At 45.0% G+C, this 55056-nt stretch overlaps 1 protein-coding gene across 1 annotated transcript; it reads left to right on the forward strand.

The window, feature by feature from the left end:
• Positions 1-28266: 28266 nt before the first annotated feature.
• On the forward strand, positions 28267-41602 carry MSRB2 (methionine sulfoxide reductase B2). The gene is made up of 5 exons (XM_049626636.1): positions 28267-28448; positions 29815-30082; positions 33834-33910; positions 39396-39568; positions 40079-41602. The coding sequence occupies exons 1-5, from the start codon at positions 28267-28269 to the stop codon at positions 40246-40248; spliced, it is 870 nt and encodes a 289-aa protein (XP_049482593.1). The 3' UTR covers positions 40249-41602.
• The last annotated feature ends 13454 nt before the right edge of the window (positions 41603-55056 follow it).

The raw sequence follows: 55056 nt of genomic DNA on the forward strand, positions 1-55056 counted from the left end.
TTTAACGTTTATTTATTTTTGAGACGGAGCACGAACAGGGGAGGGGCAGAGAGAGAGGGAGACACAGAATCTGAAGCAGGCTCCAGGCTCTGAACTGTCAGCACAGAGCCCGATGCGGGGCTCAAACTCACGGACTGTGAGATCATGACCTGAACTGAAGCCGGATGCCCAGCTGACTGAGCCACCTAGGCGCCCCTCATGTTTTCCTTATTGCTTTAGCCTTCCTGGCCATAAAGGTCATGCCTGCCTTCCCACATGTCCTTCTGAGTCTGTGGGTCCACACTGATACCCTCTCCATACACATTCGACACACATTCTGAATTCAAAAGCAGCCTATGTCCCGGAGAGCTGTGAGCAGTCCCTGATTTATTCCAGCCCCTCTCAAGTTCAAACTCTTGACCAAATCAGTGATTGACCTGAAAAACCCATTCATGTGTTCATTTGTCCCAGTTTCTACTTTTTGCTCAACTCACTCCATCGTCCTTTCTCACCATCCTTTCTCCATTGTACAGCCCGACATGCATCCCAAGAAAGCTCTGCACACCTAGCCAAGTCTAAGGCAGAGCATTGGCAATGAATATAATTTTATTTGGTATACTCAGCTTTTAAAAGGCATTACACTTTGCTCCTAAAGCCACAGAGAGATGATGTCAATTGCTTATTTTAAAAGGTTCAATATAATAAAAAACTGTTTGTATTTTATTTTTGTAACGTTCATTTGTGAAGAGAGAGAGGATCCAAAGCAGCAGAGAGCCCAACGTGGGGCTCGAACACATGAGCCACTAGGTCATGAGCCGAGCCAAAGTCAGAGGCGCAACTGACTGAGTCACCCAGGCGCCCCTAAAAGATTGTTTTTAATCCCAAATACAGATGGGATAAGGATAAAGTACAGGTTGTGAGAAGAGTCACAAAGCCAAGGTGAGAATTTTACCAAATGACCGTCAAAAACAGAGGCTCAGACTTGTAATTCATATGCTAACATGATTGAAATTTGTTTATTTTCACTCTGGTCTTGGTGGTGGGTATGGGGCTGCTCAAGTTAATCTCTGTATTAAAACAAAGGAACTCGTACAAAACAAAAGAAGACTTTTGTCTCTTGTTCTCTTGTCTCTCATTCTGTCAGTTTTTCATCACCCCTGCTTCCCTCTCTCGTGACACCTGGGGACAAGTCCTCCAGGTTGAGGGGTCCTCAGTGGCTCAAGTTTGTAGAGATACATGAGTGCATTTCGTCATGAGGTTGCCATCTGGAAAAACTGCTGTTCCAAGTATAAGTGATACTTTCTTCATACTTAAAACTGTGCCAGGGTGGCTCAGTTCGTTGGACATCCAACTCTTGATTTTGGCTCAGGTCATGGTCCCAGGATCTTGGGATTGAACCCCACATTGGGCTCTGCACTGAGCGTAGCGCCTAACTTGGGAGTCTCTCTCTTTCCCCCTTCTCCCCTCTCCCCTGCTCACACGTACTCTTTCTCTCTCTTAAAAGAGAAAAAAAGAATTAAAAAAGAAAGATGTCTTCTATTGGAAGAGTTCCTTCCACTTATGACAATATCCATCCCTGATTAAAGTGATTTCCCTCTATTTTTTTTGAAGACGAAGGGTGAAATAGGAAGTATACTAATACTGTATATATAATTGGAAAAAAACATTCTAGCAACTCATACATTCATTTTCTGGATAGAGTTAGCTGGCTTCTTTAAAGTCTCAAACTTAAAAACAAAGAGAACCCAGCCAACCTCAGATGGCAATCTTTCTAAAATGAATTGCGTATGCAAATGATTTACCAAAGAATTTCAACCCTTTGAGGATACAGACATTGGTTTTCTCCAACCGCAGCCGTCATGGAGCTTTGTCCAATGGGTTTTTCCCTTCTCCTAATGATGGCTTAGGCAGAATCCATGCCCATCTCTCAAGGAGCACAGAGAAGTTGGTTAGGTTGGGATTGTACCCCACCTCTCCCCAGGCCACTCTCATGGTTCAAGACTTGCTGGGCCAGAACACCCCACTGGACACTGGGCCAAACATTGGCAACAGCCCCCATGTGCTTGCATACCCCCGACACTAGAGGATTCATGTCAAGTGTCCCTAAGAATTCTCTCACCGCTCTTTGGTCCTATTTGTTAAGTTTCCCACAGGGGATCAGAGGCAAGTCTTTTGCAGGTACTGCCATTTCTATAAATGACTATCTTAGAAAAAAAGCGAGAATTAAGTTAAAGAAAAGAAAAAGAAGGCGGAGTTTGCTTAAGTCCAATTCTGGAAAGGCATTTGATCTGAGCGAGAAGCGGAGTAGAATAAAAGTCCTCAGGGAAAGAACTAGAATGTTGTTTTGCTTCTTTCAGACAGAGGAGCTCCTGAAAAGTTCACTCCCAAGAAGAAAAGGAAACACATTGGTTCACGTCACCTTCCAGATTTCCATTGTTTATGACTCCGCAAGTGCCGTGGTTTTCTCTTTCATTATTTGGGGACCACACTATCTCTTAGCCTTACAAAAGAAAGTTCCTTATGCATCATGTCTTGCAACACAGGAAAATATTACTTCGTGGCTGAAAGAGAACTTTCAACCAGCTTGGCCTGTCGGGCATTAGTATGTAAAGATTGATGGAGTGTTCCTCAGGGAGAAATTAATGAATGTGCATGCATGACTAAAGCTTTTCATTAGTGCTCCTTCTCTCTCTCTCTTTCTCTCTCTCTCTCTTTCTGGGGTGTGTGTGTATGTGTGTGTGTGTATGTGGTATGTTAAAAACTTTGACTTACATAGATGGTCCATGGCTCAGTCTAGTTAGAAAATGAAATAACAGAACTTTCCATTGAAGAGCTAGTCTAACAAGCCAGAGTTAGTGCAAACATTTTATATCAGCTATTAAATGTAAATATCTGTCTCAGCACTGTGTGGCACCCAAAAAATGTTGTTGACTTGTTATTAGTCCCAGGATACTCTTATTTTATACTTTCCAATAGAAAAAGTCTCCTTACTCTTGCATATAATAAGTAGTAAGAATATTTTAGTTCCATGAGTGAATATCCACAATTTTGGTGGATTAAAGCATTAACCAATCTATTGTCGTTCGGAGACTAATGAAATACTGGTTGCTATGGTGATATTATGTGTTGAGAATCTCATTATCCTTAGATATCCCATCTGAACGTTCAATGTTTACACACACACACACACACACACACACACGACATATCTGCAAAACAGGTAGAAATTCAGATGTGATTATGTATCAGGGTTTATTCTTTATCATAAAAGAATAGAGCAGAACAGCAGAGTTCTGGGGCACGGGGGCGGCTCAGTCAGTTAAACGTCCAACTTCAGCTCAGATCATGATCTCGCGGTTTGTGGGTTCGAGCCCCGCGTCGAGCTCTGTGCTGACAGCTTGGAGCCTGAAGCCTGCTTCGGATTCTGTGTCTCCCTGTCTGTCTGCCCCTCCCTCACTCATGCTTTCTCTCTCTCTCAAAAATAAATAAACATTTAAATAATAATAATAATAAGAGAACAGCAGAGTGTTGCTGGGGGCACTCAGACTCCGCTACAAGGCCGTCTGACATTTCAGCAGAAATGATTTTCAGCACATATTAATCGAAATGTAAATATGTACTTTAAACTAGAAATGTAATGCCAGCAAAAGTACTTTTCACGTAGCAGGTGCAACCCCAGGGTTTGGTGAGGGTTTTCCTTCAGGCCTCCGATGCCCATCACTCCTTCTACTTGACTTCTTAAAGACCTGCTCCCTGCGATGGTAGTTAGAAACTCGAAATTGGAAGCTATAATAATCATGGCTATGACAAGAATTCACCTACAACTAAATAGTAATCTTAAAATAACATAGGTCATGGGCGCCTTTCACTTGTGCCCTCTCTCTCTCTCTCTCTCTCTCGGAAAAAATAACGTGGGTCACAGGGCAGACCTGAGGCGAGGGCCTGCAGTGAGGCTGGTCCAAGGACGTCCACTCCGAGCGGAAACTGAAATGTCGTGTTAAGTGGGCACAAGTCTTCGCCGCCTTCTGGTCTGCGAGGCAGGGAAAAGCAGCACTTAGTGAAATCTGCACACCACTCCACCGGAAGCGGTCCCAAGGTCTCACACGGTTCGCAAGAATAGATACAAACATTTGGCTCCGGCCATCTCTGACCCCCTGCTTGTAGAGCTCAGTGGTTCGGGCACATGCCATGGAACGAGGCGTTTGGATCTCAAATTCTGCCGCCTCTTCCCCATGGCCATTGGCCGTAGCACCTGCAGCCCGTCGCTTCCCTCTGCGAACTTCAACCTCTTCATCTGTGACAGAGGGGCGGGAATGACATCCATTTCCTGCTGAAGTCAGGTGACAACTAATACCTCGTCTTCAGGGGAGTTAAATAGGATCAAGTAGGTCCACAGGTAGAGTGCTTGGATTTCCAGGACTGTCAGGCAATAGTGGGTCTTATTTACTTTCTCAGAGACTGTGGCCTCACAAATAGCCCGCCTGCTCTCTCTCTATTTCTGGTTGCTGGCCTACTCTCGCTTTGAGTGCTTTTTTGCCCCCCAGCTTCGCAGATTCTCTCCTTCCATACCCACGTTCGCTGTCGCCTCTGTAAAACTACCCCTAATTTACCCGGTTTCTCCCCAACGATGTTTCCATTCACGTGGGTCTACATCTTGACTGCCCAGCTTGCGGAGTCCTCTATTTTATGACTTTAAAAAAAAATGTTTATTTCTTTATTTTGATTGAGAGACAGAGAGAGAGAGAGAGAGAGAGCAGGGGAGGGGCAGAGAGAAATGAAGAAAGAGAATCCCAAGCAGGCTCTGCACTGTCAGCACAGATCCCGACGTGGGGATCGATCCCGCGAACCGTGAGATCGTAACGTTAGCTGAAATCGAAAGTCGGCCGCCTAATGTGCTGAGCCACCCAGGTGCCCCTCTTTTATGACTTGTTACAAGCACTTACTGAATACTCACTGAGTTAAGTCCCTCAGTGAGGTAGCAATTATAAGACTGACAGCTTAGGGATGATGCCTCTTTAAGTCATAATTTGAACATATTAAAGTTCGGCAACATTATGAATAATAAGTAATCAAGAAGCAAATGATTTTTATTCAAAGGAAGGTTATTTATTTATAAAGGCATACAAATAGATGATACCCTGTGTGGATAATTATTCGATTTAGGTGAACTTGGCTTTCAGAGAAATGGCGTACGATGTTCTGCTTTTTGGTTTGCAATCCAGCCATCCAAACCCCAGAAAGATCTCGGTAAGTAAAGAGAAGTGAGGTAAAATATAATCAGAATTGGTTGCAACGGACCGCTGATTCAGCTGTTAAGATGGCTACTTTTAAATAAAATGTATGCCTTCATTATAACAAAAATAAATATGTCCAATTAAAACATGGGCTCTAAAGGAGCAATGAAACAAGAATTAAGAAAGAATGCACAGATATATTCAAGATAAAAGAGATAGGGTCATTTTAGCTACTTCTATTTCACCATGGCCCTCCTACAGAGATCTCCGGTGAATAGAACTTACTGAAAAACAGATCTAATAAGACAAGGGAACCAGAATAGGGGAGTCTTTCATTTGCATTGTGAAGCATCAGGAGTCTCCACTAACGGTTAGAAAATGCAAGCTGTCAATCTGTTTCTGATCCTTTATTATTATTCAAAAAAAATTTTTTTTACCTTTATTTTTGAGAGACAGAGCACAAGTGGGGGAGGCGCAGAGAGAGAGAAGGAGACACAGAATCCGAAGCAGGCTCCAGGCTCTCAGCGGTCAGCACAGAGCCCGACGTGGGGCTTGAACCCACAAACCGCGAGATCATGACCTGAGCTGAAAGTCGGACGCTCAATCGACTGAGCCACCCAGGCGCCCCCTGATCCTTTCGATGTATGAAACTGGGGACAACATCAGCCTCTCTGGCCCTCATTTGACTAAAATGGAAATGGAGAAGTTGAATCTGGTGACTTCTAAAGACACCTCAACTCTACCATTCAACCCGATTCTTGCACAATGTTGGGACTATACTATGGGTTCGAGTGTTTAATTTTAAAAGTTCAGATTATTGCATCTTTAAAACATTATTTCAGGTGACTCGGGTCGTGATCTCGTGGTTCACGAGTTTGAGCCCCGCGTCGGGCTCTGTGCTGACAGCTCGGAGCCTGGAGCCTGCATCAGCTTCTGTGTCTTCCTCTCTCTCTGCCCCCTCCCCCTGCTCATGCTCTGTCTCTCTCTCTCTCTAAAAACAAAAACAAAACAAAACATTATTTCATGAACTGTAGTGGATTGACTACTCCCTAGCTTGGCTGTGGGGGGGGGGTAGGGTGGATAGGTTTGAGGGTGGGTTTCACTTTGACCATGACTGAATTCAGAGCGTAGACCACAATGTCCGGCTACCTGCTTGAGATCAAGGCACTTCCCTAGATTGGAAAGTGAATTGGAAGGCTTGGGACAGTCAGGAAGCTTGACCTGGTGTTCCTCGGCCTTGTCTAAGAAAAAGTCAGAGTTTGATGACTACTCTTGAACAGGGAGAAATCAGAGCATGCTCATCCGGTCATAAGCATGGAACTAGGAGGGAAATAAGGCAAGCAAGTTTTCTGCCGGCTACGTTGACCTGGGCTTTGTAAACCTAGATGTTTATATGCTCTGTGTGCATCAATCCCTCTCCGAGTTCTCTTAAGCAAAATTCTAGTGTATACAGACTTACTGCCACATATAACTTTTCTGCAGCTGCCAAAGTTCCATTTGGCACAGAAGCAAATCTCAAGTCCCTCTTATCAGCGAGAGTTAGCAAAAGAAGGAACTGGATATAGAGAAGAAGAAAGGGGCCAAAACCGAAAGAGCCATCGACGCATTTATTCAGCACTACCTCAGGGAGATGAATGAACAAACGAAAATATAGGATTCCTTCCCCCGAACACGAAGGTTTGTATTTCTCAAAAGCCCGGAGCTGATTTTTGGTTCTGGTCACGATGAGCTAACAAGAATCAGAGTGGCCCTCCTAACACAAAAACTGTCAAACTGAACAAAATATGTAGGGCAACAATTTCAGGCAGTGGACAATGGACGCACCACAAAATCGTGATCTTTGAAAGAAAGGAAACTGCGCATTCACCTTGCGATCTGCCCGATGGCACCTTCCAAACTATGGCACAGCAAATGGAACCCAAACAGCAGGAATGGTGTCACTGGGCTGAGGAAGCAGAGGTCAGGTTCAAGGACGTTAAAGTGGAGATGGGTGGATAAAATGCGATAGAGGAGGGAGCTTCACGGAGAAGCGGCTCCAGAAATCTTGGATTTTCAAAGGGTCCTCTTGAGTTTTTGGCTGTGGTCTACGCTGTGCATGTGCAGGGTGAGAGCTTGGGGGGGGCAGAGACCCTGTCTGAGCAGGACAGAGTCACCATCCGCCATGCAGGGCTGGAAGATTTTGGAGTTCCAACCACCCAGGGGGGAGAGAACTTCCTGAACATTGAGCCGAGAGCTTAGAAAGGCCACATCTAGAGCAAGGGCAGCCCGACCCCTGCCCTAACAGAGCCTAAAACAAGTCTCAGCAGGATCGAACTGATCCATCTGCAAACCAACTGAATGCCAGAAGTGAACCCACCACTCTTTAAAGAAAAACATCAAAATTCATCGCTAAGTAGCATTTTCAAAGTACGTAATAAAAAAAAAAAAAATCACTAGATGTGGATGCGGCAGAGAAAAGTGACTCATACCTGGGAGGAATAAAAAGTTAATAGGGACAGACCCAGAGATGGCCATGCTGGAATTACGAGAACAGGTATTATAAATTTGTTCAAAATTTAGGAACATGAAAAGATGAACACGAGATACAGATATGGAATCTCGGCCTAAAAATGAAAACTGTAATAAAAAGAAGCCAAATGGAAATAATCGATCTGAAAAAGAAGATATCTAAATCTAAATGTAACTATAATATAATAAATATAATAACATAATATGATTTTATACTATAAACTCTATTGGTTTAACAGCAGACTAGACACTGCACAAGAAAAAGCCAATGAACTTGAACACAGGATAATAGAAATTTTCAAAGCAGAAGCACAGAGAGAAAGAAGGATTTTATTTTAAGTTTATTTATTTATTTTGAGAGAGAGAGAGAGAGCAAGCAAGCACATGGGAGGGAGAGAGAGAGAAAGGGAGAGACACAGAGAGAGAATCCCAAGCAGGCTCTGCATTGTCAGCACGGAGCCCGACATGGGGCTCAAACTCACAAACCGTGAGATCGTGACCTGAGCAGAAATCAAGAGTCAGATGCTTAACTGACTGAACCACCCAGGTGCCCTGAGAAAAAAGGACTTTTTTAAGTTAACTTAAACAGAGCCTCAGTGACCTGGGGAATGCATCAAGTTATCTCATATACATATAATGAGAGCCGAAAAAGAAGAAGAAAGTGAGAGATTGAGACAGGAAAAAACATTTGAAGACACAATGGCTGAAAAAATTCTGATCTTGTGGAGAAAGTTCAACCCAAAGGGTCAAGAATCTCAACAAACCTCATATAGAACAAACATAGTGGTAAAGACACCCACATACATCATAGTCAAAATGCTGAAAATCGAATCTTAAAATCAGCTGGTGTATATAATACACGGTGATAAGGATGTATATGGCCATGTCTAGGGCAACCATTAAAACATAAAACAGAGGGGCGCCTGGGTGGCTCAGTCGGTTGAGCGTCCGACTTCGGCTCAGGTCACGATCTCGCGGTCCGTGAGTCCGAGCCCCGCGTCGGGCTCTGGGCTGATGGCTCAGAGCCTGGAGTCTGCTTCCGATTCTGTGTCTCCCTCTCTCTGTGCCCCTCCCCTGTTCACTCTTTGTCTCTCTCTGTCTCAAAAATAAATAAACATAAAAAAAAACAAAAAACAAAAAAAACATAAAACAGAGAGGTATAACCTGAAAAGCCAGCATGGGAAGAAAGATCGGTACCAAAGAAACACACAAACAAAAAACTGAATTAAGAAAATTGGAGAAGGAGATAAAAATGAAACAAACAAAAAAAATTGGATAATTGGAAAACAAATAACTCTCCCTCTGCCAAGTGTAATGGTTCCTGGGGGTAGCTCAGTTCCGGTGGGAAAAGCCCTTGGAAACATTGTTAGGTTCACGAAACCACGTAAAGAGAGCAGCACACAAAATCAATAGTTACATCTACGATAATTACATACTAATTAATTCTAATTAATTAATTCTAATATTGAATTAGTACGAGTGAGTTTCTAATAATTCCCATGGACTCTCTAGTACACCAAAGAAATTTATAGGAGCTTCTTTCCTAACAATTTCAATAAGAAGCTTGGGAATCTGCCCTGCCTCAGACAAAATATATCTTAAGACTAAGAGCTATTCCCCCAATAATCGAGGGATTTCTGATTCTGTGTCTGGGAGTTCTACTGTGGCTGCTGGAGATGAAAAGCTCTGGTTGTCACCTTTTATTTAAGTTGCCTGGCTTAATGATTCTGATGCTCCAGCTGCCTGCAGGAGGCAGCGGAAGATATTAAACTTGGAGCCGCACAGACCTGCCGTTAGGGTGTCGAACAGTCCTCTACGTGAACTCTGAGATCACCCAGCAGTTGGGCTGGAGAGAAACACAAAGAGCCAGGTGCAAATGTCCTCAGTGAATGGGGGAGAGTGACCTGAAGGTTGACAGATGGCAGGACTGAGGAACAGGTCATGGGTATTGTAGACGTTAAGTAACCCGAGCCTCAAAGCAGGAGTTTGTTTATGGTAGAATGAGTTACACAGGGCACATTGGAAGGGAAGCCGGGGGAGGAAGAGTTTGGGCACAGTGAAATCAACTTAGGGGAGAGAATAACAGAATGGAAGAGGCTTCATTCTGTTTGTTTCCTTTGATTGTCCTTTTGCATTTACTCACGTTCTGTAGAAATCGTCATTCTGCCCGGGGCTGTGCTGAGGAGGAATCCAGTACGTTCTCCTGTTGTTCACAGCAGCGCAGGACGCGGGACACTGGTGGCTTTGAAGGGGCAGCCAGTGTCCAACGGGAGAGAACTGAGACGCTTGTGCGGACTCACCCTCTTCGGTTTGGGAGACAGCCCTCCTCCAGCCCTTCTCTGCCAACACAGCGGAGGGCTCCGGGTTTCACCTATCGAGGCAAGTTCTTTCTTTCCAGATAACGCCTCGGATTTCATTCCATCACCGCTGCTGCTCCAACACGAGCAACTTGACCTCCGCGTACTTTGTTATCTCCATCTATTAAGTGTGGAACGGGAGATTTACAAGGCACCCAACTGGTGGGGAGTCTCATGAGACTAAGTCGTCACAAAGACTTTTATGTCATGTGTGATAAAACAGAATTAGGAGCCCGTTTCTCCAGCTTTTAAAAGCAATGTGTAATGAAGTCAGTGCACCATTTTACAATGACTAATAAAATCTAATTTAAATACAAACTTTAGTTATTTACAAAATTGAAGGACGCGCCAATGACCAAGGTTTTGTTTTTGACTTTACTCGAACCGCAAGAACACTGTTTTCTCGCTCCTTCGTGACCTCTGGAGAGTCAGAAAAGCCAAGACAGTAGCTGCGTCAAGAATGTTTTAGGTCTATTACGGTTTCTAAAGGTGGTTTTTACTCCACGATCTTGGTAGTATTTCTAAAGAGGCGTTAAACACAAGCACCAGACCCTTTCATCGGCTTGGTGACTGCTCTCCTTGATTTCCTGGTGGAATTCAAGACGCTTCACGTTTTAAAACTTCACCATGGCCATCAAATTAAGGAAAAGCATTTACTCAGCTCCTAATTTTTCCTGGGGTAGAACTTCAGTCCTGGAGTGTAAATTGGACTTTTATGACTTGCTGAAGGTGATGTCGAGTCGTCCCTATCACGAGCCCTGGGAACATCCCGACTCAGGTCGCCGCAGACCAAAAGCCAATCAACAGGCAAAGGCGAGTCCAGCTATGCGATTATTTCCCAAATCCAGCGTTTTGATGCTTTTGTTTTGCTTTTAAATGTGGCCAAATCTGGACGCCCCTGAGCTCATGGGCAAAACTAAAACAGATACACTCATGGATGTGGAACAGCAGACAACCTCGCTCACACTCAGACATAACACAACTCAATCAGGCTCAGCTGTCTGCATGGCAAAGGTCCTACAAGAGAGGCTTTGCACAAAGCTTCGGAGGTTGAGAAACCCAGGGCTGTGTGGAATAATTTGTTCTTCGTTTGTTTTTTTTTTCCCCCCATGGTTCTGATTTTTTAAGTGTAGGGGATTACCCATTGCCTGGAGCTCGTTAATCACAGGAGCTTTTGATTATGAAAAGTGCAATCCAAAAGATAGTAGTCTGAGGACTTGGCAGAGAGGTTCTATGCCCATCCCTTAAATGTGCCAGAACACCCTGAACTCTGCCAACTATGATTACACTTGGCATTAATTGAAGATGCCGAGAGCTATAAGCCTTCCCGAATTTTGCCACCTGGAGCAGATTAAAATCTGGGTCCTGCCCGTGAGGAGGTCTGAGGGATTGGGAATACAAGGCTGTTTTAATCTTTTCCAAGTCAGGCTGTTTAGAAATATCCATACATCAAATGTTCACGGATCTCATACAATTTCCTTCTCATGGGAGAATGCAATTACCAGTAACATGAAGTGGGATTAGCTTGTTGTGGTGAGCCATCTGGAGAGAGGAGATTCACCAGCCCCGGGAAATATGTTCAGAGATTTGCCACCATGATTTTGAAGGAGTTGCCGAAGGTGCTCAAAGGCACAATGATGTTTCCTCTGAAAGCCTTGTTCGGTTGACCCAATTAAAATGCAATGGGAGGAAAATCTAGACCTCCCTCCTTGCTGAAATATTCTTCTGCCCCAGAAGGGTGATACTTGGGTTTTAAGGACTGGTTTGAGTACTTGTAAAGCTACCACAACAAACAAACAGCAACAACAACAACAACAAACAGTGGAAACTGTCCTAAAACTGTAATGTATATGGATAAACAGGAATGCTCATAAAAAGGAAAGGGAGTGGAAGGAGGGACTAACAGGGAAATCACTCTGAGTCAGAATTCAGTTCTCTGGATCATTCTAGAGTGTCAGGTAAGGGCTGGCTCCCTTGAAGAGCATAGAAGCAAATTTAGATTAGGTTCAGCAAGTGGAGGCTTCCGAGGAGCACAGAAGGCAAAGAAAGCCTTCGTGTTTTCACAGGGAAAAAAAATGAATCAGCATAGTCTGGGGATAGAGACAAGATGGACCAGGAGATCAAAGGCCAACCCACAGTTCCCTGGACCAACACAGGCCATCTGAAATGATGCCAGTCCTCTCCCTCCAGAGGGAGAATTGAACCTCAGTGAAAAAGTCAGTGCCAGTCACACCAATTTGGCCAGGAAATTTTTACGATATGGGGGCAGAACCAGAGAAGTCAGGAAGATCACAGATTATTGGGGCACCTGAGTGGCTCAGTCCGTTGAGCTTCGGCTCAGGTCATGGTCTTGCATTCGTGGGTCTGAGAGTTGCATCGGGCTCTGTGCTGACAGCTCTGAGCCTGGAGCCTGTTTCGGATTCTGTGACTCCCTCTCTCTCTGCCCCTCCCCTGCTCACACTCTGTCTCTCTCTGTCTCTCAAAAAATAAAACGTTAAAATTTGTTTAGTGTAAAAAATCTTATAAAGGAAAATAACAGATTATTTTAAAATTGGTTTTATTAATTATTTACCATCCTCACAATTAAAATTACTGACAAACTACACATGGTGTCTTCTTCAATTTATAAATAAATTATGATACATCCAAATAACAGGGAAGCCATTAAAATTATGATACATAACTACATCGATTGATTTTGAGCAATATACATAAAAGCTTCTAGACTTATTTGGTGAGGCTATCATAAATTTGATGTTAAAACCAGCCAACGACGCCACAAGAAAGGATGACAACAAAGTAAACTCAATTTTGAATATAAATGTGAAAATCCTAAATATGTAATTAAACATACAATAGCCACCAAAGCTACCAAGTTTCTTGTAGCAAACAAAGTATGGCAACACTTCTACTGATAGTAACAGAAGACTATGGAAAAATACAAAAGAAAACCTAAATAAATGAAGAGCTACGTTACTTTTACCAACATTATCAAAAATAGAAATTGTCGACCCCTTAGTTTATACATTCAATGCAACTCCAACCAACATTCCAACAGAGTTATTTTCATGCAGCTAAATACATGGAAGGTGATTCTGTATTTTACTTAGATGAACGAAAAGCCAAGAATAGCCAATACATTTTTGAAGAAAGGAGATTTATATTTGCTAAATTCAAGCTTAATATAAAATTATAGTATTGAACAAAATAAAATGACAGTGTTGAAACAGTGTGATATTGGTATAGAGATAAACATAGAGGCCAGTGGAACAGAACAGACTCTTAAATAAATGGTTTAATAAATGAACATTTAGGGGCGCCTGGGTGGCTCAGTCGCGGTTGACTCTTGGTTTCATCGTGGGTCATGATCTCACGCGTCGTTAAGTAGGAGCCCGCACTGGGCTCCACACTGACAGCGTGGAACCTGCTTGGGATTCTCTCTCTCTGCCCCTCCCCTGTTCATGCTCTCTCTCTCTCTCTCTCTCTCTCTCTCTCAAGACCAATAAATACACTTAAAAAAAAATGAACATTTATAAGTAGTTCTGACAATTGACTTTCCGTGTAGAAAAAGACAAAATTAGACCCTTACTTCATACGCAAAAGTTAATTTCAAGAGGGCCAAAAACTCAAATGGGAAAAATAAAATTTTAAGCTTCAGAAGATAACATAAGAGAATGTCATTATTACAAAAGATCCATTCAAAAAAATAAGATAGATTTTTAAAAGCCATACAGGTAAAATTTGAAAACAAAATATAAGAAAAGCAAGTGGCACAGGGTACATACAGTATGACTGCAACCGTGTATACTGTTTGTGGAATATTAGACCCACCCAACCCATGAACATAAGGGGATAAACACATAAGAGGATATAAACAAACTCTAAAGGTATAGGTAGATCATTTGACTACTTAAAAGTGAAAACTTCCGTACAAAAGATATGAGCAAAGTAAACATCCAATTCACATTAGGGGAGAAAACGACTGAAACCCGTACAATCACAAAACAAATTGGTATGCCTAATTACAAAGAATTCTAACGAGCTTTAATAGCAAGAAAAACAATCTAAAAGAAAAAGAGACCAGAACGCACCCAATTCACAGACAGAAGAAACTCAGTGGGTAGTAAAGGTCTGAAAAGATTCTCAACCCCATTAACAACCCAGGAAATGAAGATTAAAAATTAATGAAACCCCATTTTGTACCCATTACATTGGGAAAAATTAGTAAATCTCGTAATTCTAAATGTTGACGAAGATGTGGGGAAACAGGGGCTGGTACACGTTGGTACCACCGCTCTGAAGAGCGATACGGAAGGCCTGAAAAAGCTGAAGGTGCATCGTTCTTCCGTTTAGCAATTTCACTTCTAGATGTTTAGACTAGAGAAATCCCACGCGAACAGGGTTTGTACAAAGTTATGCACTCGTAGCATGGTAGCATGGTTTGTAATAGCTGAAGAATGAAAACATCCTATGTTCTCTAAGTAGAATAACGAATATCCTCTGGTTTATCGGTACAATATATTCTATACAGCAGTTGAAGGAATGAACTAAATCTATATTCGTCTGTCTATCTCAATACATCTTTAAAAAATAAAATACTGAATGATAACATCAAGTTGTCAAAGCGTACCAACAATATGACACTTCTTATGTGAGATTGAAAAAGACCCTAAACAATAGTTTAAAGGGTTTTAGGATGCAGTTATTTGTAACCCCGAGAATGGTGCCCAACCGAGGGTGAATCTGCCCCCAGGGGACATTTGTCAGTGTCACAACTGGAGGAGGATGCTACGGGCCTCTAGTGGGTAAGAGGCCAGGAATGCTACTAAAAACTGTGCAATGCATTCATTGCATAAGGGTTTCCCACCCTCCCTCCAACACACATCAATGGATTATTTGTCCCCAAATGTCTGAAGTTCTGAGGTTGAGAAACCTTGCTCTAAACCCATCCTATCCAAATGATGTAACTGAGAATGGGGTGGGCGGTACAGTTACCCAGGTCGGGGAGGAGTTTATTCTTTAATGAAAAATCAGAGTACAGGTCGAGGAGAAAGGGAAGTATTTAAAACATATTAACCAAAGTATATATGAAAAAGATTAAAAGAATATATACCACGTATTACCAGTAAGATTTCTGAGATAGTGCTCAAGAATTTTTTTGCACACCTCTATTTTCTAATTTATCCAAAAGGAATATGAGCATTTGCAAAATTAAGAAGAAAATCCTTTGAAAGTCCAAAAACTGTATCTTTTCACCAAAAACAGTATCTTCTCCAAAATTTTATGCTTCAGAACACGGTTTCACAGCGCACGCATTTACATGTTATTATTCTTGGGTATTACCTATTTTGTTTTCTACCTTTCCCCTCGACATTATTTCACAGAGATCATGCCATAAACCCAGATAATCTTCATATTTGATGTTTTAATGGCTGTATAATGTTTCACTGTAGGTGTCAAGATTTCTGCAGCCATTTCCTGGCTGTGGATGATTTTAGCCTCTTCTACTATTGTGAAAAGCATAGCTATAAACACCTTTGCAAAAATTGGGTACTTCCCCCCTTCTTGAACTCTCTCCATAGGATTTGCTCTCCAAAGCAGATGTGCCGAAGTTCGGTGATCTTCATGTTGTCAGATTTCTTTCCGGAAAAATGATGCCACGTACTAATACTCAGTGTATGAGTATACCTGAGTCCCCAAAGGACAATTAACTTTGGTTTAAAAAACCTGCCATTAATAATTTAATATGTATAAAATTGTATATTAGGTTATTGTAATTTGCAATTCTTTAATTATTAGGGAAGCTAAACAGCCTTCCCAGCGTCAGTTCACTATTTGTATTTTCCCTTGTGCAAACCATCTGCTCTATGCTTTTACCATCTGTCCAGTCAGATCTGAGTTTGCCCATATAGATAATATTAATTTCCCTTATATTATAATAGTAAATGTTTATAGGTTATTACAATGCTCCCCTTTCAAATCAATATATATTTAAGCCATTATAAACAATGGGATATAAAATTGTTCAAGCTGTGTTTTGGGGCAAAGTGACCGTCAATACAGGAAAATAACCTTAGAGTCTAAGGTTTAGAATGATAATTTATTCCAACCAAAAGAAATCATTTTTGAGTTAAATTTAGTGTCATATACATGCGTATATACATATATATCTATGAAACAAAGCAAGACTATACATATCCATTTGGGAAAAAAAGGCTTTGAGGCAATAGAAGCAGTCAAAGGAATTTCCAATGAACCAATGCAAATATCAACAGGTTCAGGTACAGGAAAATTAAAATGCATACCTACTGGAGGTGACTGACTCAGTCGGTTAAGCATCTGACTTTTGATTTTGGCTCAGCTAATGATCTCACGCCTCATGAGTTCAAGCCCTGCATTGTTGTTTTCCTTTTTATTTTTCCGATTTGGGACTGTGATGGTTCCTTTTATGTGTCAGTTTGGGCTACGAGACACCCACATAACTAGTTAGACATTATTTCTGTGTGTGTCGTCTAGAAAGGGCGATTCTAGACAAGATTAATGTTTGAATCGGTGGGCTGAGTAAAGGCAGTGACTCTCTCCAGCGTGGGCCAGCATCCAGTCACTAGAGGCAGAGGAAGGTTGACTTGTTCTCGGCCTGACTCCTTGAGCTGGGTCAAACCCTCAGCACATCTGCTTCTGAACACTCTCCATCTCTCAGGACTTGAACTACAGGCTTCCCGGTTCTCCAACCTGTAGATTTTTCAGTCTCCATAATTACGTGTGCCAATCCCTTCAAATGAGTTTTTCTATATTATATACATCTCCCATTGGTTCTGTGTCTCTGGAGAGCCCTCACTAATACAGGAATTAATCATTTATTGTTTTGTATTTTGTGGTCAATATGTATGCATTTTAAAGGTTTTTTTTAATCTTTTACATTTATTTTGAGAGAGAGTGAGCATGTGTGAGTAGGGAAGGGGCAGAGAAAGAAACAGAGAATCCCAACCAGGCTCCATGATATTAGCACGGAGCCCAATGCAGGGCTTGAACTCATGAGGCGTGAGATCATTAGCTGAGCCAAAATCAAAAGTCAGATGCTTAACCGACTGAGTCAGTCACCTCCAGTAGGTATGCATTTTAATTTTCCTGTACCTGAACCTGTTGATATTTGCATTGGTTCATTGGAAATTCCTTTGACTGCTTCTATTGCCTCAAAGCCTTTTTTTCCCAAATGGTATGTATAGTCTTGCTTTGTTTCATAGATATATATGTATATACGCATGTATATGACACTAAATTTAACTCAAAAATGATTTCTTTTGGTTGGAATAAATTATCATTCTAAACCTTAGACTCTAAGGTTATTTTCCTGTATTGACGGTCACTTTGCCCCAAAACACAGCTTGAACAATTTTATATCCCATTGTTTATAATGGCTTAAATATATATTGATTTGAAGAGTCTCTATGTATCTCCCAGGCCTAAGTTTGGATTAGCCCATTTTGATAAATACCATTTCCTAAAAAGGCACTGTAATATATGGTATAGCCATATATTATTACAAAAGCATTTTTCCCCACACTTATTTTAGTTGTTTTGTCAATTTCAACAAAGTAACCCGATGGAATTATAAATGATATTGCTTAAATCTATAAATTAACTTGAATGTTATTTTAATCTTCAGCTTTCTGGTCAGCAGGAGCTTATAACGTTCCATTTTTCACCAAAAATCATATGGTTACAGACTTACGAGAGTTCAGATATGATTCAATTTCAAGTTCTAGGCCACCCTGCTCTGCACTTGTGTCGTTTTACAGATCATCAAACCAAGGCCCCCAAACCTGTATCTGGTTAGGGAGAAGCTGAAGACAAGACCCAGGGTCTATCTCATTCTGCTTTTCTATCACACCATTTATTCACTCGCTCCCTTTAATACTTTAAAATGTCTACGGATGTTAGTTAGAAACATCCCAGTTGGTTCATTTCTAGGACTTTTCTAGATTGCCATAGGGAAAAAATGGGCATCGATACTGAACTTGAGGCATATGTTTTGTTCAATGGGGAGAAAATGCGCACAGCTTATTCCATTTCATCATACCTAAATAGTTTGGTTGTGTTTGTTTTGTTTGTTTGTTTGCTTGTTTGTTTGATTTGCTTTTTTCTTCATGGGGAAAGCAAACTGGCGATTGAGCTGATCTCCCATTTTCTGGGTCACTCTATCTTTTTGAGGGTTTTATTGTGAACAATAGTTTCTTATTTACTTCAGTCTACAGGGACGTATGTTAGATACACAAAGTTACAGAACCTTGCCTTTCCAAGAGATGCTCACAATCAAACGCAGAACACCAGATAACGGAGTGTATCAGTTCTACACAACAGAAAATCCAAATAGCAGTGGTTTAAAGAAAAGATGGACTTGTCTCTCATGTAATGAGAAATCTGAAGAGAGGCAATCCATTATGTTGGTTACACAGTGTCATCAGAGACCCAGGCCAACTTACTGACTTTTACTCTGATATCAGGGTGTGGGACTCATGAACATTTATATCAGGAGATTGCCAGTGCGCTAGCCATCATCACTAATTTCCAGGACAGAAAGAAAAGGAAAAGCGGAAAGCCAATGCCAGCCAAGTTAGCTCTTCTGTAACTGGTTTTCCTGGAAGTCTTCCTATGATGTCTGCTTTTTGTCATTGCGCACAACTGCATCAAATGACCGCCACTAGCAACAAGGGAGCTGTTGGGTGAAACATTTTAGCTAGGCACTTTGCTACCCTCAGTAAAATCAAAGATCTTTCTGTAAATAAAGAGAGGAGAACGGATATCAGACAGGCAGCTTGTAGTCTCTACCGCTCAGTATATGAGGTAAAACATTACCTAGGATTTTCTTCAGACCGGGGTTTCCATTTGGCTAATGAGAAATTGGTGCGTGGTCGTCATGGTTAAGTTGGACTTAGACAAATGGTCGAGGGCAGAGGGGGCATTTCAACACAAGAAAGGGCCTGAGCAAAGAGTCCTCATAGCAGGTGTATGGGAGAATGGCAGTAGCGAGGGAGGGAGGCCCTCCATGTTTTGGAATGTCTTTCCAAAGTGAGAGTGGGGGGTGCATGGAAGTGCAGGGGTGGATTGGTTAGCAACTCTGCTTACCAATCAGTGTTTTCCTCATTACATCTTCATAGCAGTAATTAACATTTATTAAAACCAACTATTTCCCAGAGGATTTCTAAGTGTTTCACTATGCATTGTCTCTAATCCTTGCAATATCCCCAGTTTAGGGATAAGGAAACTGGATATTTGACCAAGGTCATGCATCTTAGGAATGTAAGATACCCAGAATTGGGTCTTAGGCCAGTTTACAATGTCACAATGTTAAATTTATTTCTTGGGAATAAACTTCTTTATTGGGATGGGATGGTAAAGATGAGCGGGTTACCCTTCTGCTATTTCTTGATAGTTTCTAAAATCTAAACTTGAGGGAGACTTTACAAACTCTTCAACTAACCAGCAGAATGACTATGGACAAGCGACTTAATCTCCCTGACTGAGTCAAATACAAAACCAGTCAGACATTACAAGAAAAGAACACTACAGACTGCTATCCCTCATGAACATGAATGCAAAAGCTCTAAACCAAATTGTTAATAAAATTACATAAATAAAAAATTTTTAAATGCAATCCATATTTTCTGATCCAGCATATATATGTGTGTATAGAGATCTACATCTGTACCTTTGTCTATACATCCTGGATTCATTCTCTTATTTATTTATTGTCATTTTGGAAGATCTACCTAGGAGGTTCCCACCAGTGAGTTACGCACCATGCGGTGTTGAAGGAGAATGAACAAGACTGAAACTTACAGTGCTGGGCTAGCGAAGATTAAAAAGAAAAAAGAAAAAAGGCTTCAAATGCAGTGGTATGGTTTGTTAGCTTTGCCACCATTTCTGAGTTGAAATTGTGCAGCAAAAGCTCAAAAAGATGCACAGGGTTATTGGAAACTCATTTATCAAAATTCAAAAGAGAGGAAGGGGGGATGGCAGGAGAAATCTCAGAGAATACAGAAAGCTGCTGCATTGTGAGTAAAGCATACACTAAACAGTACATCCAAGCTCTGCAGGTACAGATTGGAGGAAGGGAGGTGCTTGGTGCTAAATGTACCTACCAGATGATATTTTGTATAGTACCTTTCATGTGGAAAGTCTAAGAATTGGGAGAAAGTCTAAGAATTGGCATTGGGAGGTGTGTGTGTGTATCTATCTATATCACTATATCTTTATATCGCTATCTCTATCTCATCTATATCTATCTATCTATCAAGAAAATCTCAGGAACATCCTTCTGACTTCTCTTCTTGTCTCCCACTTGGTGACACCTGGCTTTGGGAAGCCACACTTCTAATCCTGATTCCTACATACTGGTTGGTTGTGTGATGTTGATAAACCACTAGCCACACTGGCCCCATTTTCCCCGTGAACAACCAACGTTAAAGTAAGTGGCCAGATGATCTTGCAAGTACTTTCTAGCTCTAAACTTAGGCATGGCCTAAGTGAGTGATCTCGGCCACTTGGATCCCAAGCACACAGCATACTTAAAGTAATCTCATTTGAATACAAACTGTATGTGTACAATCTGACAACATGGCAAACAAAACACCGGAAAAATTACATCACTGGAATTATCCAAAACAAGGTTGGTCACTTTAACATTGCAGTGCTGTGACGTTTTTGATAATATTATTTACCCGAGAGAAAAGAAAGCACATATGCATACAAAGATTTGTACAGGAATGTTCCTAGCAGCTCTATTTCTAATAGGGGAAGACTGGAAACAATATACGTATCTATCAATAGGTGACAAGCCCATTGTGTAATATCCACAATTGGAATACTACTCAGCACGAACAAGGATTCCATTTATACGCAACGCAAGAAAATGCACAATAACCTATAGTTCCACAATATATTCAATTCTAGAAAATGCAAAGTAAAACAGATCATTGCGGGGGGGGGGGGGGGCGGTTGGGAAGTGGAGTGGGGGAAGGTGGTGGAGGGCAGGGCCAGGGGAGGCGCAGGGAGGGGGTAGGAGCCCAGCGAAGCGCTGGAGCAAGCAGGAAGGGAGAGCGGTGCAAAGGAGAGGGGGCCAGGGAGGGCCCCGAGGAGGGGAGGGCGGCAGGGGCGGGAAAGGGTTAGGAGGAGGGACTTGGGAGGGGGAGGAGCAGGGTGGTGACTGGGGTTGGGAGGGTGGAGGCGGGGCGCGCGGGGGAAGGCGGGGCGCGCGGGGGGAAGGCGGGGCGCGCGGGGGGAGGCGGGGCGCGCGGGGGGAGGCGGGGGGAGGCGGGGGGCGCGGGGGGAGGCGGGGCGCGCGGGAACTGCGTGCGTTGGCTCTGTGCGGCCCGCACGCGGCGTCATGGCGCGCTTGCTCCGGGAGTTCTGGGCCTTGCCTTTCCGAGAAGTAGCCCGGCGGACCGGAGCGGGCCTAGCGGGCAGCGGCGGCGCCGGCACGGGGGCAGGTCACGCGAACGCAGGTAGGCCCCGCTGCCGCCGCCTCCCGGCTTGCGGTTTCACTTCACCCGCCTGAACTTGGGGGTCCGAGTGCTGGTTCTGCACGTGACTCTTCCTTCTAGAGAAACTTCTTGGCTGCGCCCCTGTGTGCTGTTCAGGACAGTGGGTTGTACATTTGGACGGACGTGGGTGGGTGTCCCTGAATATTTCCTTGGTAAAATGTCGGGCTCAGGAGCCCCTGACGCTTGTCCCCAGACTCCAGGCAAACGATGCTCCCTCCTATAATGGCCCATGATCTGTTACACTGTCGCCCTCTTAAATTCTGCATGCTTCTTTTCCCAGGGGAGAAACGAGCGGTTCAGACTTTGGACGCCTGCGGATTTGCTTCCTTCCCTGCTCTATTTCTTTGTGTGTGTCCCAGATCTAGGGAGACGTGTAGGCTAATAACTCTTCCCCTTTAGACTGATAATCATTGATTGTCAGTGGCTCTGAGACCAGTGAAAATGTGTGTGTGTGTGTGTGTGTGTGTGTGTGAGTGTGAGTGTGAGTGTGATGTGTCCGTGTTTCTTTAACATGCCTTTGGCTCCTCTGTTGGATTGGGGCGCATTCGCATGTCATCTTTTAGTTTGGAGTCACCTGCGGAGACCTGTGTCGACTGGCACTGTATTTCAGATCTATTTCAGGGTGATTTAGTGCTCCCCGTGGATTGGCTTCTTGGGCAACTGCCCAGCTGTCCCATCTCTGAATCCGATTCTGTTATATGTCCGTTGAGGAAATTTCAAGATACCTGTCTCCTCTGAAATGTACCAATCACTTGGAATTCTTTTCATCCCCTGAAGTTCTCAAAGTATAGTTTTAAATAAATAAAAGCACAGGCTGCGTGAAGTAGTAGCTGATCCAACATGACTTCCAGGCATGACCTTCAGCACCCCATGGTGTCTTAGTCAGCCAGCCTGATGATATTTGTTGCATACCTACTGTGTGTCAAGCGTTGGCTTCCTGAGAACCACAGGGGATGGAAACATCATACTTGTGGGCCGGAGCTCTCCTCATTACCTTTTTATAGGATAGTGGTTTCAATGGCAGCTTGGCTTTTATGTTTGTTCTGGTGTTGTCAGAAATAGCCTTGATGAATTGCCTGGGGGATCTAACGTCTTCAGCAACATTTAAAATCTGGCCAGACACCAAAACATAACAGGAGCTTTGTAACCTCTCAGACACCCCCTCCTGGGAATTTATTCTGAGGAAATAATTCAAAAGAACAAAGTTATATGTACAAAAATGTTTTTAACAGCACCACTCTTAAGAACCAGAAGCTGGCTGTAACCCAAATGTCCATCAGTTAAGGAATGCTTAAGTAATCCAGAAAAGTTCAATTCCAAAAACTATTAGGCACCCGTTAAAAATTATAGACAGGTAAGAGTTTGGTGTTGACATGTTGGGCATGTTCTGAACTTGGTAAGCTTAAGCCTGTGTTTTTCTTCTGTAAAATAAGGATAATGGTAATAGTAGGGTTATTGTACAGATTAAATGAAAAACATTTTAAACACTTCATCACAATGACTGGCCCTTAGCATACGGTAAATGGTAATTATAATTACATAAACAAATATAAAGGACAAAAGTATAGCTACATTTAACCTACGTTACAGACTTAGGGAAGGTTGAGAGAGAAATGAGATGTTGGTGACAGAAGACGGTTCCACAGCACTGAGATTTCTGCTACGCAAGAGGCAAGGCCCCTATGACTTTGTCTTTGAGATCGTCAAGAGCAAATCGAGAGAGGAAAGTAAGAAGTATCCTGGAGAAAACTGTTGTTTCAGGAAAACATTCTAGAAATACTCTGCTAGGAAACCATCCTGAGCACTGGTTAAACCAGTCCAGTCACTGGGGTGGGAAAGGAGACTAGTCTGCAAATTACAACGGGCTGGGGATTCATTTTGTGCCAGTTCCTAATGGGTTTCCTTAGTCTCGACAAGTCTTTATTGAAACAAGGCTGCCTTGTGTGTGACACTGGGTAGCAGAGCAGCTGTGACCAGAAAGGTGAACAAAACCAGAAGGAGGTAACCAGTATGTGACCATATGACCGAGAGAGGGTGTTAGGTTATTTTATTTTATTTTTAAATGTTTATGTATTTATTTCGAGAGAGAGCGAGAGAGAGCAAGGGCACGAGCAGGGGAGGGGCAGAGCAAGAGAGAGAGAATCTTAGGCTCTGCACTGTCAACGCAGAGCCCAACACGGGACTCTGTCTCGTAAACTGTGAGATCATGACCTGAGCTGAACTCAAGAGCTGGCCGCTAAAGCAGGTACCCCAAGAGGGTGTTCTTTACAGATGAGAAAATCTAAGCCCACCTCTTGAAATATATTGCCAACAAGAAAGATCGCCTGTGCCAATCACAGCACAAAGCGAGAAAAGAACCCAGAGGAATCCAAGTGTATCAAAGCATAGTTCAAGGTAAAGCTGCGTAGCTATCTAGCACAATAATAAGAGCAACCAAATCTTTTGGTAGCGAAGATCGCAAGAGAGAGCGCAGAGGGAATCTGAAAGACACGCGGTCCCTAAAGGGCCAACTTGAGGTGCAGGGGACCTGGACTAAGGACAGAAAACACCTCTACCCCCACTCAAAAGGACCCGAAGCCCAACGTTGAGTCCTCTCTGGCCACCGGTGTCCATGTGACCTTACTCCTTCCTAAAGTGGTCACTGGTTGTGTGTTGTGTGTACCGGCGCCTCAATTGCTGTCTGGTGAAGCTGCAGAGCTTACACATAATGCAATTTGCACTCAAAGCTTAGTTTCCTAAAGCGTAGTACGTGACTTGGCCGGAGCAGCCACAACAAAATACCACAGGCCGGAAGGCTGAAGCACAGAAATTTGTTTTCTCATCGTTCTGGAAGCTGGGAGTTCAAGATCAAAGTATTAGCAGGGTTGGTTTCTCCTGAGGGGCCTCTGTCTTTGGCTTGCAGATGGCCTTTTCTCTGTGCTCACACAGCCCTAGAGTCTCTTCCTCCTCATGTGAGGACACTGGTCAGATTTGGCCCATCCTGTGGCCTCATTTTTAACATAATCACCTCCTTAAAGGCCCCATCTCCGAAATACAGCTATAGAGATTAGGGTCCACCCATATGACCTCATTTGGCCTTATCTCTTTAAAGGCCTTATCACCAAATACTCTCACCTTCTAAGGTACTGAGGATTGGGACTTCAACATATGAATTTTGGGAGGACACAGTCCACCCCCTAACACCATGATTAAAGAAACCTCCGTAAGTGATGCAGACCTGATCCTGACCCGAGAGCACCCAGCTGCCCGCTGGCCATTTTGCTATCAAGGCAGGGTCCGTCTTCTCTTGATGGTGTCTTCTAGGCTGCAGATTTACAGTTAAATGTTGCATATTTGGTGCTTGAAGAACAACTAGTCTGAACATTGTTACCTACCCATGAAAGCTTTCACACACATTGTGTAAAAGGTACGTACAGATAAGGATTAGAAGAGCCGTGAAAAATGGGGGAGAGGGGCAGAGGGAGGGAGAGAGAATCTTCAGCAGGCTCCACACTCAGGGCAGAGCCCGATGTGCGGCTTGATCCCCTGACCCTGGGATCATGACCTGAGCCGAAATCAAGAATCAGACATTCCACCAACTGATCCACCCAGGCACCCCGAAAAACGTGCTTGTTTAGATAAAGGAGTAATTCTTCCATCTGACAATGTAACAAACAAATTTTTAGCCTTTATTTGTTTTTGAGAGAAAGCGTGAGTGGGAGAGGGCAGAGAGAGAGAGGGAGACACAGAATTGGAAGCAGGCTTCAGGCTCTGAGCTGTCAGCACAGAGCCTGACGTGGGGCTCGGGCTCAGCAACGGCGAGATCTCGGCCTAAGCTGAAGTCGGACGCTTAACCGACAGGCGCCCCTTTTGCCTAACAATTTAAATCTTAGTTTTAAAGTTTAAGCTAAAAAAATAGAAGGGGAGTGTCTGAAAAGAATTAGTCACTCTAATAGATGTGGTAAAATACAGAGCTATAGGAGAGGGATCTGGGGGCCCATCCAGGATTCAGACCTTGGGTTCGAAGCTGAAGGGCAGGAGTCCCGCTGAACTTTCGTGCTTCTTGAATTCCCTCTTTCTGGTGTCAGCAGTTGTATTGTGTGTGGAAAGACCCTAAGGGCAATGCTTCCAGGAAACAGTAGTGGTTTTTTTCCCTCTAGCCCATTCCACTTCCTCCCCAAAAGGAGAAGGGAAGATAATAGCAACTTTCCAGACTATAAATCTCAGTACCAAAAGTCAGTGCTCGTCTTAGAATTCCACAGAAATAATAAAAGACCTTTGCCAAAGGCAAGAATGTAGGTGGAGTGACGCGGCAGGACAGACACTTGGAGGGTCAGGAGAGCGTTTTATCATGGTGCTCTCCTACTCCTTTCTATAACCAGTGTCAGTGATAGCCAGGGTTCAGTTTTCCCACATTTCCCTCAAAACCGGTGTAGATTCTGGGAGGGAGAATCAAATCCCGCTCTTGCTCTTGCCGTCCTTTTTTTCACTATTTGAGGTGGCCTTTGTGTGACCAGTCCCGGCTTAGGTCACACAGACACGTTGGCCCTGGACGGCTTTTGGATCTTGCCCTTGGTTGAAGGCTTACAAAATATAGTTATACACATCTGTTGGTCTTTTCAACGGCCTTAAGTAGAATGTCTTCCGCTTCTCTTGTGGTTAAACACATAGTTCCAATTAAAGCCAGTTCTGATCCCACTTGGTCTTAAAACAACCAAAACACCTTTCCCTGCTAACCGCGCCTGAAAAGATTGCACAGTGTTTTCCCCTCACTGGGCGGTTAGGCTGGCATTGCTTTGTAAAACTCTTTTATTGTCACCTTGAATAGTTATCTAAAGCTTACACAGTCAATAAAATGTTCACAGTTTCATTGTTCTCCTATATTTCATCTACCTAAGGTCAAGGTCAAAAACAGCTCCACAGCTCTCCCCTCTTTCTCCTAAATCATCATCAACTTACGCTCTTCAGTGGACAATTCCCAACAGCATACTAGGATACTGTGATCTTTCTCCTCATAAAGAGTACTCTTGATCTTACCTTCCATTGCAGCTACCTGCAGAACTCCCGAGGGACCTGTCTGCACTGTCTCCCTTTCCTTCCTCCTCTTCTCTATCAGATCTATTCTAGTCGCACACACACACACACACACACACACACACACACACACACACTCCTCCGCCTAAACTGCCCTTTTTCAGGGCACCAGTGTCGGCCACATTGCCAAACCCGATGGTTAATTATCAGTCATCTCTTTCCAGGACGGCACATTTTTGTGGTTTCCTTCCTGCCTCGCTGTCTGCTCGTCCCCATCTCCTCCACCTGTTTATCTTGGGGCACCTCCAAGATAAACCCTTGGGCCTCTCTGTTCTTCCCACACTCACCAACTTGGGGGTCTTCCAGGCTCATGGCTTTAAATAACATCGTAATGCTGTGAGGAGTCCCAAATTTACATGGCCACCTTGGGCCTCTCCCCAATTTCTGCATCCGTAAATCCAGCTGCTTGCCTGACGTGTCCACTTGAATATTGAGCTGGCATTTTTATTAACAAGCCTTCAAACCTGCTCCTCCTGTAGGCTTCCCCGTCTTCCCCTGCTCAGACCTAGAGCCTTGGAGTGGTGCCCCTTTGTGTCCTTTCTCTAGTACTTCACATCTGCAAGTCCTCTGGCTCTGCCATCAGAATACAGCTGGCGAGGGACCTCTCTAAGTCTGTCTGCTGCCGCCACCCTGACCCAGGACTCCTCCCATCTCTCGGCCAGGTTGTTCAAGTGCCCTCTGTGCTGGGTGCCCTGCGGCGACCTTTGCCCTGCTTCAATTTTTTTGGTACATCAGCCAGTAACCCTTTTAAGTATGTTAGATCATGTCATGCCCCTGCTCATCTCCCAGTGACTTCCGCACTCAGAATAAAAGCCACCAACCTTAGGGTAGCCTTCAAGGCCCTTGGTGGTATGCCCGCTACCCCCTTAGCTCTCTGCTCGCACTTCTGCATATTTTCCTGCTCGCTCCACCCATTCCCCTGGCCTTCCCGCTATTCATCAGACATGCCAGGCACACCCAGCCGGGTTTTTCTCTTGCCTACATGCTCTTCTAGATATTCACACGGCATGTTTTCTGATTTCTGTGTGACAACACCGAACAGTTTGGGGCAGTGAGGAAGAAGAAGCGGTGCAAATAGGGGAGGGCGTTTTGTAATCGGGGACTTTTGTCATCTCTGCTGGAGATAATGGCGGCCTGAGCCAAGGTAGTGGCAGATAAGTGAGGATGAGCAGATCCTAGAGCTATTTAAGAAGGAGAAGCAACAGGGCTTGGTGCACGGAAAAGGAAAGAGTCACGGAGGACGGCCTGGCGTTCCGGTTTAAAGCGTGGGATCAGAGAGCTGGAGCACATGAGAGGAGGAGCAGATTTGGGTCGGGCGGGGCAGGGGAGACACGCGAAGTCCTCTCGCGCACGGTGTTTGAAACGGGACGGCCTCAAGGTACCCGTCTGTGGTTGCATATGGATCTGGAACTCAGCAGAGAGGATGGAAGGAAGCTAGATGTGGGGGTCTCATCGTGTGGGTGGTCCTTAAGCTACTCAGCGGACAAAATCACCCAAGGGCAGGCAGGTGTGGTGCGGTGACAGAGGCAAGCCTAGGACAGCCGGACTCGTTCCAGGGCTGGCTGACGAAGGATGCCGAAAGGGAGCCGTGGGAGAGACCAGAGAATCGGGTGCCACGGAAGCCCAGGGAAAGCAAAGGTACCACGGGAGAATGCCAAGTGTCAGAACTACGGGGAAATGAGAGAGAAGGATGAAGGGTTCCCAGGCTTCACGGAGAAGGTGTCAGCGGGCTCCCTGAATTTGGAGGCGGTGCGGTGGGGGGTGCGGCGTCTTCAGTGCCTCACGCCCAGAGGCCCGTGATGTCAGCCTGCCCCGCTGTCGGCGATGCTCCCTTTGCTTCTTTGGTTAAGGTGGTGACGTGTACATTTTTCCGTTGTAGAGGCTCATTTTCTTCCTCATAATTAACACTATCTTGAAAATGTGTAACTGGTCCATTCTTCCAACAGTCGTTCACCCAGGGTTTTAGAATCCCCTGCCGATTCTTGCTTGAGTCAGTGACTATTTCAGTGATTATAAAAGGGTGATTTTTTTTTTTTAATTGTATCATTCCCCCGTCCATTTATTGCATGGCATTCTGCATTGGTAACTCTGAAAGGCCACTGAGCAGTAGTAATCGTCACATAAATACATCTTGCTTTGCGCCCCAGGAAATGAGTCCTGGGGAAACCGTGTGCAGTTGAACTATATTTTCATAGGAAAATTTCGGAGGTGTGTTTCCAGAGTAAAAAAGAAGTCCCCATAGCTTTACAAAAAGTATTTAAGAAAGGGCAGCTATTGACATATTTAACAGATTAAAAACTTTTTAATAAAATGCGAACAACCATAAGCAACAACACGGTATCAAAAATACCGTATTATGTGGTATTATGAGCTAGCATTGAAGATACAGATCTTCATTATTTAGGACCTCTTTCGGGTAACAAAATGAATTTCAAATATGATTTTCAGACATGTTCGGTATTTGGCGGTAACACCATAAGTGTCTAACCTTTTATCTTTGTTGCTGTGGTCAGTTACTAAGCCTTCGGGCCGCCGTTTTCTCATTGGGAAGTTGAGGTGGACAGATCATAAAACCCTTTCGCATTCTTTGTGTTGGATGGTTGAAGCATCGGTTATATATACCTTGGGCTTCCTCCTCCCCTTTGGCTAAAAAGAGTATTGTCCTAGTTAATTTGTTTGCATTCACTGGAGTAAGAGTCGTTAAGATTGAAGCTTAAGGATGGATTCTGGAAGGTCTCCGTTTCTTTGCAGGGGCATACGCTGTAGGAGTCTCTTTTTTTTCCGCACTAGATTTTTTTTTTTTAATAAAGACTTCTGCCGACAAACGACAGCAGAGAGATTTTTATAAACCAGCGAAGGAGAGGAGTTGAATAACCCACTGGCTCACGGTTCTTTTCTCTCCAGTCACTCAGCTACTCCCAGCCGTGTCCTGACAAGAAATACTCCTCTGGATGCGGTAATAGAAGAGGGATCAACGTGCACCCCCGGGCACCGGAGGAGATCTTATTCTGCATTATTTCATATTTCAGCTGCCTCTTTAGCTCCCGCGCCCCAGTCGGACGAGAAAACCGGCTGTCCGCTTGCTGCTCCTTTCTCGTGAAACTAATGAGTCAGTTGAAGCATTTTGTACCGGAGCTTTCTGGTCCCCGGGACGAAGGGAGTCGTGGGAGAGGGGAGGGGCGGCCGTGTCCTGGGGGTGGCCGTGCACTTGAGGAGCAAGGCTCAGGGGAAACGTTCATTGGGCCCTTTTGTTGTAGTTAGAACAGGTTCCCATTTAACCACCCTGGGTCCCTCACAGAGCGTGAGCCAGTCCCTCACCTGGAGCGAGTGGCGAAAGAGGCTGACTCCAGAGCGGTTCTACATCACGAGGCAAAAGGGAACCGACCCGGTAGGCCACACTGCCGACGGTTTGGTGACTGGATGGACCCGGGGTGGCTGGAGGGGGGGTTGGGGTACGTGTCGCTCATCCGCTCTGCCCGTCGTCCGGCCCTCCTCCGTGGTTCTCCCTCTCGGGCACCCGTGTCCACCTGCCTGTAGGGACCGGAAGCCTTCCCGGACCCCCCCTCCCTCCCCTCACCCTGTTCTGCCTCCTCAGTAACCTTCCCGTTGCTCTCCTTCTGGCCGCCCTTCTCCACGCGGCTGCCAGAGAGATCCGAAAACAAAAGTCCGACCACAGCCCTCGGCCGCCCCTCCAGAGGCTTCCCGCCGCTTCCAAGGTAAAGAGCAAAGTTTGCAAATGGCTAATTAGGCCCCAGTGGCTCTGCCCCCGGCCTCCTGCCCCTCTCCTCGGTCGGGCTGTTTTTCCTATCTCTGCGCTTGGGCCACACTGTGCTTCCTTCCGCTCTCAAACACCCTGGGCTCCCTCTCCCTTCGGCCCTTGACCCTGTGTCCTGCTCTCCCCCATCCCCTCACCCATCCTCCCTGCCCCTTCAGACCTACCTCTCAACCCCCAGCCCCTGTGCTCAGGGAGGCCTTTCTCGGCCCCAAGCCGGCCGTGCTGTTCCCAGCACTTTTCCTTCAGAGCACTTGCCATTGTTGGTGTGGCCCTCGCACAAAACACAGCGTCTGGCCGTGGCCCGCCCTCAGAAAGTAAATTTTTGTGACTTCTGAGTGAGTGCGGGCTAAGAGGCAGAAACATTAAGCTGAATTCATCAGGCTCAGCTTTGACTCGTTTCTGGGGGGAGCCGTCCTCCGTCCTCCGTGGGTCCTCATTACGGTGCTGTTTTCCCAGCACAGCGCTTCTTAACCAGTAATCTGTCTCACACCCAAGTATAGCCGCTGGAATAAAGCCGTAGAACGCGGTTACTAGACCTTTTCATTGGGGAAGTGGACCCCACAGAGTGGACCACAGCGCTTTTGCGGACCTGTGGAGTATTTCTGTCTTTCCTTCAGCAGGCCCCACCGAGTTCATGTGCACGTGGCCGTGGAATCATGGCACACCCTCGGTTTCTCCGATGCTGACGTCATTAGGCCGGCAGATCCCAGTAGATTCTTGTGAAGTCCTGCTATTTTTTAAAACTTCCTGTGGGTGGGACTCTAATAATCCTTCACTGGGAAAGAGACCGTGGTTATTAGTGCAGGTAGTATGGGAGCCACGTGTGATTCTCTGTGTGCAGTTGGGCGTATCCCAGAATATTCTAAGCCAGCCCTTTCTCAGGGACACAGCCAGGCAGGGTTTGGTATATATACCGAGCCTGGAGATGAGCTGACAGATGTTGAGGAGAATAAATCTGTGGGATTCTCAAACAGATGGTGCAGTATGCTCTGTGCATTTGGCCATTTTACAAAATGAGCATCATCCAGTATTTTAAGTAATGTTATAAATCCCTTTCAGCTGACCCACGTCCACACGTAACTTCTTGGAATAATGCAGAACTAGCCGTAAGCCTTGCTAACGAGAGAGAAGTAACATGTCTAAGCTTTCTATTTGGTCACCCACACTTAAAACTTCGGTCGCGCGTGTTCGTATTGGGCCGCAGGGGTACGTTAGCACTCGGGTAGACACACCAGATGAGTTTACAGCCTGGTTGCACCATAGAAGTCCGACAGAAGGCAGTCGAAGGCAGGTTTTATGCAGGTCACCCGCTGTCTGCCCCGCAGAACTGCTCTCCACATGCTTCGCTCTGCTCTGAGCTCTGGGAAGAACACGCTCCCCTTCCCTCCGGCTACTGACCGAGTGAGGCAGTGGATGATGCCGGCGAGGTCAGAGGACACAACCGAGAAATCAGGATCCGGGGTCCTCTCGGAGGCCGTGCTCCTGCAGGCCGCCCTCACCTACGGCCGCAGCCTCACGGGTGCTGGGAGCTGCCCCATCCTTGGCCCCACAGGCCTAGTAGGGTAGTGTGTTCTCAAAGCCACGGGCCCGGGGCTGCTTCACCCTCCCTATTGGTTGCCACTGGCCCTGTCCCCACCTTTGTAAATCGTTCTATATGAAGTTATGTGCAAATCGCCCTTTTGAGCGTGCCATCTGTTCCCAACAGGTATGTTGTATGGACGAGATCAAAGAAAGAGGTCCCGTTGGTCCAGACAGACTGCCTTCAGGGCCACCATAGCAGAATACCACAGACGTGGGGGCTTAGACAACAGACATTTATTTCTCACAGTTCTGGAGGCTGGGAAGTCCCATATGAAGGTGCTGGCCAGTTCAGTTCCCGGTCTTTTCCTCCCCATCTCTGTAACGGCACCCAGACCAGCCCTGGGTACATACTAGGTTTTCAAGTAAATACTAGAATGCACAATTGAGTTAAAAGCTGATTTCGGCCCTAAATAGATGATAAGACTTATATAAAATTGAGGTGTAAGGGGAAGGAGGCATCAGGAAATCGGTCTAGGAGGCCTGGATAGATGTCACTTCATGAAATGTGTCCGTTGAAGCTTCCTAGGCTTTCTAGCTCAGCCCCAGGACTGGTGGCCCTCTGGCATGTGTGTCTCGTCAGCCCAGGCGGGAGGTATGTGGAGCTTGGTTGCAGATGCCACGGGTGGGAGCAGGCACCCAGGGGGACAGGCCGAAAAAGACCAGCTTTCTACTGTTCAGAACTACTGTTCTGCAGCTCAGCTTAGAGTCTTTGAAGAGGGAAAACGTCCAAGTGTGCCCAGATGGTAGGCTCAGCGGGTTATTTTGAAATTGTCCGTTATGCGGCTCGCTGAAAACGGGCTGTTAATATTACCACGGGGAATCTGAATGTTTGACCTGTGATTTTTGTCGAGACGGGAAATGTAGGAAGGGCAGAAGAGTCCAGCCTGCCTCCCGAGTCCGTTCTGCAACGTGGCGACCCATTCAGAGGAGCGCTGGCTTCTCTTTCATCCCGTGCAGTTGGGGGAGCGCTTGCTGCCCGGCCCTGCTGGTGGATGGTCCGTAGTTGGCTGGGGTGAGAGGGTTGTTTTTGTTTTTGTTTTCTTTCCTTTTAATTTACTTTCACAAAAGGAATTGGGCAAAAAGCTCTTTGTTTCTTTTTCCAACAGCGAGATCCAATTTGCACAATGGCATTTTGAAAAATACCGACTTGGCTGACTCATTGCCTCAAATCTCCTTGTGTTTTTCTTGGGAAACCTCTGGAAACCCGCAAACTCTTTAGGCCACAATTAACGAAGTCATTTCATCTAGGTAGTAACTTTGGTATGGGATGATCTAACTCATTATTTAAACGTTTATTAAGTATGCAACGCCGTAAATGCCACGCAAAGCGTATTAAAGGCACAACCACGAGCTGACAGAGCTATGCTATTTATGTATTTATATTCTGTCTTTAACTGGAGATTTCAAAGTGTTTTAGACAGTGGACTGGATTCCTATTGTATTAACTATTTTGAGACGAAGACTGAAATCTTACACCATCCAGAGGACTGTTGTCTCACTTTTTCACGGACTTTGATGTTCTTGGATGAAAGGTGCTATATAAATACAAAGCATTATTAATGTCATAATTTGAATATTTGGCACAATAAAGGCTGGGTTGTGATAAGCCTGCAGGCTGCTTCGTCGGGCACGTTGTAATTTTCTCTCTGGTGATGTTTGCACTTCGTCAAATTAGCACAAAAATTCCTTGATTTGGGGACTGAATCTTGGATTTAAATCCGCCACAGCATCTCCTGCTGGTGTTAGGAGAACCCTACGCATGATGTATCTCATTTGCTTTCAGCCTTTCAGTGGGATCTACCTGAATAACAAGGAATCAGGAATGGATCACTGCGTGTGCTGGGACAACCCACTCTTCAGGTAAGGTCAAGGTGGAGAGGTACTGAAGGAGAACGGACCTCCAGATTTCATGCAGCTCTGTCTCATTTGAAGTCTTGGCTAAATATATACCCCTATTGTTTTTAATCGCCCTCCTCATTTGGCATGGTTGCTATAAGGAGAGCTGTTGATATAAAATACTTGCCTGTCTTGATTATTTCTAGCATGTAGAGCAGTTAACGAGATCTCTTAGCCGGTATTCTTTCTTTCTGTATCCCCGAGAACTAGACAACAAATAAAACTTCATGGGCACCTTAAGGTAACACTATTAGAATATTTTCCTGGGAAAGTATTTAAAGAAACCTAAACCATAATAGTATTTGCCTGGCCATGTGATTAAAACTATATCTCTCCCAGGGAAAATGGGTTTATAATTTAATTTGGGAAATGTAGAATTTTATGAGGATAGATTCCCCACAGTGCTTGACAGTAGTGAATACCATACCCTGTTCTATACCAGCTAAAAGTAAATTTAATTGTCCCTTGATTTCAAAGCCTCTTTTAAGTCAATCAGGATCTGAAATCTCTCAACAAAGGCTTTTTTGTTTAGCCATGCAGGAAACAGTCTAAAAACAGTAGATTCGATGAAGAAGAAAGGAAAACATCTTTGAAGTCCTGTTTTCAGAACTTCAAAGATATTTTCCTTTCTTCTGCATCAACCCTAAATTGGTTTAGAATAAAATATAAATCAAGCCAGCTCTGTGAATCTTCCATTAAGCCGGGCTTCATTATGTCCTTTGGGCTTTGAGCAGACCGGGCTTTCTTGGGCTGCTGGCTGCTAATGTGGGCCGGATTTGGAAAGCCAGACCCCGCCGGCAAGGATGAGGAACAATTAGGATCGATTTCCCTTCATGCTTGCGCAAGGGCAAGTCTTTGCCCGGATTCACGCACTACGACAAGTGGCTGGTGAGGAGACGTCTAAGAGAGCAGTCGGCCCGGGATGGCCTGGGGAGAACGAAGAGAAGCAGATTATTTTAACACAGGAAGATGTGGGACGCATATTTCTGAGCCATTAGTTGTTCCTCGACCTTTGGTTCTGTGAAGGAGAAGCAGGACCTTGAGATGGCCAGCCTGCTTTTAGTCAAAAATAAAGGTGTACAGTAACCAGACGGATGCTCTGTTTCTACCTCTGGGCTGTGAAGACAGGATGAGAAGTTGTCCTCGTAAGGGCATTCTCCCACTTTGCGTTCATTTTCTTACTTCACCGGTGTTCCAGTTTCTGCACTAGTAAAATTGAGACCTTTTCCTCCCCAGGGCCCACCATCCCCTCACTGCAGCAGCCAGTCTAGAATCACAGAACGTTGGAGCCGGGATGGACCTGAGACTAGAACAGTAGAGTAGACTGTCCAGGAGCAATTTCTGCCTCCATGGAAATGCTCCAGATCTGCTCTATCCAATATGGTCGCCACTAATCACATCTGGCTCTTGAACGCTCAGTGTCGTTGAAGATGAATTTTTAATTTTATTTAACTCTAATTCATTTAAAACTAAAAGCCCACATGTGGCCAGTGGCTACCGTATCGGCACAATGCGTGTCCAAATTAAGGAAGTCGAGTGACCAACCCCAGGTCACTGAGATAGTGAAGCAGCCAAGACTAACAGGAGAACCAGCCAATTCTCGAGAAGCCCGTTTACCAAAGGCCAGTTTGCGAAGCTGCCGATTCACCAACCTTACTTATTTCTTTTTTAATCATTTAGTTTTAGTTGAAAGGTTTCTATTTTTTTTTCCCCCTTAGGGACATTTGAGTTGGTTTCTGTTCCATTTTCCTGCTGCTGCTGCTGCTGCTGAATGATTGAAACTGGAAGAAATACGAATATGTTTAAAAGGATCTTTTATGCTCCAGAATATACTTTTCTTAAAGATGTATTTGTCTATAGGAGAGGTAGGATACTGAAGTGGCTAGGGGTCTGCTCCCCTGCTGTGTGACCTTGGGCATGTCTCTGAACCAGTCTGTGGCTTGATTTCCTCACCTGTAACGTGCTAGCACGATAGTTGGACTTCATAAGGTTGTTGAGAGGATTAACTGAGTCGTGAGGTAATGCACGCAAAAGCACCAGCTCAGTGCCCGGCGTGTGCCCAGCAAGCACTCAGTACTTGTTGGCAATGACCGTCCTCAGAGACGGATCCTTCTTAAGGCTGCATATGGAGATAAGCCTTTGAGAATGAGGAATTCTTGTGAATATAGTCTCATTAATGAGAATCTATCAATGAAGCTTATATTCTTGAGGATGCTTCCCATTCAAGAGCTTGGTCTTAGGAAAATATTCTTGTTTTGCCTCTCTCTTTCTCTAGTCTCCAGCCTTCATAGTAGCAAGCAGGGGTGGAGAAAAAAAGTAAACATTCCTCCAAATGCTTGCGTAGGGTCAAAATGAGGGGGAAAGTTGGTCAGCCAAGAAAGAGTCAAGTGGATGCGGGACCACTGCCTCTTGGCAGAATTGGCTTCACACAGAACCAATATGGTGCCTGTTCTGGGAGACATGCCTCCTGTCCAAATCAGAGGCCTTTAATCCAAGGTTTCCAGGTCCAGAACACTCTTAGGATGTTATCACCCCTCTGGGGGCTCCAGACTGTTGCTTCATTTGCCACCACTTCCCTGCTTCCTCTGTTCCCCTTCTTTCTCCTTCCCCTCCATGTACCCATTCTGGAAGTGTTTATTAAAATCTGTGGGATCACATGTTTGGTGCTCCTACATCCTTCTCAGAATAGAAGGAAACTGAAAGCCTAATATTACTTTCCTTCTTACATAACATCAGGATGTCCTGCATGTTACAAGTAACTAAGTAACATTGGTTAAAAACCTTTTTTGTGTTCCGGTTCCTCCGAATGAATGGAAATTCTTCTAAGATTTTAGAGTTGTCAGTTATCACCAGGTACTTCGGCTGTAGTTTGGGGGCTGTGGAATTTCCAGAAATGAAGAAAAACCAAAGCAAATAAACACGTAACGAACACGCAAACACACAGCAAAAAAACAAAACCAAAGAAACACCTCTAAGAGTATATGAAAAGAGATGATCCAGAGTGGTTTTAGTTTCCCAAGGTAGAGTCTTATAATCTGGTAATCACTTAAACATGTTTATTTTAATTTCTTTTTTTTTATTTAAAAAATTTTAATGTGTATTTATTATTTGTTTATTTGACAGTCTCGCGTGCGATGAGCGGGGGAGGGGCAGAGAGGGAGATGGAGAATCCACAGTGGGCCCTGGCACTCTCAGCGCAAAGCTCAAAGTGGGGCTCGAACCCATGAGCCATGAGCTCATGACCTGAGCTAAAGTCAGATGCTCAACCGACTGAGCCATCCAGGAGCTCCCATATATATTGGAATTTCTAATTGACCTTAATATTTAGGTTTCCATTCTGAAATTCTGTTTGATGGACCTCTCATTATTACCTGGTAAAATCTGCAGATTCCGTTAATTGCACCAGTAAAGATTTATTGTTTCCCATAAACATTTTAAATGACTTTTTATTAGTCTTTAGATTAATTCATTAAAAAATGTATTACATTCGTAATTCTCCATCAAAATGCCTTTAATGATCACTGGTTTACGTGTAATGTTAAGGGTGGAAAGGCTATGACTAAAACATACTCAAAATGTTTTTCCCTGGGCCAGGGTGCCTCGGATGAATAGTTTTGAGCCCTTTGGAAAGGGTTGCAAAAAAAAAAAGTGGACCTATGGCTGCTCAGATTTCATGGATATCTGTTATTAATAATAGTGATGATTTTTAAAAATAATGGCTACCGATTCATGTACCGTTTATCCAACACTATGCTAAATACACTGTACCTATAGGGAAACTATTTCAGGTAGTCTTGTCAGCAACCTTGTGAGGCAATAATGCCTTTACTGTTCTATCCATTAGGGCACTGAGGCTTTAAAAGACTAAATAACTTGCCAAGGTCACAGATATAGCAGAGCCTGGCTCCATGCCCACACCTTTCAGAAGTCAGGGCCCTTACTCCTCAGAGTTCTCAAAGGCTGGTCTGAGGATCCTGGGAGTTTCTGGGACCGTTTTAGGGGCTCTACAAGGCCCTCCCTCTCTTTCGTTACTGCATATCCATGAGGCCACATCCTCTTCTGTACCTCAATCAAAATAGCAGTGCAGCAGATTGAATCCAGAAGCACATACGAAGGGTCAATGGTCTTTTTCCTTTTTCTAAGCTAGATGTTAAAGCGATGCGCAGAATTGTAAAACAGTGCATCTCTTCTCACTAAGTGTTTGCTTCATTTTGGAAAATATAATCCGCTGTCAGAAAAGTAGGTTATTTATGGGACCAGGTAATGAATTCGTTATTTTCAAAAATAACTTCATGGATGATTATTTACAATTTGTCAGTTACAATTTCTAATTTGTTAAACATCGGTATCCATAATTCCCGTAAACAAAAGCTCTCAGAGCTCCTCAGTGATTTAATAGAGAGCAGTCCTGAGATGGGAGTGTTTGAGGATGACTGCCTCAAACCTGACTCTTACTGCTGCGGCTTGTGCTCTCCCCCAAGCTTCCTTCTGCGTTCATAGGCTAGGGGGTTGGTTATTTGCCATTTTTCCTTCTCTTTACTCAGGTTTTTTGGTTTTTGGCTCTTGGTTTGTGTGTTCATTTGTTTGTTTTGCAGAGTTTATAGTACATTTCTTCTCCCTCTTCCTTAGAGAGCCCTTCCCCTGCCATTGCAGATTTTCCACTCGGGTTCCCTAGTGCCCTTTGAGGGAGCTCACCGGGGGTCCCTGGCGCGTGGATTTGTGTGTTTCCCTCTCACTGCTCTGGTCGGCCCCTCTGGGCCTCTCCCACCTTGGCGCCATTCGTTCCCATGGGACGTGTCCAGGAGGGTCACGGCGCCGCAGCGACTGTTCACAGCGAACCTTCACGAGCACGTACCCCCCCCCCCCAGCCCCCGCACAGTATCTCCTTCAATCCTCAAAACGTCTCCATAACGTAGGTGTTATTCTCCCCATGCTACAGATGGGGCCCAGAGAGGTTACATAGCCTGCCCAGTGTCACACAGCTGCGAAATGGCAGAGGCAGTCAGGCTTCTGTGTCCGGGTAACTGGAAGGTCCTGCTGCTGAAAATGCATTTCATCAGGTCTCCCCCTGCTGGGCCCAGACTGTGACGCCCTCCATGGACCACTGTTCTTTCATTTACGTTTCCCCCTTTTCCACATTTAGACCACTTGGATTGGATCTGTGTTTCCTAATGGGCATCACAGTTCACAAAGCCTCTAGTGTTTTTTGGTCCCTGTCGGACATCGGGAGGGGAGCCGGCAGCATCCCAGAAACAAGAGATCCTTTCAGGGGGACGGGACAACGTGTTCAATAGTGACAGTGCAGCGGGCAGGGTTCCTGCGGAACTCTGATTGTTCACCTAACTGGCCTGGAGGTCTGGCAGAGGAGGGAGGGGATCAGAAAAATGAGTTGGGGCATCAAATGCTCTTCGTGTGTTCATAACAATCTCAGCAGCTGCCGCGTGGCGAGTGTCTTCCACGGTTCGGAGAAAAAGTACTGCTCTGGCACCAGACGGCCTTCGTTTTCTGAGGCTCACGGGACGTCTGGTTCCGATGAAAGGGACGCGGGGATCCTGAGAGGCATGGACACCTTGTTAGGATTAACTCGCACCAAGGTTGTCTGCAAGCAGGTGGGGCTTTTTTGTTTTGTCTCTTTGGTTTTCCCCGATGCTGCAAAGAGTGTAGCTGGTGTTATGACGCGGGAGTATTTTCGTACTTTTCTACACTTGCTACTTCAGATCCTTCTCCCATCATTCTGGGCACTGCAGGGAAGAAAAAGAACCTTCCTGAGCCACTCTCTGACGTAGCCGTTCCTAGTTGTGGCCTTCCAGAGATGGGGCAGAGGGAGGGAGAGAGAGACAGAGACAGAGTGAGCAGAGGAGGGGCAGAGAGAGAGGGGGAGAGAGAGAGAATCCCCAGCAGGCTCCGTGCTGACACGGGACTCGAACTCACGGGCCATGAGATCATGACCTGAGCCAAAGTCAAGAATCGGACCCTTAACTGCCTGAGCCACCCAGGCGCCCCTGTCTTCTTTCATTTCTTAATCAAATTCTGATGTGATAGGCTTCCCTCCCCCCATACAAATGTCAGACACCAGAGTGGGGTGGCCATGCGGGGTGTGGCCACGTGGGGCTCACCTGTCTAGTTTCGGAGCCCGTCTTGGCCGCGTGCTTCCTGATGGATGTGGGCCTAGTGGGCAGAGGTTTTGCATCAACAGTGTGGCACTGAAGGTCAAACCAAGGAAATACTGGCTGTCTCCAGGGGCCCCCTCCCCTCGCCACTGCTTCATTTACACCCTCAGTTGTCACCGCTCATATGAATGACGTGTTCTATTGGCTACCAAGCTAGGCCAAATGTGCTGCTGGCACCAGGCAAGTCACAACCTCTGGGATGTATTTACCTGGACTCAGCCCAACCCTGACTCCAGCTTGGACTGGAATTTCACGCGGTGACAGAAGGGCAGCCATTTCCATCGAATTGACTTCTGTAGGCTTTGCCTGGGACCAGAGGGTGTGACTCTTGGGGGACATTAAGAAGCTGATGGACCACGAACCAAAAAACTCCTACAAAACTACCCTGACCTTACCACTGCAGTGAAGCACTTCGTGGACCTATACAGGTGAGGGGTCAAGGGAAAAGAGGAAGGGGATGCGGGATTAGAGTAATCAACAATCCCAGCGCCGAAAGAAATGCCAAGGACCGGGGTTGTGGGACAGCAGAGTTTGGGAGGCACACGCAGTGATCGATGGGATGCATGGTTCTTTTTCATAGCTTTAGAATGTCTTGACCATTCTGGTTTCATGCTTTCTACCCACAAATAAGTGCCAGTGGGAGCTTGTTAGGTTTCAGTGATTAATGAGTAAAAGTGGCTGCAAAGTTAAGCTTTAACATGTTCAAATAAAATACTTACTAAAATCGGTGTTTACTTTGTGTCTAAGCCTATGAATTTGCTCTTTTGTGAAAACTCTAAATCAGATACCAAAAGAAAAAAGAAATAGATTACGTTGGAGTAGGCATCTGGTTATACAACCTTAATAGAACTCAACTATTTTACAAATTGAGAGTCTTGAATACTTTGCTATTGAAAGCGTTTAAATTATTTGAGATTTTATAGGCAGAAAGAAAAACCTAATGATTCCATTTTTCTCTTTATTAGTTTGTAGTGCATCATGTAGCTTTTCTTTTAGTGGTTACCATGGAAATCACAACATGCATCCCTAACTTGTCACAGCCATATAACAATTATTTTTGCTACTTTTCCAAGAATGCTCTCCTTAGATCGCTTTAACCTCATTAACACCCTTCCATATTTTGTGTTACTGTTGCTATGAATTTAATTTTACACACATTTTAAGCCCCACAAGTCATTAATTTATATGCCAATATTTATTTATATTTACCTACATATTTCCTCCTTATTTCTTCCTGAAATATCACATTTCCCTGTGGGATTGTTTTCTTCTGCCTGAAGAACTCTTTAAAAAAAAATTTTTTTTTAATGTTTATTTATTTCTGAGACAGAGCATGAGCAGGGGAGGGGCAGAGACGGGGAGACACAGAATCTGAAGCAGGCTCCAGGCTCCGAGCTGTCAGCACAGAGCCTGACGCGGGGCTCGAACTCACAAACTATGAAATCGTGACCTGAGCCGAAGTCGGACGCTCAACTGACTGAGCCTCCCAGGCGCCCCAGAACTCTTTCTTTTAGTTCATGATTCCTCGTGTTGAATCTTCTCAGTTTCTTTTCTTGGCTGAGAAATGTATTTATTCTCCTTTAAAATGTTTAAAGCTTTATCGAGGAAAAGATATACCAAAAAATTGCACCTATTTAATGTATAAATTTTGGTGAGTTTTATCTCCTTTCATTTTGGAAATGAATTCCAAAATGGGCATAGAATTCTAATTTGGACATTTTATTTTGGCATTTTTAAAGTTTCGTTCCATCGTCTTATGGCTTCCATTGTTTCCTCTGTGAAATCAGCTGCCCATGCTATTGGTGCTCCTTTGAAAGCAGTACGTTCCCTGCCCCAACCCGCAGCTGTTGTTATGAATTTCTCTTTTGATTTGATTTTCAGCAGTTTATGATGTGCCCTAGTGTGGTTGTCTTTGTATTTATTGTGCTTGGGGTTCACACAGTTCTTTGAATCTTTGGTTGATACTTTCATCAGTTTTGGAAAATTCTGTTACTCTCCCTTCACCATTGCTTTTTCCCTGACCTCATTCCTCTCCTTCTAGAACTTGAATCACACAAATTTTAGGCCATTTATTGCATCCCATGTGTCTGTATGGTTCTTTTCTGAATTTTCCCAGTCTTCTAAATTTCCACACTTCAGTTTTTTTGTTTTTTTGTTTTTTTGTTTTTTTTGTTTGTTTGTTTTTTGGGTCAACATGCTCTGTAATTTACCATTCTTATCCTTTTGCTTGTTTAATCCGCTTTTAAACACATCTTTTGAAGTCCTCATTTTAAGCGGTATATACCTTTTTAGCCCTAAAATAACCATTTGATTCTTTTTTATGCATTCCAATTCTCTGTTGAAGTTCTCCATCTTCAACAGAGAAAAACGGGTGTAATTTCATGGTTTTCATCTCTGCTCTTGAACATGTTAATCATAGTTTTAAATATGTTCTTGCCTTTGGGAATTCCTAGTAGTGGGCTTCCATGCACCTCAGATATAATCTTCCAGAGTAAGAGCGTGGGAAAAAGGCCCATTCACAAAATACTGACTAATCAGGAAGGTCCCTTTGGCCCATTCAGTGACCCCATCTGTAGCACCTTTTCCCATAGTGCTATGCCTGATTTCAGGAGTGTTTGCCACAATATCTGTTAAGTTTTCACTCTGACCATACTTTCATTTAAGAAAGACCTCTCCTAAAAATAGAAACAGTTCTTGGTACCCTAGTCGGCCCACCTTTCTGGAGGCTTCTGCCATTCCAACCAAGTACCAACCGTGTAAGCACTCTCATCCTGAAGCACTGAATAATGCATGCAGAGGAACAATTTTAATAGAATATTTCTTTCATCTACTTTCCAGACATGGTTTTCTTTGGCCTCAGGAGAGAATATTACTATTTTATTGTATTAGCCGTTTTATATGGTAACCTCCTATCCAGTAACTTTTTTTCTACCTCTCACCATCAAATTAGCACCCATACACACAGGGTTAAAAAAAAATCTATATTTAGAAAGAAGTTGAAACCAGTGACTTGTTTGAGTAGACTCATAACTGGCGAAATGACCATCGGATTATGTGTTGGTGGGTTGGTTACACCTCTGCTCCCTATCTCAGCAGCAACAACCAAAAGGCCGAAACACTCCATAAGTGACTGGTTTGACTTACATCTGAAGGTGGAAAGAATATCAACTTGCTAGAGCAAATGATTAAATTATATTCTTTCTTAAAAAAGTAAATTATTAAGTAATGTATTGACTGCAGTGCAATTCTGACCCTAACCACCCAGAGTTAGTACCCACTCCACAGGTGTGGGGCACAGTCCCCAAAAAGACTACTCTCGTGTCCTTTGCCAGCTGCAGGTTTGGGAGTCCTTAGGCTACTTGCACTTCTGACCATCTGGCTACAAATCCAAAGGTGCTCCTGCGACCTCCTTCAGGTTCAACAGTTCACCAGACTCACAGAACTCAGGAAACTGCTATACTTATTATTACAGTTTATTCTACAGGATACAAATCAAGACCAGTCAGTGAAGAAACACACCGCGAGAGGTTCTGTGCCCTCTCTGTGTGGAATCAGGTCGCATCATCCCCCCAAAACACGTCAATATGCTCAGCAACCAGGATGCTCAGCAGAGCTTCAGTGTTCGGTGTTTACTGGGATTTCATTGCATATGTGTGACTGATGGACTCATTGGCCACATGATTGAACTCAATCTCCCTTCCCCCAGAGGTTGGGGGGGTTGGGCTGATAACACGTGGCTCAAAGCCTCAAGCGGCCCTCTAATCACACGATTGGTCTTACCAACATGACCAGTCCCCATCCAAGTCATCTTAGCATAAACTCGGGTGTGGTCCAGTGACCCCTCATGAATAAGAAAGACACACTTAACCACTCAGGAATCTCCAGGGGTTTAAAAGCTCTATCTCGGGCACCCAGAACAAGGATGAGACATATTCTCAATTATATGACATTTAAGAAAATAACACTACGTATCAAAAATTATAGGCTATTGTTAAGATATTTGTAGCTTCAAATTCTTTTCTTTTTTATAAAAGAAAGCAAATGAAGTAAAAGATTCATTTAACGAAGTTAGAAAAAAGAATAAGGCAATCTTATTAGATATCTTCATAGGATAAAGAAAGGACAAACTAAGAGGAGACAGTGAATTAGGAGAGCCATTTATTAGAGAGAACATCAAAGAAATGCGTCTCTGAAAAACAATGACAACATAAAACAGACTTCCAGTCATTTTAATCAAGAAGAGAGAATGTTCATCTGAACTAAAATAGAAATGAAATGTGGAGTATAAAAACAGGTAACAGGAGATTTTAGAATTGTTAACACATGCTTGTTAGAGCTCAACTGGAAAATACAGATGAAACGTGGGGGGTATTTTTAATTGAAGTATATAGTTGACCTACAACATTACATTAGGTGTATAACGTAGTGGGTATATAACATGCTGATTTGACAGTTACGTACATTACAAAATGCTCACTAAGGTTAAGTGGCCACCATCTGTCACAGACACAAAATTATTACAGTATTATTGACTCTATTCTCTATGCTGTGTTCTTTATCCCTGTGACTTACTTATTTTGTTCCTGGGAGTGTGAGTGTGCAGCTCTTAATCTCCTTCACCTCTTTCACCCATCCTCACACCCCCCTCTGCTCGGGCAACCACCAGGTCTCTATTTTTGTGAGTGTATTTCTGCTTGTTTATTCATTTGTTTTTTAGATTCCACAGATAAATGAGATCATATGCTATTTGTGTTTACCTGACTTATTTCACTTAGCATAATACCCTCTAGTTCCAGGCACGTTGTTGTGAATGGCAAGATGCCATACTTTTTAATGGCTAAGTAATATTCCAGTGTGGGGTGGGGATGGGTGTCCATTTGTCTATCAGTGGACCCTGGGGTTGCTGGCAGATCTTGGCTATCGTAAATAATGCTCCACTAAACATATGGGTGCTTGTATCCTTTTAAATTCATGTTTTCATTTCCTTCGGGTAAATACCCAGAAGTGGAATTACTGTATTGTATGATATTATTCCTCTTTTTAATATTTGAGGAACTTCCATACTATTTCCACAGTTTCTGCACCAAATTACATTCCTACTGGCAGTGCACAAGGGTTCCTCTTTCTCCAGATCCTTGCCAACACCTGTCTTTCTGACATCAACCATTCTGACTGGTGTGAGGTGATGTATCATTGTGGTTTTGATTTGCATTTCCCTGATGATTAGTGATGTTGAGTGTCTTTTCATGTGTCCGATGGCCATCTGTGTGTCTCCTTTGGAAAAATGTGTAAACCCTCTGCCCATTTTTCATTGGATTATTTATTTTTTGGTGTTGAGTTGTATGAGTTCTTTGTATATTTTAGATATTAACTCCTTATTGGATATATGATTTACAAATATCTTCTCCCATTCGGTAGGCTGCCTTTCCATTCAAATATGTGATTTTTATGGGAAATATTAAATTAAAAAAATTGTTATAAGAAGATCTTTTTTTGAAAAAAAAAGAGATTTTATTATTAAGTAATCTCCACACGCAATGTGGAGCTTGAACTTACAACTCTGAGATCAAGAGCCGCGCACTGTACCGACTGAGCCAGCCGGGCGCCCCGAGAAGACCTTAATATCTGAATAGACTAATACGCAAAGAGAAATTACTCATAGTTGCCTCTCAAAAATAACTCTGGACCTGGAGAGTTTCATGAACAAATTCCTTCAAACCTCCAACAATTCCTAAGCCATATCCATAGTAGATTTAATATTTGCAAAAATAACACAACAGTGACATTAGATCCTGTCAAAGGTAGAGGATAACATAGACGAAGGAGATGTATAAACCGATTTTACCTAAGAAAATACGTGTGAGAACATTAAGCAAATTACTAACAATGAATTTAGTCATACATTCATTTATTAAAATGGTACCAAAAGAATAAAATTTAGCTTTCTCTTTGATCAGCATGAAAAATTAGATTCTTTGAAGGTCCCTCCTGTTCAAGACAAAACAGAGCCTGCACGAAACATACTGATTTTTCGAATCACATTGCTAGACCTGCAAGATGTAAGAGACGTCTTCAAGACATGTCGGGTGCGGTGGGGGCAGGACTCTAACAGGAAGCGAGGGCCCTTCACACTCAGAGAAGGCCGGGCTGCCCGGGTGTGGGGGGTGGTTCAGCCGCCGTCACTCATCCATTCAAGTATTTATCCAACAGATGTTGAAGGGGTACTTGCTGTCCGCTGGGCTCTTTTCTAGTTACCCGAGACACGGCAGTCAACAACACAGATGAAGTCTCTGAGCTCCTGCCCTCATTTGGAGCTTCCGTAGAGGTAGAGGAGGTAGGCAATCGGCTAAATTAGTAAGTATAATCAGATTTTAGCCAGCGCTGAGAGCTGTGGAGAAAAGCCAAGCGTGGAGGCGGATGGGACACGTTGGGTGGGTTATAATTTTAGATTGGGTAACTAGGGGAATGCCTCACTGAGAAAACTTGCAGGTGAGGGAAGAGCATTCGGGCAGAGAGGACCACACACCACACAGTTTATGTGGAGGGAGTGCCCTTCACGAACAGCGAGGGGACCAGTGGGGCTCATTACGAGCGAAGGAAGAAAAGAATTCTCTACAGTGACCCATCTTGTTTCTTCCGACATGATGAGTTAAATGGAGGTATAGTGAGGATGCCAAAATTGGGGGGGGGGGGGAGGAGAGTGATAGTAATTAGAATCGTAGGATAAAAATTAGAGTAATAATACGAATTAGAAATTGCAGGGAGGCCAAGAGAGCAGGACTGCTTTTGTAAGGAGAGCTCCTTCTGGCTGGTGTTGGTGGGTATTCCTCTGAAGCATGTCTTCCTTCAGGCTGATCAAAGGATCCCAGTGGTTGGGTTGGCTGTAATCGGACTTAGGAAAGGACGGAGCGGACACGTGTCACATCGCCACCAGCATGCACATCCCGTCCTGAATCGTGCCATCAGGCTCAGCTCAAAAGGTGAGTCGAGAACGGGCCCCGGCAAGCACCCCCGCGACTTGCAAAGGTGTAAATCCCAGCCCGAAGGCTGGCTGATGACCCGACGGGTGTTCTCCCTGTGGCCACGGGCGTGCTGGACCCACCATTGGTCTGAGGGGTGTCAGAGGCCTGTTCCTCACAGATTTGTTAAATCATCACGTTGTACACCTGAAACGCATATAAAGTGTATATTAACTATACTTGGATTAAAAAAAGAAAGCAAGCCCGTCCTCAGGAATAGCCCAAGGATGTTTCTCCAAGGTTATCTGTCATGGTTTGATCCCGGCATAAGCCGCACACAGCACTCTCCATCCCCCCGGGGCAAGGGTGATTTGAACACATCACATTACCAGTGACCTTGAGAGTCCCAGGTCTACTGACCTCCTGGCATTGTAGGGTGGCCTGAGAGGGGCCACTGGGGCCGGAGGACTCCAGGAAAAGGCCATTTTCTCAAGACGCCAGCAAGTGAGGAATTCTTCAAAGAAGGGGCTGTCGGCAGGCTCGCATCTGCCCAACTTCCTCTCCTCACACTCTCTGACCTTTCTCCCACATTAGGACGCACTAACTGAGGGTCCCCCGAGTCTGGCTCTGGGGAGCAGGGGTGGGAGGACGGCCTTCGCGGCCGGCTGAGAAGCTTCTGGTCGTTTCCTCTGCACAGGGGGCACCCGTGGGGCTGCCTCCCGTCTGTGTAAGGGAGGGAGGTTTGTGTCCGCGAAGTCACCCACGACGAGGTCCTGGAGTGTTCCCATGGACGGGATGCCCTCCTCCCCGAGAGTCATGAACAAAAGAGCACTTCCTGTTACATTTAGATGCCGATTATCAGGGAGGGGGTAGTGATTGATGAGATGAGGGTGCAGGGAACGTTCTCTCCGTCGTAGGGAGTATTTGGCTGCTTGGTAACTGTTCACAGCCTGTTTCTTCCTAGTGCGCACTCCCCGAAGTCATTTTCTTTGTAAATGTTAAAAGCCATGTGAAAAAAAACCCAACAACCTTGATGAGTCCTCTTTGTACTTCCATCAGCAACATGGCAGCCTCTGAATAAACTGTGGTTTCCTTCACCGTGCCTGTTGAGAACGTTTAGGCCACATTTAGGAAAAACAACGACGACGACACCTGGGTAGGGGTCTCAAGAACAATTAGCAATTAAAATAATCTATGTTCTACACTTCCGTAACAACATGGCCGCTTGCCTGATTTCCGACTCAGGCACAGCCTCGCTCGGGAGCACCGTCCTCCCCAGTTCGGAGCCGTCGGAATCACCGGAGGCATCTTGGGTGTTGTGAGGTGTCTCTCCGTGTTTGAGAATCTATTAGCGCATCATTCACTTTAGAACCGAACTCGATGCCTTTTCCAGAGAATAGGCTTTTAGGGGCCACCGGTCCTCCCCTCAAGTCTCCACCACTGGGGACTAAAGAAAGTGCCTGGCCCGGGGCAGGTGCACCTGTGCTGTCTGTTACCCCTCCCCCCAGCCGCCTGGACCCCAGCCACAGCCTGGGCTTTCCCTAAAGATACTCCTCTGTGGGGGTTATTCCCGGAGTCACCGACCCCCAGCACCATAAAATGCCACAGAGAGAAGAGAATGAAAAGTCACTGGGTCCAACCCCTGTGGATTTTACAGGTAAACAAACTGAACCCCGGAGAGACTTAGCTAGCTAGTGGCGGCCGTGACACCCAAGGTTCCTGAACCTCAGCCCACTTTCTCCCCTGGGTGGTCTTCATGGGCAGAAACTGGATTCGGTGGTCTCTGTCTTGGAAAAGCAAGATGTCAACTTCACCTCGGGCATTCTTTGCTAACTTTGCCTTGAGGCGTTCCCAAGGCCACGGTCAGGCCCAAGAGCCTGAGAGCTCCAGAAAACATGGCAGCGCTCCATATAAGGGGGTGGCCATCCTACAGTGCCTCGTTTCCCCTTCCCGAACCTCCCCGGAGACCAGACACGGAGGCCTGCAGCAGGGCTAGGACTTGTATGAGGCGGGAAAGGCAGCTCACTGGTCGGGGGGCACTCGCCCTCAGACCCTAGGGGCGGCGGATGCTAAGATCATTCCGAGATCAGAACAACGACCACATGGACAGAGCTGCTCCCTGGGGCCTCCTCCCCAAGGTCAGAGACCCTGGGACGATCCATAGGCAGGGCTGGGAGGAGCCACCTAAGGGTCCCCTGTTGCCAAGACACATTGAGGGATGGTCACCACATGACCCTCTACAAAATATCCTCAGTGGGCCGGGGTCTTCAGTTCAGCAACGCTTCCAGAATGTCCGGGCTGAGCGTCACAGTGCTTTGCCATGGACAGCAAGCCCCCGGAGCCCGGGGACACCCCCCCCCCCCCAACCGCCACTGATCAGTGTGCACTTAACAAAAATGCTCGGGCTCATTCTAAACACAGGTTGATAGTTTAGGATGCAGAATAACCGATCGATGAAAGTGATAGTAAAACATAAAGCAGTAAATAGTAAAAAAAGAAAAAAAAATCAACCTTTTATGAGCCTTTAAACACTTTTTTTCCACGTGCTATGATTTTGTTTTGAAATCTAGGCGTGCTTGCATGAGAATTGTAATATTTATGAGTCCTTGGACTATTTTATGAATTTATGTATTTTTTTAGGAAATTGTTTCTAAAGTGGGGGCATTTTGTTCCTAATTCGTTTCAATCAGTGTGCTTAATGTTTTCTGTGAATTTAAAATTGCCTCCTTGAGGTGCCTGGGCGGCTCAGTTGGTTAAGCATCCAACTCTTGGTCTGGGCTCGGGTCATGATCTCACAGTTTGTGAGTTTGTGAGTTGTGGAGCCTCACGGATTCTCTCCCCTCCCTCTCTTTCCCTCTCTCTCTGCACCTCCCCTGCTTGTATGCAAGCATACATTTCTCTCTCTAAAGAGAAATAAACATTAAAATAAAATAAAATTTCTTGTTTGGTTCTAAGTAAATCTCTGAAAGAATATTGATCAAAATTAATCTTTTCACATCACTAGTATTTTTTTTTAATTTTTTAAATGTTTATTTATTTTTGAGAGAGACAGAGCACAAGCGGGAGAGGGGCAGAGAGAGGGGAAGGCAGAATGTGAAGCAGGCTCCGGGCTCTGAGCTGTCGGCACGGAACACGGCACGAGGCTCGAACTCATGAACCTGAGCCGATGTGGGACGCCCAACCAAATAAGCCACCCAGATGCCCCAGCTATATCCCTTTTAAAGTATGTTCACAGAGGGAGACCTGGGTGGCTCGGTCGGTCGAGCACCGACTTTGGCTCGGGTCATGATCTCAGGTTTGTGAGTTCGAGCCCCGCGTTGGGCTCTGTGCTGACAGCCCAGAGCCTGCTTCGGATCCTGTGTCTCCCTCTCTCTCTCTGCCCCTCCCCCCTTCTCTCTCTCAAAAATAAAATTAAAAATTTTAAAGCAAAATTTAAAAGCAAAAGGGTTTAAAGTATGGGGTTTCATTGTTGTAGCCCCAGGCTAGTGAAGCCTGAATGTACCCTGTATACCTGTCATGATTGTAATGCTCAGTTAAAGAGATTATCCAGACAAAACATTTCTTTCCTCTTTATTCGAATCTTGATAGAAAAAAAAAAATGGCATGAAAAATTAATCCAGTTAAAACTCCACCAAGATATTTCTGACCTATGACACGGGCAAATTCCAAACATTTGCTAGCACACTCTGGTGGTGAGACTCTGGAGAGACAGGTTTCACGATACAAAATGGCACAACCAACCGAAGGGCAATTTGACAATATCTATCAGAAAACCTACACTCGACCTTTGACCCGGCAACTTCACTCCTAGGAATTGATCCCAAAGATACATCGGGGGAAATAAGACAGGGAGCGTGCAACGCGGTTAGTAAAAGCGAGGCTGGAAATAATCCAGATGTTCTTCGGTCGGGCGAAGACAGAACAAACTAGGCTCGGGCACACAATGGAGCATTGTCCAGTTATAAAAAGAAATGAAGGACTGCTCTATATGCTATTACGGGTTGATCTTCAGGACATAGTGTTCAGTGAAAAAAAAACCACAATGGAGGATAATGTGGGCAATGTCCTGCCATCGATCTGATAAAGAGGGAGACTTCTCCAAGGAAATTCCTTTGTAGATTTGCATTAGAAACCGTGAAAATAGTTTATGTGATTCTCAAACAAAATTAAATTTAAAAAAGCAATTCCCAAGCAATCAAGACCAAAGCAAAGCGATGCACCCAACTGTATCATGTTAGCAGCATAACCACAGAGAGGCACAGTCTTAAGTGATTTTAAAACGTGGTGATTTGACTGCGTATCTATAATGGGCTGTTCCAGAGGACAGAAAGAACTGCGAGAGAAAAACTGTTAAACTATTCTCAGTGTCATACTTTTGGCAATGACATTACTGTCATTGGGAATGGGGGTTTTCGGTACGGAAGCAAGGAGAAACCCACGTCAGATGGATAAGGTTGAGTAAAGACCCTATAGGTTTCAATTTGATTGGAAATACCTGTATGTAATCATATTAAACATTATTTTTTTTCCCTGAAAAAGAGAATTTCCCAACTCTATCCTCGAGAGGTCTAAAAACAAGGAGCATTCCAGGGGCACCCGGGTGGCTCACTCAGTTAAGCACCTGAGTCTTGACTTTGGCTCAGGTCATGATCTCACAGTTCATGGGATCAGAGCCTGGGTTGGGCTCTGCCCTGACGGCATGGAGCCTGGAACCTGCTTTGAATTCTTTGTTTCCCTTCCTCTCTCTGCCCCTCCCCTGCTCGCTCTCTCACTCTCAATATAAATACATACATACAAGGAACAGGGCACCTGGGTGGCTCAGTCGGTTAAGCATCCGACTTCAGCTCAGGTCATGATCTCCCGGTTTGTGGGTTTGAGCCCCACGTCCGGCTCTGTGCTGACAGCTCGGAGCCTGGGGCCTGCTTCGGATTCTGTGTCTCCCTCTCTCTCTGCCCCTTGCCTGCTCACGCTCTGTCTCTCTCAAGAATAAATAAATGTAAATAAATAAATAAATAAATGCATGCAAACAAGGCACATTCCAATGGGGGTAAGCAGTTTCTGGTCTCTTACTATTTCCCACCTGAAGAATCAGATGACTCAGAGGTGGGGCAGGGAGAGTAAAAGATGAACCAGGAATATCTTGTCACAGCCACGCGGCAAGGAGGCTATCTAGCACCTGAACACGATCATGTCCCAAGCACTCAAGACCCGAACTGAGAGGGCCCACACAGTCCAAAGATGGGACAGTTGGAGGGTCGGTAAGATTAGCGTCTACAAGAGAGCACAACCCTTCAGGTGTGTTCCCGTCTTGAGTTCCTAATGATAAAAATAAAACATCCATTGGGCCGCTTTTGAGGACATTCGGCAACCAAGTCATTATCCTGAAAAGCGCTGGCTACAGACTGAATGCTTGTATCCCCCCCAGGCTTCATATGTTGAAACCCAGTGCCCGTTGCAACAGCATTTGGAAGTGGGGCCTTGGGCAGTCATTGTGTCGCGAGGCTGCAGTACTTAGGTCATGGATGGGTCTGGTGCCCTTCTAAGAGGCTCCAGGGGGCTCCCTTCCCGTCTCTGTACATGAGAACGTAGCAAGATGGCCATCTGCCAGCCAGGAATGGGCCTTCACAGACATCGAATGTGCCAGAGCACCTTGATCTTAGAATTCCCAGTCTCCGCGCTGTGAGAAATAAATTTCTGTGGTTTATAAGCCACCCAATCTACTGTATTCTGTTGTAGCGTCCACGTGGACTGAGAGATGGGCAGATAAGAGGAAGGACCCAAGCGCTGATCCTGCCTTACCTATAGGGCCTTGACTTGGGGATCGTCAAATCCTTGATTTTAGAGAGGCCTCTCTTTATAGAACTAATCCAGACAATAAACAGATACAACATTCAGCACCAGCATTTTGTCCCTAATAAAACAGATCCCGGTAATCATCAAAAAAACAAACAAAAAACCAAAAAAAAAAAAGAGAGAGAGAGAAACAAGGAGACATTTGAAGTAATCTTACCCCAAAATTCAGAATTCCAGACTAAAACTGATGAAGTGGTCGTTTGTTTGTTTCTGGTTTTTTTGTTTGTTTTTTTGAGGGCACGAGTGAGGGGCAGAGAGAGAAAGAGAGAAGCTGGGTTTATCCGAAGCAGGGCTCGAGCTCAGCCGAAGCGGGGCGCGAGCTCGCGAACCGTGAGATCATGACCTGAGCCAAAGTCAGACGCTTAACGGACTGAGCCGCCCAGGTGCCCCTGAGCCAATGAAGCTCTAACCGCTAACTCTTCATAGTTCCCAGGTCCCTGGTGGAGTCTCCCGAGCAGCTGAGCTCCAGTACAGCTTTGCTGAGGATGGTAAGGGAGAAAAAACAATTTCCTCCCGGGTCCAGATGGTCACTGAGAATATACCACCTGTCGGGAGCTATGCTGAACATTCGATATGTATCTCATTGAATCCCTACAACAACGCTGTGAGATGGGTATTGGGACTCCCATTTTACAGATGAGGAGTTAAAGTGACCACATTGGGATCCGAACCCGGATCTTTCTGATTCCAAAATCTGTGTTTGGGGCACTACTTTATAGGTAACTTGGACCCTCTGCCCCCATCAAGTTATGTGCCATGGATCTAACATCCCAGATCAATCTGCCAGCGAAGATCCTGGCCGTAAAACCCAGGAGAAACGGCAGAGCCAGCCCTGCTGGGGTAAGAAGCCAGTTTTGTTTTTTTTTTTAAGCAGTGCCAGATTGGCCCCACCCTAGGGTGCAGCTGAGCTGAACCCCGTCACTGTGATGGCTCTTGGACACGGGATTTCTAGGCCACTTGAAAGATAAAACCCCAACCCAGGAAGCTGCAAGACGCGTCTGGGACATCACAACCAGTCGGCTCGGGAAAACGTGCAGAGGGGCCCTGAGAGAACGCGGCTGCTGTCCCTGCGGAGGGAGGTGGAGCCAGCAGCCGCCCAAGCGGAGGGACCCCGGGGCCTCGCGGGGCTGGCGCAAAATTGTCCCTGTCCCCCGTCCCCCGTCCTGGTTCTGCCTGCTCCCCTGCTGCCCGGGGCACTTCCGTGCACCTTCCAGGAAACAGAGTGTGTTCGTCAGCTGCTTTACTCGAAAACTCCACAAAGCCTTTTACTGCTCTGCCAAATGCTGGGAAAGAAAGAAAGAAACCAAGCATGTGAATTTCCCTTCTTGATGCTCCAGACATAGTGGCCTTGTTGGGATCCCTAGACGCGCTGTGCTCTTTCTCCCGGGGAGCCTGCAGGGCCTCTGCAAGAAAGCCCCTACCTTCCCTCCTGAGTCTCAGCTTCCTGTCGCCCCCTTGGGGGGGAAAAACCTGTGAACTCCCGGACCGGGTGAGATCTTCCCCTCACGCACTCTGGACTCTCTCGCGTTACCTACTGCACCTGCACTTCATGAATTATGTAATTACTTAACATCCTTCCTCTCTTGATGATGGGCTGCAGGCGTCTGGATATGGTTTCCCAGCTGCTACTTAGCCACGGTCCCTCCACCCCTTTTCGTGGAGGAACCGAATGCAGGTTTAAATGGCAAGTCTCATGTGTGGCTTAGAAAGCCAGAGTCTGATGGCGCCTTGGCTTGGAGCAGCAGGCCCTGGAGACATCTCCAAAGGCAAGACTGGTCCTCTTGGTGGAGGTGATGGGCTCAGAGGGGGGGCCTCCCCACGTCTGTCATGCCACTGCTGTTTTTCTGGGACCTACACAGTACCTGGTTCACAATAGGTGCTCACTAAATACTCCACTGGATGACTGCTAGTCTGAGTCATGGGCTGCACAAAGTGTTTCCGACGTACAGAGTTCGGATGACCTTATGTCGACCCTGTGCCTCGCTTGTCCTGCTCTGTGCCCTATCCTTTCCAAGAATGTCCTAAGTTTTTTTTTTTTTTTTTTTAATGTTTATTTCTTTTTGAGAGAGACCGAGAGAGTGTGAACAGGGAAGGGGCAGAGAGAGAGAGGGAGACACAGAATCGGAAG

Source organism: Panthera uncia, chromosome B4 (genome assembly GCF_023721935.1).
Source record: "Panthera uncia isolate 11264 chromosome B4, Puncia_PCG_1.0, whole genome shotgun sequence".
Taxonomy (NCBI): domain Eukaryota; kingdom Metazoa; phylum Chordata; class Mammalia; order Carnivora; family Felidae; genus Panthera; species Panthera uncia.

What these genes read in the sequence shown, in the direction of transcription:
- MSRB2 (XM_049626636.1), top strand. Translation starts at nt 28,267, where the DNA reads ATGCCGAAAGGGAGCCGTGGGAGAGACCAGAGAATCGGGTGCCACGGA. An exon ending in TGGGACAACCCACTCTTCAG is followed by an intron (nt 33,911 to 39,395) that starts GTAAGGTCAAGG and finishes CCGCGTGGCGAG; the next exon opens with TGTCTTCCACGGTTCGGAGA. An exon ending in CAAGCAGGTGGGGCTTTTTT is followed by an intron (nt 39,569 to 40,078) that starts GTTTTGTCTCTT and finishes CTAGTTTCGGAG; the next exon opens with CCCGTCTTGGCCGCGTGCTT.